Here is a 72,089-nt window from a genome sequence, read left to right on the forward strand (position 1 = left end):
TCGGGACCTGGGACTCCCGGTTCCGGGTCACATGATCACTATGATAGCCTCTGATTGGCTATCACAGTGATCTGTCACTATACAGCCCAGCCCCCTTGTTTTTTTCTCTCTCTATGAATGGACCAGAGAGATACATTGTACCTCTTTAACTCCTGGCATAGAGGGAAAAAAATGTTTGTAAAAATAAATAAATATTATAAAAATAAAGAAAGAATACCTAGATCAAGGTTTGATCTAGTTCAGTGCCATTGTTAGTGTTTGGGTCAAGGTCAGGGTCAAAGAAAAAAATTGGTATCAGTGTCAGTTAGTGTCAATGTCAGTGTCAGTGTGTTTTAGGTACAAAAGACAAAAACAAAATGTGCACTATTGATTCTGGGCTGTACTATGGGTACAAACAACAAATAACATACACATATATGGTATCGCTGCAATCGCCAAGAGCTGGAGAATTTATTTTGGGTTGTTCTTTGGTGGTAGGTTATGATAGTAACAAGAAACACACAGCTAAATAAAACATTTTTTTTTTTTACTATTTTGGGCCAGTTTTCCTTTGATAATAAAAAAAAATCAGGAGATATCCATTACCATTTACCACCAAATGAAAGCCCAATTTGTCCTGAAACAAAACTTAGTATAATTCACCTGGATGTACAAAGTAGTTGTGATGATATGTACGGTTTTACTAACACATGTCAACGTTGCAAAATTGTGCTTAGGCATTTAGATTTGTTTTACCCTTAGGCGTGAAGGGGTTAAGAAGACTTGGAGAGTTGGGTCCTAATGGTTCCTATACATTGTTCTTTTTAGTTAGATTAAAAGGAGAAAAAAGCTGAATACAGTTGGATGAAGAGAAGAACAGAATGAAATCAGGGAAAATGAGGGGGGAGAGAAAATGTTTAATTCATAATAAACAGCAATCAGTAAAAGGAACAAACCTTCTCTACAAACATTTGTTTCTTGCTTGTCAGTTTTGTACTCCAGCACAATGAGCACTTAATGGATTTACAAAAAATGGTAGATATGTTCTCAAATTCAGTGTTCAAAGAAAGAAACTGTATCTTGTTATATAATAAAAAATTAAAAACCCAGTGGTGATAAAATACCACCAATAGAAAGCTCTATTTGTATGAAAAAATTATATAAATTTAATTTGGGTACAGTGTTGCATGACCGCACAATTGTCATTTAAAGTAACACAGTTGCAAATAGCAAAAAAATGACCTGATCATGAAGGGGTCAACTCTTCTAGAAGGCAAATGGTTGATCGAGGCTGTATTAAACTGTATGTATACTCAAAAAGTTTTTTTTCCTAGTTTGGGGTAGAGTGGGGAAATGGGGTTTTATTGTTAAATCAAGGTGTAGCACTTACCCCTGCAAGAACTGCTTGATATAATGGTTCTCTACTCTGCCACAATTCTTTAAACTGCTCAGTACCCACTGACACACCTGGTTGTAGGCTGCTCACACCTGTGTAACTCAAGTGTTCATATGATACCACTCTATAACAGTACACAGAAAATAGGCTACAATCAACTAGATAGTAGATAAAGTAAATGTATTATGGCAAGTCAACGTAATCACAATGAATAAAGCAGTAAACAGGTAACTGAACACGTACAAAGGTGAACACTGACCTATTGTACGGCAATCAACTATACTGCACAAAGGCTAACCAAATTTTAACTTGCATAAACAGTTAGGAAAATAACTACATTAACAAAAAAGGTGTCCTCAAGCAGGGGTGGACTGACCATTTGGAAACTCGGGTCAGTAGGGGGCCCCATGAGATTCCCCTGGTACCTTTTTCATAGGCTTTTTTGAGTTTGGGCAAGGGGCCCCATGATCCGCTATTGCCCGGGGGCCCCATGAGTTGTCAGTCCGCCCCTGTCCTCAAGTGCACGCTGGGCATACAGCCATTTAGCGGGTGGGTGTATAGGTTCCTAACATAGGATACCCCTGTAGGTTGCTGCAAAGGACCTGGTGTCTAATTGTCAGCAAGGCTGCTGCTAGAAATCACGGGGCCCCGTCCAACCTAACTGACAGGGCCTCCCTTCCCCCACCAGGGGAAAATACACTTAAATCATTACAAACTTACAAATTTCCTGGTAAATCTAAAAGGTAAAACTGTATTGAGGTAATAAATAAAGCTCTGTGTGTAAATGAGGTCCGGGGCTCATTAACATGGGCGCTGTGGCCTGTACAGTGTCAGTCAGCAGTTTGTTTAAATGGCAGGCAGCCTGGGTTATGATATGGGGAAGAAGCAGCTGTATGAACACAGCCACAGGTCTGAATTTGACAGGCGTGTGGATGTAGGTGTACACCCCTGAACACAGACAGTGGATATTCTGAGCTCACCTACACCTGCACACACAAATTAAAACCTGCAGCTGTGTTTGTACAGATGCTGCGTCCCTATAGAGTAACATGCAGCTGCAGCTGCATGAACAAACTGCTCATTCATGCAGTACGAACCAGAGAATTTGTATGAATCAACCCTTAATTTTTTATTTACATTTTTTTTTAAAACACAGAGCTGTGGGAAGGGGCGGGGGGCTGTCAGAACCTGGACAGGGAGGTCGATCTGTGTGGCGTTTGGCAAATACTGGTACCTGTTCCCTTGTCACCCCCCCTGCAGCATCCTAAAACTGGCAGGGATGAGAGGACTAGAAGCTCTCTATGCTGCAGGGGGAACTTTAGGGTGATCAGTTCTAGAGATTGATAGGGTAAGGGAACATGACTGATCTGGAGTTGTGGGTGCAATTGGACTACTGGTGATACTTAGTTATGTATTGTTCACATGGGAAATAGAAAAGTGTACACTCATGGAGGGCTGTGTTCACCTGCAATGGTAAGCACAGGTGTTTCGTGCATCCCCGTGCAGATAGTTCCATTGATGTCAATTGGAACACTGTGGCTGCACGCACTCAGATGCTGCTCGCAATCTGACATCCATTCAGGTGTGGGAACACAACCCCAAATGTACCTTGGGTATCTTCAGGGCTGTGCATGCACACTGGTACCTGCTCAGATATCACATTGGGAGCAGCATGAAGGGAACCAGCCTGGGGAAGAGGAGTGGGAAACTCAGCTACATGAAGAATACTAAGCCAGGCTGGGAGAAGATAAAAGACAGCTACAGAAGGGAATGTAGCTGATCAGCTGTGACTGTGTCAGGAGACAAAAGGATGTGGGAGACAGCAGAGAAGAATATATGGCCTGGATAGTTGGATCAGCAGGATAAACAGTGATACAGGACAGATGGGATTTGAAGCATAGGTGTGAAGGAATACAAAAAGACTAACCAGTGCACAAAGGAGAAAGATCGCAGGGGGTGGGAGAGGTATGTGAGAGAGAGTGAGTAGGTCAAGAATATGGAGGAGGGAAGGGGGATTGAGAAACAAAGTTACAATCAGAGGTAAATATAAGGCGATGTGAAACAAGCTGAGTTACATTGAGGGAGCAGAGTGGAGAGTGCAGCTAACTTTCAGAGCACAGGCCCATGCTGAGAGAGAATGACAGGAGGCTGTGGAAGTGAGTGTAGCTTAGCTGCAAATGTAGCAGAAAGGCAGAATGACAGGAGGAGAGAGCCACTTGCCAGCTGCCTGTGCCCCCCTGTTGAAATGATGGCTCTGGCCCCCTACAGCAGGACCAGAGCTACCACCTTATCAGCGGCCCTGTCAGTACTAAGCCGGCTATTGTTGGGGCCCATCTGTAAGGTTGTGCACATGACACTGTCCTTTTAAGAATTTACACAGTGGGTGGCAAATGGGCAGTTAAGTAAAGAGCAGTCTCCACTGGCATTAACTGTGAGCAGTGAGGGGTTAAGCACAGTTGTTCTGCTCACCACTCCTGATAGGCAACTGATCTGATTCAGTGCCCCTGGCAGTCAGTTGTCCCAGAAAGTTCAGTCCTCACAATCAGGTTCTCACGATTGAGCCCATACAAGCCTCAGTCTCTCAGCTCTGGTGTAGGCACCCATGGCAATAGGTCCCTGCAGCCCTGGTTCCAGCACTGTGAAAGCCCTTTCACTTACTCTCCAGACCTCCATTGAATTGCCAAGGAGAGATTCTGTCCTCTCCTCCTCTGTACATAGAGAATCCTGGTCTTTGTAATTTGCTGCCCCCATAGCCTCCACAGTGCAGCACCTCTCCGAAACTACATTTCCCAGTGTCCAATGTACGGCAGCATAATAAGTTCTTCCTGCCACCGTTGGCTTAGAGCTGCTGCTACCAGGAGGGAGGGGAAGGAAGGAAGGAGCAGGGGAATTTTACACAGAGCTGCTCTGTCACTGTAATGCAGCAGCTGGGGTGGGGGGGGGGGGGGGAGAAGACAGCCTTGAGCCAACAGCTGAGAATGGGCACAGAAGTGCTGTAAGGGACCACCTGACAGCACCTCTAGCAACCCACTGGTCGAGCTTCTCCAGAGCGCGGAGTCTAAGTTCCGGAGCACTTGTTCACCAGAGCCCCTGATGGTGGGGATGGACTTGGAGCGCTCCAAGACCAGGTCACGACTACTGGATATACCCACCAGTGGTAGAGGAGTCCGCCAGGGGCTCCCGCAGGGTGAGAGTCTGATGTGAGGGGACCAGGGGGTCCTAGAGGGATGGATGGAGGAGCGAAAGCTAAGTCAAACAAGCCGAGTCGGTAGCTGGGGGGTCGGTGCGGTACAAAACAGTAGGCAAAGAATGGTCGGGTCACACGCCAGGTCAATAACAGGAGATCAGATCTAAAGGGGAACATCCAGGAGCAAAGTCAGGCAAGCCAGGGGGTCAGGATAGGAGAAGGCAGCAAGGTCGATAATAGTACTCACAACACAGGTATCAGATAACAGGAATCGCAGAAAGACCATTCGGCAACAAGTGTCTGTGCAGGGCTGGTTTAAGTAGCCCGCCCTGCACCTGACAGGCGCAGCCTAGGTCCTAGTGCCTGCCCAGCACTGTCATAGACGACGGGTGTGCCTGGGTCCTAGTGCCCTGCTGCCTGCATGTCTTGGCAGACACCTACGCATGTGCAGACCCATGCGTCGCGATGGTCCCTGACAAGTGCACAGCCCGCTCCTACTGCTGGCTACATAGGGGTGGGGGAGGAAGTAAAGGAGAGCAGCACACACAGCCAGCAGGGCACCCGGCTACAACGGGATATGTAAAACAGGCTTCAGGACCATCTGTAAGATTAGTTCAAGCCATGTATGGCCGGCCTAACAGCCCTCTATTAGGATAAACTCTTTTACACAGTATAATTCCATGTTGTACTTATCCTAACCTGGTTTAAAACATTATGTTAATGTGTAAAGCTGGTCATAGAAGGTTATTTTTTTTTCATTCAGCCAAGGTGGATGGAGTAACATTATAGTATAGGATATTTAACCATGCTGAAAGTGGCTCTGATGGATCTCATTTTAACCAGACTGCTAGAATATTACCCTGTTCTCTACATTATTCATAGTGGAATATGCTTACTTACTGTGCTAATTTCAATGTCAATAAGCACCATAATTCATGTGTTCATGTGATATTGTAATTTATATTTGCTTGTCAGAATTGTCTTAGAATTTTATGGAAAAACTTCTGTGGTGCTTATGGAGTAATTGGTTTATTAGGTTTGTCTTTCTTCTCCTATATGGAAAATGTTCTTTGATTTTCATAGGTGATGTGTTCTTATTGTATTATTATGCTGCTAATTGTAAGGGTTCTGACAGTGCTGAACATGGGAAAACATTTCAGTAAAAACATATCTGATTAAAAAACTTTATGGCAAGATGAATGGAGCATGTTATTAGAAAATACTGAAAAAAAATTTGTATACCAGCTCAGAAGCAGTGCACAGGGCACATAAGGCTGTACTTTTGTCCCCCTCTCTTTTTTTCCCTTCTCTCTTCTTTCCCCAATTCTACCCCTTCCCCACTCTTCATTCTCCTTCCTTTCCCATATCCCCACCTTTACACACCCTTGTTACTAGTACATTTCTAGTTCTACATGCCCAGTCCTGATATTTTTTCCTCCCTGAGACCCCCACCCGCTTTGTACATTTCAGGAAAAGCTGATGGTTGCATGATTTATAGATACAACGAATGATATTTCTTCACTTGGGCGTTGAAGCACATTTGATGGTGCTCTTGGTGGTGTATTAAGTTATAATATGCAGTGATACATGTGTTGGATAGTTTTCCTATTTGACTGTTCTCAGTCTGGATATTAAGTACTTTCTAATAGAACAGTCAATTTGCTGTATCCTGGCAAAACCTTTAAATAAAGAATTTAAAAAAAGAAATGAAGGCTCTAGAGACGCCATCAAAATCTCTTGACCTTTATATTATTGAGCCACATTGAGGAGATCTTAAAAATTACGTTCATGATAGATGGTCAAAAAAAATGGGCATCTTTAACACATGATAAAATAAAGGGCCTCTATAAGCGATCATTGATGCTAAAGGGGTCAAATCACAGGATGATAAAACTAAGGGTATGCAAAGTTTTGAACAGCACCATTTTATTATTTACATTTAATTCTATGTAGTGTTTAATGATTGCTCTATTCTGTAATGTTTAATAGTTTCATGTGAATCACAAAAAGATAAAATAAATATGTTCATGTGATTATGTGTTTACTGAAAAATGGTCCATAGTTTGCAAATTCTGCCTCTTGGATCTTATTTGTGGCTGGGAAAATCTCAATTTTCTTGCATTATTTCTTTATTTAAATCAGATTTTCTTTGTGTGAAAGCATCATAGAGTCTTCAGTGTGTTGCCTTGGCACAAAAAAAGCAAAAATGGAATGCTGCAGACTAATGCACTACACCTGACTAAATACCCAAAGTAATGAATTTTGACAGGAATGTATCTTTAAAATTAGTCATTTTAATGTGATTTTCATGCTTCACATGTTTGTAGGCAGGTGCAGTCTGTTTTCTCCTCTGTGGGTGGCGCTTGAACTGAGTGGTACCACAGCCTGGTGAGGAAGTCCTAGGTAAACCTGGTTTTTCAATGGTTTCCTGGGTCAATTGGAGCAGCGTTCCTGTTGGCTACATGGGGCCATATGACCCTCGATGCTCTTCTTAGGTCAGTAGGGTCTATTTAAGCCCCTTCCTCCGCGTTTTGGCATGCATTCTGAGAGTGGCTAGTGTAGGGAGAGAGACCCCACTTGTCAGGGAAAGTACCAAGCAATAGGGAAAGGTTCCTGATGAGGAGAGACAGGCTAGGGACTCGATGTCCTGGAAAAGAGTCTCCCCTCTTGGGATCAGACTGGCCAGGCTGCATTTCACTCTCTGAAACAGATGCTGTTAGCACCTCTGCTCAGCTATATCTGACTGCATTGTAGTGGAATAAGTGGGCTCTCTCTCCCTACACTAGCCACTTGCGGAATGCGCACCAAAACCCGGGAGCAGGGGCTTAAATAGACTCTACTGACCCAAGATGGTTGCAGAAAGGTCACATGGCCATCATGTAGCCAACCAGAACGTGCTCCAATTGACCCAGAAAACCAGAGAAACCAGGTTTCCAAAGGACTTCCTATCCAGACTGTGGTACCACTCAGTTTGAGCGCCACAGAGGAGAAAACAGACTGCACCTGACTAAATTTTTTTTGCTTACATATTTGTTTTTAAATTTAAGTACAGATTTTTTTGGGGGGAGGGAGTGGGGGAATATGGCTTGCACAGGGAGAGAGCAGACACATGACTGCTGAGCTTCTACTTAAATGTTTTATGGTTTGGGAGAGCAGGCCTGCCAAATGCATTCTGCACCTAAAGTGCAGCCTCTGCCATCTGCAGCCCTTACAGAACTCAGGCAGCTCTCAGGTGCCAATATTCTAACCAACATTACCTGTCCAAATGGCTAACCTGGAACACCAGGCCTCTCGTTGGTCTCCATAGTCCCACTTATCAGCTGGATCAGGAGGTGATTGCAACAGGAGAGAATACATCTGTGCATTGCTGAACTGGTTCCAGATGGAATCCAAGTACAACAATTTGAGTCCAGCTATAAATGAGGGTGGAATTACAAACAAACTGACTGCTGCCATGCAGAGATGAAATTAGACACTGCTGTAGCAATTGTGCACACAGATTTGGATGCGGTCATCCATCTTGCTCAAGACTCTCCATCTTGTATCATTTCTCACTACAAATCAGCTCCCCCCTCCCTCTGTGTTGAGTGACACGTGGTTCTTGTGTGCTGGGTTCAGAAGTGCACAGGACACAGTTGGATATCCTTCATGGTTGTAAACCCAATTAGCTGATCCCAGGGTGTTTGGCAAACTCTTGCTCTGAAGCTGATCGTAAAGCCATAAACCCGGCAGTCACTGGACTTCAAAAGCATTCCAGGATAGCAGTAAAACATATATCCCATGTGAAAACAGTTTTTCATACAATTTCGTAATTTCTCGTAGGTAATACATACCATAAAGCTAAACATATATTCGGATAGCTCAGTTTAATGCGAGTCACCTGATATCTTACATCCCTAGTAAAAGTCTACAGTAGGGCAGGAAGCCATATAGTTCTAGCAGAAATAGTAAAATATGGCATATTTGATGTCTGGACGTTCAGGATATCATTCTGCATATTAATCTACTAGTGGCTAGGCTGCTACATGTACCTAGGGAAGGTTATTGACCATGATATAAACTGGGAGAGATTTGGTGATAGCCTGAGTTCCCCGCCTAAAACACCCCTCCCCAAATGAGGCGATCGGTACTCTGCTTTAAGGAGACACCCTGCTCGGTTCCTAGAAAAAGGCTGTTATGCTTAGAGCAGTAAGTTGAAGTTGAAGAATTCTCCCTTTTTAACATCAGGAACCAACTTTGGGAGAAAAGGCATCGTTTTGCTTAGGACCCTTGAAGCTGCTTGCACCAAGGCTGACGGCAAGTATTCTACCTCTCTACACTTCTTTCTGTTATCTCTCTGTTGTGGTATTGCTCTCTGTATTTATATATATATATATATATATACAGTCATGGCCGAAATTGTTGGCACCCTTGATATTTCTCCAGGAAATCATGTATTTCTCACGAAACGTATTGCATTAACACATGTTTTGCTATACACATGTTTATTCCCTTTGTGTGTATTGGGACAAAACAAAAAAAGGGAGGAAAGAAAGCAAATTCGACATAATGTCACACAAACCTCCAAAAATGGGCTGGACAAAAGTATTGGCACCCTTTCACAACTGCGGATAAATAAGAATGTTACAAGCATGTGATGCTCCTGTAAACTCACCTGGGGCAAGTAACAGGTGTGGGCAATATAGAAATCACACCTGAAAGCAGATAAAAAGGAGAGACGTTCACTTAACCTTTGCATTGTGTGTCTGTCTGTGCCACACTAAGCATGGACAACAGAAAGAGGAGACGAGAACTGTCTGAGGACCTGAGAACCAAAATTGTGGCAAAATATCAACAATCTCAAGGTTACAAGTCCATCTCCAGAGAACTAGATTTGCCTTTGTCCACAGTGCGCAACATTATCAAGAAGTTTGCAACCCATGGCACTGTAGCTAATCTCCCTGGTCGTGGACGGATGAGGAAAATTGATGAAAGATTGCAACGCAGAATAGTCCGGATGGTGGATAAGCAGCCCCAAACATGTTCCAAAGACATTCAAGCTGTCCTGCAGGCTCAGGGAGCATCAGTGTCAGCGCGAACTATCCGTCGACATTTAAATGAAATGAAACGCTATGGCAGGAGACCCAGGAGGACCCCACTGCTGACACAGAGACATAAAAAAGCAAGACTACAGTTTGCCAAAATGTACTTGAGTAAGCCAAAAGCCTTCTGGGAAAACGTCTTGTGGACAGATGAGACCAAGATAGAGCTTTTCGGTAAAGCACATCATTCTACTGTTTACCGAAAACGGAATGAGGCCTACAAAGAACAAAACACAGTACCTACGGTAAAATATGGTGGAGGTTCAATGATGTTTTGGGGTTGTTTTGCTGCCTCTGGCACTGGGTGCCTTGACTGTGTGCAAGGCATCATGAAATCTGAGGATTACCAAAGGATTTTGGGTCGCACTGTAGGGCCCAGTGTCAGAAAGCTGGGTTTGCGTCCAAGATCCTGGGTCTTCCAGCAGGACAATGACCCCAAACATACGTCAAAAAGCACTCAGAAATGGATGGCAAAGAAGCGCTGGAGAGTTCTGAAGTGGCCAGCAATGAGCCCAGATCTAAATCCCATTGAACACCTGTGGAGAGATCTTAAAATTGCTGTTGGGAAAAGGTGTCCTTCCAATAAGAGAGACCTGGAGCTGTTTGCAAAGGAAGAGTGGTCCAAAATTCCGGGTGAGAGGTGTCAGAAGCTTATTGATGGTTATAGGAAGCGACTGATTTCAGTTATGTTTTCCAAAGGGTGTGCAACCAAATATTAAGTTAAGGGTGCCAATACTTTTGTCCAGCCCATTTTTGGGGTTTTGTGTGACATTATGTCATATTTGCTTTTCTGCCTCTGTTTTATATTTGTTCCAATACATACAAAGGGAATAAACATGTGTATAGCAAAACATGTGTTAATGCAATACCTTTTTTGTGTGAAATACTTGATTTTCAGGAAAAATATCAAGGGTGCCAACAATTTCGGCCATGACTGTATATATTGGCTACATCTTTTTCTGTAAATATTTTTATTGCACCATTTTGACCTTTTTAGTAATAAATCCTATTACCTGAAAAGTGTTGAACTATTTCTAAAGCTCTTCAATGCAAACTAAGAATCCCTGTCTCTGAAGAGCGCTACTGTGTGTTTTTAAAAACTTCTGCATACTGTACATCTGCCGCTTATTCAAACATCATAGTGTTACTGCTAAGATTGAGTTTCCTCTTTCTCTGTACAAAAAGGAGGTGGTGGCAGTGTGAAGTTTTAATTGCATAATTAACCCGACCCAGTAACAATCGCTCTCAGGCTGCGGTACACAGATTGTGGTCCATTAGCTGGAAAATCTTTGTGCAGGGTGCAGCTGAGCGTGGTATTGTTACGCACGTGACAGCGCGGTTTTAGATTGGCTAGTCGTTCGGTCGAGTTGGTGAGAAGGGCTGGGGGTCTGACACCGCATCCGTCACAACTGCTGCTTAAAAAAAGAAAACATGTTACACTTTCCTGCTCAGTGCTTTGGTTTTGCACAGACCAGCCTTGATCCTTCTCTTCTCGGGTCCCCCCGCCGATGCTCCTGGCCCCTCCCCGCCCCCAGAGCAAGCAGCTTGCCATGCTCGCTCCTGAACAGCTGCTCTGTGTATCCATTCACACACAAAGATGTGGTTTGGCCCCACCTCCTCTCTCATCATTGGCTCACTGGTTTAGATTGACAGCAGAGGATGAATGCAAACCTTGAGCCTTTTCAACCACTTTAAGGCTAGGTTCACAGTGTTGCTTGTGGTTGTGGGTGAAGGAATCGCGGCTGTTTCCACAACCAGCCAAAACACTCTACTCTTTAACCATTTGCCCTCCAGAGGATTTACCCCCCTTCCTGACCATGCCATTTTTGAGTTACAGCGCTGCACTATTTCAGCTGGTAATTGTGCAGTCATGCAATGCTGTACCCAAACGAAATGTATGTCCTTTTTTTTTTCAAACAAATAGAGCTTTCTTTTGGTGGTATTTGATCACCGCTGGGTTTTTTATTTTTTGCACTATAAACAAAAAAAGACCGAAAATTTAAAAAAAAAGTGATATTTTTTACATTCGGTTATTAAAAATATATATTAAGAGAGAAACTATTGCTACGATAAGAAAGCTAATAGAAAATAAATAAATAATACATTCGACTCAATACGTATATGGTGTAATAATTAGAAAGTGTCCTTAAGAAAGAAAAAGGAATATGAAAAGTATAAAGTGTATACACACACTATAACAACTGGTGTAAAAGAGGTCCACAAAGAAAACAACCCCCTGACACGGGGTATATTGTTAATGGACCAATAACATGAACAATATACAAAAAAAAGCACAGTGGATCATATACTGTAAATATTGTGAAATTCATTAACACGAATAAATTACACCGTGACAGTCCATATAAGGTGAATAACAAAAGGTATATAATTCTGTGACTCTTCCCTTTTAATATGCACATATGATATCCACCACCATCAGGCATGCATGCTCACCTTACCAATTGACCCACATCACATAGGTCGAAGAAGCAATACTCCAAAAATACTCCTTTTCCTTGATGTATCCTGGTCACTGGGAGCTCCACATCACTGACATCAGTACAGCAGGTATCATGTGTGGGTAAACAAGAAAGAGGGACCCCTCATAGTGCAGTAAAGTTAATTTTTATTAAAAAATCATTAGAAACTAAAGAAATGCACTCACAAGGGAAAAGGGCTAAAAACTCCCTCAAACAGCATGATATTTGGTAAACAAAGATGGCGGCGGTTGTAGCCATAACCGGAAATGACATCACTGCGCATCACATGACTTCAGAGATGGAAAGCAGGTGAGTATTACATCCATTTATATTGACCTGGTAACCAAGGTGACCACTAATTCTGGACCGTTGCCATTTTGTTGAAGCCTGAACCATCGTCATTAGCCTGGGGCCCCAAGCAACAAAATAACATATAAGACAAAAATAAAGGATACAGCAATAAGATATTCCAAACCTCAATATTAATCAGAAAATCTAAATGCACCCTAAGAATGCCATACTAAAAATAGCACTAGATATAAAACTTTATATTAAAAATAGAGGATACATAAAAGGAAAAACCCCTCTGCTGGTGGAAACAAGTCCACATGATTAACGATCCACATAAAGGGGAACTCTCCATCCCAGATAAATCTACATATTCTCATAGGAGCAACAGGAATAAGCCCAATCTCATATACACATCCCTCCTAATACTCCTCGAGTAAAAATAGAAAATAAATAAAAATATATAAATTTAAAAATATATTGTTAGTATATTTTTTTATGTTATTGGTCCAATATGGTATATACCCCATGTCAGGGGGTTGTTTTCTTTGTGGACCTCATTTACACCAGTTGTTATACTGTGTGTATATACTTTATACTTTTTATATTTCATTTTCTTTCTTAAGGACACTAATTATTACACCATATACGTATTGAGTCAAATTTATTATGTATTTATTTTCTTTTAGCTTTGTGGGTTTTGTTTTAGCACAGCACTATTTTCTTTCTTTATATTCATTTAGTGGTGGAACACGTATACGGGTGTTTGCTGTTCTGCCAGGGCAGAGTATGGGGATATCACATGTGTGAGACTTTTTGGAAGCTTAGCCACATACAGGAGCCGTAATGGTTAACAATAAAAAAAAGTAACTCAATAAAACAACTTTTTTTTATTGTAATATATGCCAAAAAACATTATAAAATATATATGCCGAAGCATAGGGGCCATCCACCCAGTGGCCACTCCAGGCCCCCAATAGCAATATGCTATTTTTAAACTGCGGATGAAAAATCTCACCCAACAGCGCTGCACACACGTATGTATATTCTGAGAGCAAGACCCTGTTGCTGTCAGAATAAACAGATTGGTGCTGCAGCTGAATGGAATTCCTGCAAAAAAAAAACAGCAATGGTTACCAATAAAGCAGTAACAATAAAACCGTAACAATAAAACCATAACAGTAAAACTATTTTTGTATTCTTAATTTATTTTTTACTTTTTATTTGTTTTTTTAACTTTTTTTATTTTTATTTTTTAACTTTTTTTACTTTAAACCAGATGGTAGGGTCTCTCAAAATGCGATAACCAGTTTCCTGACTACCTAACATCTTTTGAGACCCTGTGTATATATGTGCACTAGACTGTGCTGTACCCTATACTAATAGTCACTAGTGTATGGTAGCAAAAGAAGCAGCCCTTGAGGCAGAGACCAGGTTGGCCAACACAGGAGTGACACAAAAAGTGGGTGTTACACCTAATTCCGTGTCTGCTACAGACACATTTATTTTGAAGTGCCTTTTGGGTTGGGGTATTAAGAATGGCATAAGGAAAATGTCTCTCATGCAGCCAGCTCACTGCATCTGGGTTGGGGGTTTGGGCCATAGCACCTTCTGTATACAAAAGGGCCGTGATGATCTCTTCTTGGAATTTTAAGAAGGATCCACTTCGTCCAGTTGCTTTGTAAAATACAAAAGCATTATATAGAGCCAATTGAAATAAATAAACACTTTTTTGCACCAGCGTCTGGCTTTTTGGGAAACTAAGTACGGCTTCATCATCTGGTAGTTGAAGTCCACCCCTTCCATGTTAAAGTTATAGTCATGGACACAGAGGGGCTTCTCAATAACACCAGCTGCCATGGAAATTTGGATGGTCGTTTCTGCATGAATGGAACACAGGATGAAAACAAACCATTTGTCCTTCCACTACACTGCGAGCAATTCATCATTTTTCAAGCCATTTTGTCAAGCCCCGGCAATAAGGTCACACAGTGCCACATGCGCCAATTCCCAGATTGTATAAATGTCTAAATAGGTTGAATAAAAATTGTCCACGTATAAGTGGTACCCCATTTGGAAAAAGGGCGACACCAAGTCCCAAACTATCTTGCCACTGCTCCCCATGTAGTCTGGGCATCCGGGGAGCTCCACATGGCTATTTTTTCCCTCGTAAATTCAAAACTTATATGTATAGCCTGTTGCCCTCTCACAGCCAGAAAAACTAATGAGGGACTCATCAACACAGATGTTTTGCTGAGGAGTATACACATCTGCAAATATGTAGTTAAGATGATTTACAAGGGGCCGAATTTTGTGGAGCCGGTCAAGTTCAGGGTCACCCTGAGGACAACAGAGTGTATTGTCATTGAAATGCATAAATTGCATTATATTCTCATATCTATGCCTAGCCATGGCAGCAGAGGACACAGGCATGTGATGAATCCAGTCTGTGGACCAATACAACCACAATTCATTTTTTTTTAGTAATGCCCATGTTGAGAGTTAGGCCCCAAAAAACTTTAAATTTGGAAACCGTAATAGGTTTCCATGCAAATGGACTGGCAAGGTTTTAATCTGGGTTGGCGGGTATAAATAGTTGTGCATATAAATTGCTTTGATCCACAATCAATGCATACAGATCTTCCATGAAAAACAGCTCCAATAAATCAAGGGGAGTAGTTAAATTTGCTGTTTCCACCTGAATATTGGGGTGGGCAGTGAATGGGGGAAGTACGGGTGCTGCAGAATTTGTGGGCTGCCAATCAGGATTTGCAAGCACATCTGGAAGGACGCTATGGGCTCTACGGGCCTGTGTTCGAATTCACTACTTGTACTAGCCACCCCACCAGCTTGTACTGCACTTATGGGACTCGCCACATCACCAAGTGATACTGCAGTGCTGGTATGTATAAGACCAGAATGTACTATGCCAGGGGTGCGCAACATGCCTCTGCCTTTGGGAGTCTTGCTTGTAACTGTCAGTTTTGCATTGCCTCATGGGACTTGTAGTTCTACAACAGCTGGAGGGCCACAGTTGCCCACCCCTGTACTATGCTATTGGCTCACACCAGTTCACCAAAAGGTTAAGCGGCACCAGTACCGGCATATGAGGATCATCATGCAATTGTACCACCTTAGCAACCTGGGAACAGGGCTGGCTATGCCTGACATTAGCAGGGACCTCTACGCCATCGTCTGAGCTATCTGTCAGGGTGTCGCTGCTGTCTACATGTTCGTATTCTGAGCCCGAGTCTGTGAGGCTTCCCCTTCGTTCTCATCTGACATGCTCAGAATCCTGTAGGCCTCCTCACTAGTGTACCTCTCGTTGGACATTTTGGCCACTAACTTTATAGGTACTTAGTGCGACTCATGGGAAAAAGAGCACCTGGCGACCAGGGACTGCTTGAACCATTACAAAAAAAATTACCTGCTAGTACTAGCAGAGATCAGGCCTGATCTTGCTAACCCTGCAGTTTTGTGTGCAATGTATCAAGTGACAGTGATCTACTGACAATGCACTTGCTGGGGGAGAAGGGGGGGTTAAGCGTAGGGACTAAACACAAGCGCTGGCAGGTGTCGGGGCTGATCCTGCCAACGCTGTATTTGTAGGGACACTATACTATTGTGAAAGCTGGTATAGTGCTGATCTGATCAAAAATATTGATCCGGTCAGACACTATACTAGCAATGGAGGGTTATTGTGTATGTGAATGTGTTCCTGGCAATCAAAGGGTTAAATGTGGTGATTGATGCAGTGGCGGGCAATCTGACGTTATCTGGGAGGGATGCTAACAGACGCTAACGCTATCTAAAGTTGCCTGTGAGACTAATACAGCGATCAGAAAAAAAACCTGTACACTGTACTGACACTGGTGATAGGGTAGTGACGGGGTCACTCGGAAGGGGGGGGGGGAGATCAGGGGTAAAATGTGACCTAACAGTGCTTTTACTATAAAGGTGTAGTGCTTTGACTCATGTGGATGTGCTTTCATCTCTCTCTGGAACGGAATATGGTCCAGGGAGAGAAGATTAAATAATTTCCTGTGTCTGTACAATCTAAACATAGGTAAAGGCTGAGAACTGATTCGGTACAGCTGTTCAGCAGATCCAAGTCAAAAATCATTGGCCTGAATCTGCTGAGTGATTGGTGCTGTACTGAATCACAGCACCACCGGGCCGGTGGTGATTTGCGCAGGGAGTCCACCTGTAGCAGTAAAACTGCTATAGGGCGGATGTTAACTTGTTAATCACTTTTTTTCCTATTACAAAAAAAGTAAACATCCTTTGTAATAGAAAAAAGAATGATAGGTCCTCTTTAAGGAGAGATCTGGGGTCAAAAAGACCCCAAATCTCTCCTTTACCTTTAAAAGCAAAAGATAAAAAAAAAACTGTTTTGATCTTTTCGAAAAATGTATACACATTGTTTTCTGTTATTAATATGATAAATGAGAAATGAGTACAATCAGGCTAAACAAAAGTAAAGTACAGTAATTTTACTGTGACTTTCCTATATTTGTTTTTAAATTCTGAGATTTGCGAGTTAGCCACTAGAAGCTCTGTATTTAACTCTCTCTGCTCATACCTGTACTGAGAAAAATATGGAGGATATCACTGCTAACTTTTTATTATGAAAATGAATTCATGTTATGCTGATATATTGGCGTTAGAGCTCTGAATTACTGACCTGGAACAAGGATAAAGAGTTCTAACTTCACTCAAACTCAAAAGACGCTATTGACACAACTTGATGCATGATTATTTAGCATCATTCAATCATAAACTATTATAAACAAAGACCCCCAGGAGGTAAGCAATGGCATGACCTGAGAAATAAAATGTGTTCCTATGGAGAGCATTCACATATATGCAGTCCAGTCGCAGTGCAGTTTTGAAAAAAGGTTTTGTGTGAATTTGTAGCTGTGCAATCTGATTTTACAGTATATAGAGTTCAAATGGAATGGAATGTGAAACTAATAGGTGTTCAGATATGATGCATTTCAGTGCAGTTTTCAGAGTATTTCCCTGTATGACGTGAGAGAGATAATGCGATTCCATAGTATTTTATGATGAGAGATCCAAAATCGCATAAATGTATGAAAAAATGCTTTGGTGTTCCACCTGGAAACACAGGAAATCATAACCCAGCTGCTGACTTAATTGCTCCAGAATACGGAACAATATTGCAGCGCATATGTGCAAACCTAGCCTTAGGAGTTCTTAGGAGAAAACTGCTGTCTTCTATGGAGTGGTTGGATGGAAACGGACTACCTGTCTGTTTCCATCCGACTGCCATCGAACCCTATCCACTAGACGGATGGGGGACAGATCCCCGTCTGTCTCCTTTTGGTGTACAAGATCGGGTCAGATCGGGTGTCACAGTGACATGCTTGTCCGCTGACATCCTCTAGTCCATAGAAGTCTATAGATGGTCCAGTCGGGTCCGCCTGAAAAACTGACAGTCAGACCCGATCAGACCGTCAGTGTGAAAGGGGCCTAAGTAGGAAATGAGTAAGTGGAGACAATGCTCTTAAAGCCCAACTCCAGGAAACTTGAAAATGATCTCTTTAGTGGAGCTGTGCCTGCAATGCAATGGTCAATTGCTTGTTTAGTCTAGGGGAAAGTATAAGCGCTTTTTCCTTTCTAATCCTTTGCTTCTTCAGCAGGCAGTGCTCCCCCAATCTCTGGCAGTAGACTGTCCCTCGGTGTCATTAAATCCAGTGCAGGGCCCAGTCTAACAAGCCCAAAGGATCACATGAATAATTCTACTTTAAGAAGTCCCCTAGAAGTGAGAAATTATTCCTTGCAGAGTGAGTGCAGCCCTACTGCAAGCTATCATTTTCAAGTTTCCTGAACTTGGTCTTTAAAACATTAAAATAAAAATAATAAAGCACAGTAGCTAAATGATTAGCACTTCTGCCTGGCAGTACTAGAGTCGTTGGTTTGAATCCCAACCACAGCACCACCTGCCTGAAGTTTGCATTTTCTTTCTGTGCCTGCGTGGGTTTCCTCTGGGAACTCCGTTTTCCTCCCACACTCCAAAGACATGCTGGTAGGTTAATTGGCTCTTGTCTAAAATTGGCCCTAGTATGTGTATGTATGAATGTGAGTTTACGGTTTTACACTATGTGGATTCCTTTTCTTCTTTCTCCATCTTTTAGACTAGGTTCACATCTGTGAATTAATTAATTCTAATGGCACGCCGCCCGCACTGGAAATCGCAAATGAGGTTTCCGTGCGGGCTTTGGTTTCCAAAGAAGTGCAGGGACTTCTTCCCTGCATGTCACCCATGTAGTGATCAGAGCATTTTACTTCCTTATTACCAATAAGAGAAGATTGACAGCAACTGACACCCTGTATGAATTATTTAGGTAGATAGAGTTGATGCCTCTGTCCCAGGAATATATCTTCAGGTTACAACATCGAGGGAAACAGCTGCTAACACATACTTTTCATCTGTAATAACAGTTGGTTGTTACAAATAGAAAAAGTCATGTAATTGGTGAAATATCATATGTAAAACATGAACACTCAAATAATCTGAATAATGAATGCTTTTAGTAGTCTGTGTACCAGATGACTGTATAGTGGGTGTTTCAGTGATATATTACAAATTGCTTGATTACTTTACACAGCAGCAATAACATTTGTTGAGCAGTTTGAAACTATTAGCACCATAATTACAGACTAATATTTATTTATCTGTCACGAAATTCACTAGATTGTAATATATGCTATCTGCTTTAACCACTTCAAGTCCGGACACTTTTACCCCCTTCCTGTCCAGGCCAATTTTCAGCTTTGTGCGAGGAACAGGATGAGCACTGTCAGAACCCTACAAAATGACCTCCAGCAGACCATTGGTGTTAATGTAACCACTTCAAGTCCGGACACTTTTACCCCCTTCCTGTCCAGGCCAATTTTCAGCTTTCAGCACTATCACACTTTGAATGACAATTGTGCGGTCATGCAACACTGTAGCCATATGAATTTTTTTAGCATTCTTTTGAGACAGATAAAGCTTTATTTTGGTGGCATTTATTCACCACTGGGATTTTTATATTTTTTGTTATATAAATGAAAACATCCCAAAATTTTGAAAAAAAGTGTTTTTCTTATAATATTTTGCAAATAAATAATATTTTATCATAAATCTTGGCTATTTATTCAGTTATCTTTTTAGTAAAAAAAATAACCCAAATTAGTTTTTAACCAAAAATAATAATTTTTACCTTTTGTTTACATTTTTATTTTACCATGGTGACACTGTACTACTTGTGGGAGGCGATATTTATTTTTTTTTTGTACACTGATTGCTTTTACACCCATAAAGGCTGTAAAAGCAATCATTTCTCCTTCTCTCTGGCTACATTCTTGCAGTCATTGAGAAATAATGTGTGAGCTGTGATTGGTCACAGCTTGTCACGTTACAAGGCTGTTGTGAATAGCCTTGTAACATGTGACCTCTGTGATCATTCACAGATTTCACACGTAGTAAGCAATGATGTCAGAAGTGACATCTTGTTTACTACTCTGCATGTGATCACTGATTGGCTAATCAGTGATCACATGATCGGGACCTCCCACAGAGGTCCCATACGCCGATCGGCACCGAATCCCAGGGAGCGCGCACAAGCAGGGGGCGGGGAGGCCGTTATAAATGTCCACCAGCCACTGCACTGCCACCCTCCGGCCGTTTATATACAACGGCCAGACGGGAGGTGGTTAATAGTCAGTAATTTTAGCCAAGTGATTTTCAGTTTTTATTGCTGAAAATAACAGGAATTTGAAGCCATATATATATGTAGTTTTGACAATCTACACTGCTCAAAAAAAATAAAAGAACACTTTAGTATAGCATCAAGTTAATTAAACTCCTGGGACAGTGATCTGGTCAGTTAAGTAGCAGAGGGGGTTGCTAATCAGTTTCAGTTGCTTTGGTGTTAAAGAAATTAACAACAGGTGCTCTAGATGGGCAACAATGAGACGACCCCCAAAACAGGAATGGTTTTACAGGTGGAGGCCACTGACATTTTTTTCCCTACTCATCCTTTCTGTTTTTAACTAGTTTTGCATTTGGCTAGGGTCAGTGTCACTACTGGTAGCATGAGGCAATACCTGGACCCTACAGAGGTTGCACAGGCAGTCCAACTCCTCTAGGATAGCACATCAATATGTGCCATTGCCAGGTTTGCTGTGTCTCCCAGCACAGTCTTAAGAGCATGAAGGATATTCCAGGAAACAGCCAGTTACTCTAGGAGAGCTGGACAGGGCCGTAGAAAGTCCTTAACCCATCAGCAGGACCAGTATCTGCCCCTTTGTGCAAGGAGGAACAGGATGAGCACTGTCAGAACCCTACAAAATGACCTCCAGCAGACCATTGGTGTTAATGTCTCTGACCAATCAGAAACAGACTTCATGAGGGTGGGCCGACGTCCTCCAGAGGGCCCTGTACTCACTGCCTGGCACCATAGAGTTCGGTTGGCATTTGCCATTGAACACCAGAATTGACAGGTCCACCACTGGTGCCCTGTGCTTTTCACAGATGAGAGCAGGTTCATCCTGAGCACGTGACAGACGTGAAAGAGTGCAGAGAAGCCATAGAGAATGTTATGCTGCCTGTAACATCATTCAGCATGACTGTTTTGGTGGTGGGTCAGTGATTGTCTGGGGAGACATATCCATGGAGGGACGCACAGACCTCTACAGGCTAGACAATGGCACCCTGACTGCTTAGGTATCAGGATAAAATCCTTGGCCCCATAGTCAGACCCTACGCTGATACAGTGGGTTCTGGGTTCCTCCTGGTGCACGACCATGCCCGGCCTCATCTGGAGAGAGTATGCAGGCAGTTCCTGCAGAATGCAGGAATTGATACCATTGAATGGCCCCCACACTTGCCTGACCTAAATCCAATAGAACACCTCTGGGATATCATGTTTCGGTTCATCCGACGCCGCCAGGTTGCACCTCAGACTGTCCAGGAGCTCAGTGATGCCCTGGTGAAGATCTGGGAGGAAATACCCCAGCTCACTATCTGTCGTCTCATTCGGAGCATGCCCTGTCATTGTCAGGCATGCATACAAGCACATGGGGGCAATACAAACTAGTGGTGCACCGAAATGAAAATTTGGGTGCCAAAACCGAAACCTAAATGTGCAGTTTTTAAAAATGAATATATATTTATTGGAAAAAAATACACTTTGATTAAAAAAACAATATATACCCAAATTGTTTTGTAAAATATGAAAGTGGATGTGACGGTGAGTAAATAGATACCCAACATGTCACGCTTTAAAATTGTGTATGCTCGTGGAATGGCGTGAAACAGCGGTACTTAAAAATCTCCATGGGTGATGCTTTAAAAATTTCTACAGGTTAGCAGTGTAAAGTTACAGAGGTCTAGTGCGAGAATGATTGCTCTTGCTCCAATGTTTGTGGTGATACCTCACATGTGTGGTTTGAAACCATTTACATATATGGGCATGGCCTACGTATGCATTCACCACTATGTGCGAGCACGGGGGGACGGGGGCACTTTAAACTTTTTAAAAAAATATGTATTTAATGTTTTTTTTTATTTTTGCACTGTTCCTTTTTAAAAAAAATTGCAATTGCTTTTATTCTTATCACAAGAAATGCATGCATCCCTTGTGTTAGAAATAATTAGTGACAGGTCCTCTTTATGGGGGAGAGACATGGGGTCAATAAGACCCCACATCTCTAATCTGCAGTGTAAAGCATTAGATCAAAAAAAGCATTGATCTAGTGCTTTAAAAAAGAAAACAAAATGGCCAGAACCAGGCATAGAGATGTGTGGCGGCCATCTTTCCTTCTCTCATCTCTATGCCCAACGCTGGGATCGATGGTTTCTCAGGTAAGACTGAACTACCGAGCGACGGTCGGCAGCGGACAGGCAGCTTTGAGGAGTGGGCGGCTTTGAGGGGTGGGTTTTTTCGGCACCTGTATTGGTGCTTTTTTTCATTTTCGTCGAAAGGGGTGTTTTCGCTTCAGCCACCGGAATTTTGGTGCATCCCTAATACAAACTACTGAGTACGTTTTGTAGTTGCTGTAATGAAATTTCAGCAGAATGGACTAGCCTGCTGCATCATTTTTTCACTTTGATTTTCAGGTGTCTTTAAATTCAGTCCTCTGTAGGTTGATAATTTTAATTTCCATCAAACGATGGGGTATCCTTACGTTCCTAACACATTACACAGTCCATATCAGTATAGATATCCAGCATGATATTTTTCCCCATTGAGATCTGATGTGTTTTAAAAGTGTTCCTTTAATTTTTTTGAGCAGTGTATGTTGTCAAGAGAAGACACATATAAAAACAAATCTACACTTACTTGTAGCAGGTAATGTGGCATTAGAGCTGTGGTCCATTGGTCAGACATAACATACATGTGTCTGTATAGGCTAGGCTTGTATTGGTGATTTTTAGCTAGTTGGTTGTAGCATTAAAATCCTGTGTAACCATTCATGGATGATTCAGTCTGTTGCTTTTTGGTACAATGTGGTAAAACAAGCAGTAACAAGTGGAAGTAAGCGTGGTTCACTGTGAGTGCAAAACATATTTAGCACACAAACACCCACAGGCATTTTACACATTAGAGCAACACGTGTGAATCTATACATTGTAGAGCTCTGCAGTGGCAAAAATTCAGGTTTATTAAAGTGTTACTAAACTTACATTAAATAATAATACCATGCTTATTAACTTCATATAAATTTCTCTCTGCCCCTTGTGGGTTTTTTTTTGTTTATAACGCAAAAAATAAAAAAACCCAGTGGTGATCAAGACCACTAAAAGAAAGCTCTATTTTTTTGAAAAAATTACATAAATTCCATTTTGGCACAGTGTTGCATGACCGAGCAATTGCCAGTTAAATTAGCGCAGTGCTGAATAGCAAAAATATGCCCTGGTCATGAAATAGGTAAAACTTTCAGGAGGTCAAATGGTCTTATTGTTTTTCAGCCCAGGAAACTGCCATCTTAGCCTCTGTTTAATCCTCAACTACCATGGTGCTACACATCTGATCAGTTATGACACCGGACATTTGATGGTTTGAGTTTGGTTGGCTTCAAAAGCAACTGTGACAGCATTCCATGCTTGGAATGTAACTGTTTTTTGAAACTGGTAAATTGATGGGCTTAGTTCCACTTTAACCTTCTGTGTGCACGATGCCTTCAGCTGTCACACCAAACACTGATGTGGAGAACCATTGGGGTTTGTAAAATAAATGAATAAAAACAAACATACTTCTAGCTTTCCATGACTTTTTTCTTTAAGCCCTGGTTCACTCTGGATCCGACTTGAAGTCGCACAATTTCAAAACCATTTTAGGTGCAACTTGGATGACATCTGTGCGACTTCATGCACAGGTGTCTATGAAAGTCACACCTGAAATTGCAAAAAATAGTGCAAGAACCTTTTTTTCATATCAGTGCGGCACAGAAAAGTTGGAGTATTGGCTCCGTTGCTGACAACAGATAGCGACTTGTCATGCGATTTGACACTGCCAAAACGCATGACAAATCACACCAGTGTGAACCAGGGCTGCCCAATAAATGGTATTGGTATAAGGATTTAAAATCAATCTATAATTGCCATTTTCTCATTTTAAAAAATGCTATTTTCCTGGCAGTCACACTGATTCTGTATCTAGCATGTTTAGTATTCGGAAAGGACAGCCTCCATATTCCAGGTCACATTTCCAGGGACCAAGTTCTTCTAAGCTGGCATAGGTGTGGGAATTTAGGCACACCTGGACACTATAGAGCACTGCTTTCTAATTATGTCTATGAATGAGTATAGAAGAAAGAATAAAAGTCCCGTCCTTAGAGCGCTCTTTCTTCTACAATTGCTTTCACCGGAAGTTACCAGGCATTTCCTCTCCTTATTCTGCAGGCAGCACAGAGGCTTCCCAGTGACGTCGTTCTGTGCGCCTACTGAAGGAAGGACCCCGGCGCAGGTTGTCCCGGGAAGGACAGCGACATGTTTGGGTCATTAGCGGTCCGTGGTTTGAGACTGACCTGGAAAGCTGGGGTCATTCGTGTGGTGAGGAGCGGGGGAGAGTGTACGGGGGGCATGGAGATCATTGTCATTTCCTTCACTGATGGCTTTGTCTGCTATTAACCCCTAATAGCCAGCAGCCAGTGCAGTATCCTAGACAGTCCTGTGACATATACAAGCACACTGCATGTAGGTGTCATCGTACTGTATGTCCTTCACACTGCTGACATAAATACAATGGTGCCCTCATGGTTGGCCTGTTGTTTTTGGTACATGATTCATGGTTGTCTTTTATCTCTTTTATTATCTAAAGTTTAACTAAACGTTTCTTTTTAGTTTTGTACAGAGTGGAGAGGGATTAGAACCCCTGTCAGGTTTGTGTTGCTGTCTGTGCCTCTCTTAGGTTGGTCCTGTTTACCATTATCATCAAAAGTCAAAGTAAGAGAAAATCACAAATTTTGGGTTGTCACCAGAAATAGTAATAGAGGTGAAATCTTCCCGTGGGGACACTGGTGACTCCCCAGGATTCCCGTACTTTGGAGGGTTTTTAGTTCACTTCCTGTTTTGGCTATGGGACAGGAAGTGAAGGGAAAGCTCCCCAATGGGACACAGATGGTCAAAAAAGCCTAACAGGGGTTATAACCCTCCCTTTCTCCAGCCAAAATGAAAAATGTTTTGCCTTTTAGTTCTTCTTTAATCTACTTATCTAGAACAAGGCTGTGCATACCAGGGGATCCACAATAAACTAGAAGTGACCTAATTACCTAGAACAAGGTTGTGCATATAAGGGGACCCCCAATAAACTAGAAATGACCTATTTACCTAGAACAAGCTTGTGCATATCAGGGGAGCCCCCCAAAAACTAGAAATGACCTAGAACAAGGCTGTGCATATCAGGGGACCCTCAATAAATAAAAATGACCTGTGCATATCAGGAAAGCTCCAACCTAATTACCCAGAACAAGGCTGTGCATATCAAGGGACCCCCAAAAACTAGAAGTGACCTAATTACCTAGAACAAGGCTGTGCATATAAGGGGACCCCCAATAAACTAGAAGTGACCTATTTATCTAGAACAAGGTTGTGCATATCAGGGGAGCCCAATAAACTAGAAATGACCTAGAACAAGGCTGTGCATATCAGGAGACCCCCAATAAATAAAAATGACCTGTGCATATCCGGAAAGCTCCAATAAGCTAGATGTGACCTAATTACCCAGAACAAGGCTGTGCATATCAAGGGACCCCCAAAAAACTAAAAGTGACCTAATTACCTAGAACAAAGCTGTGCATACCAGGGGAGCCCCAATAAACTAGAAGTGACCCAATTACCAAGAACAAGGCTGTGCATTTCAGGGGCACCCCAAATAACTAGAAGTGACCTAATTACCTAGAACAAGGCTGTGCTTACCGGGGAGCCCCAATAAACTAGAAGTGACTTAATTACCTAGAACAAAGCTGTGCATACCAGGGGAGCCCCAATAAACTAGAAGTGACCTAATTACCCAGAACAAGGCTGTGTATATCGGGTGCCCCAAATAACTAGAAGTGACCTAATTACCTAGAACAAGGCTGTGCATATCAGGGGACCCCCAATAAACTAGAAATGACCTAGAACAAGGCTGTGCCCAATAAATATAAATGACCTGTGCATATCAGGAAAGCTCCAATAAGCTAGATGTGACCTAATTACCCAGAACAAAGCTGTGTATTTCAAGGGACCCCCCTCCCCCGCAAAAAAAAAATACTAGAAGTGACCTTATTACCTAGAACAAGGCTGTGCATACCAGGGGAGCCCTAATAAACTAGAAGTGACCTAATTACCCAGAACAAGGTTGTGCATATCAGGGGACTCCCAATAAACTAGAAGTGACCTAATTACCTAGAACAAGGCTGTGCGCATAAGGGGAGCCCCAATAAACTAGAAGTGGCCTAATTACCTAGAACAAGGTTGTGCATATCAGGGGAGCCCCAATAAACTAGAAATGACCTAGAACAAGGCTGTGCATATCGATGACAGGTTGTCAGCAGGATAGCTATTCATGGCTGTTCACACAGCCTGGGGTGATCACTGCTGGGTGCCCTTTACACTGCAGGTGTCAAAAACAGTAGCAGGAATCAGCAGATTCCTGCTACTGCCTTTCACACTGTGGCAGAACATTCGTGTGAATCTAGCCTATGGCTAGACATACACATGGAAGATTTTTCATGTTCAGCCTTGTGATTGCTCCATTCACATCACACAGAACAGATGGAGGAATCCTCCAGTGTTGGCTATTTTATTTAGATAGCCAAATAACCCATGGCTGTGTGAATACCCAAACAGTGACTACATCTGGTTGGATGCAGTCACTGTTCTGCCGCCAGTTTATCACCCAGCTCCTTAAAAGTTTTAATGATCTTTTATTGAGCTGGGCTGTGCCAACAGGGCCATCCACAGCTCAAAGTTTTGGAGATTTAGCAGGAAGCTGCTGGTATTGGAACCATCTATGGCCAGCTTTAACCCTTTTACAATAACATACATGCAGTGCCCAGGAAGTGGGCTTTAAACCTGGGCCTCATATATGCATTCTAGTGTTTGTGAGTGGAGCGCACTTCCAACACAGAGACAGGACTATGTGTGACAGCCCTGGGTCTCCAACTAACAATCGGGACCTGGGAGAACCGAATCCCAATCACGTGAACTCTGTGATAGCCTCTGATTGGCTATCACAGGGATCATTCAAACTGTAGCCTGCCCCTGAGTTGTTTTTCCTCACTGAAGAGGATAAACAACACACTTTCCCTTCAGTTAGGAGGAAAACATACATTCTATCTTCCTTCTCCCTAAAGGACATGTCTGCAAGCAAAGAATTTGTTAAAGGGGAGAAAAAAATAAATAAAAGTTTAACTCCTGAAATGCTTGCCCTAGCTCAGTGAGTGTAGGTATTTGTATTAGTGACAGTATGTCAGTTAGTGGCCGTGTGTCATTGGGACAGTTAGTCAGTTGGGCTACATTCACACTGGCAATTAGGGCAATTGTGAATTGTAGCGGCACTTCTGCCTGCGGCTCTCAGTGGGTAGCTGCGGCCACCAGCCCTGTTCAGTAAGACCGGTCCCTGGTGTCCCCAAGACCGGTCCCCAATTGTCAAAGTGAATGTAGCCTTCGTGAAAATGAAACCCAAATATTTACTCCTGTACAGCCTATGGACTCTTCCCTTGTGAGCTGCTAGCAATCACCTCTGTGTTCTCACATGTATAAACCAGTGCAAAATCAATCAAATGGCATTGTGCTGCTTTGGCTAAATGACTCTTCTAATAAACCATAAAGTAATCTCTACTCAACAATAAGCAAATATGCCTCAAAAACGCTATAGTAAACAGTGAAATGCTTAGTAGTACATATAGTGCTCCACCCAAAACTGATAATGTGAATAACACTCCAAAATGAATAAAATATGCAGTAATACAATATAGTCCTCAATATAATATAAATACAAACAGATAGTAAAAATGTACAATATAAAATGGTGCTCCATCCAAAACTAGTGGTTTGTGATATAAACAAGAGTCCATATACAGGTGAAACTCGAAAAATTAGAATATCGTGCAAAAGTTCATTTATTTCAGTAAGCAACTTAAAAGGTGAAACTAATATATGAGATAGACTCATTACATGCAAAGCAAGATAGTTCAAGCCGTGATTTGTCATAATTGTGATGATTATGGCTTACAGCTCATGAAAACCCCAAATACACAATCTCAGAAAATTTGAATATTGTGAAAAGGTGCAATATTCTAGGCTCAAAGTTTCCCACTCTAATCAGCTAATTAAGCCATAACACCTGCAAAGGGTTCTTGAGCCTTTAAGTGGTCTCTCAGTCTGGTTCAGTAGGAATCACAATCATGGGAAAGACTGCTGACCTGACAGTTGTGCAGAAAACCATCATTGACACCCTCCATAAGGAGGGAAAGCCTCAAAAGGTAATTGCAAAACAAGTTGGATATTCCCAAAGTGCTGTATCAAAGGACATTAATAGAAAGTTATGTGGAAGGGAAAAGTGTGGAAGAAAAAGGTGCAGCAGGGATGACCGCAGCCTGGAGAGGATTGTCAGGAAAAGGCCATTCAAAAGTGTTGGGACTTTCACAAGGAGTGGACTGAGGCTGGAGTCAGTGCATCAAGAGCCACCACACACAGACAGATCCTGGACAGGGGCTTCAAATGTCGTATTCTTCTTGTAAAGCCGCTACTGAACAACAAACAACGTCAGCAGCGTCTTACCTGGGCTAAAGAAAAACAGACCTGGTCTGTTGCTCAGTGGTCCAAAGTCCTCTTTTCTGATGAGAGCAACTTTTCCATCTCATTTGGAAACCAAGGACCCAGAGTATGGAGGAAGAATGGAGAGGCACACACTGCAAGATGCATGAAGTCCAGTGTGAAGTTTCCACAGTCTGTGTTGATTTGGGGAGCCATGTCATCTGCTGGTGTTGGTCCACTGTGCTTCATTAAGTCCAGGGTCAACGCAGCCGTCTACCAGGAGATTTTGGAGCACTTCATGCTTCCTTCCGCAGACGAGCTTTATGGGGATGCTGACTTCATTTTCCAGCAGGACTTGGAACCTGCCCACACTGCCAAAAGCACCAAAACCTGGTTCAATGACCGTGGGATTACTGTGCTTGATTGGTCAGCAAACTCGCCTGACCTGAACCCCATAGAGCAGTGGTTCTCAACCTTTCTAATGCCGCGACCCCTTAATACAGTTCCTCATGTTGTGGTGACCCCCAACCATAAAATAATTTTTGTTGCTACTTCATAACTGTAATTTTGCAGTGGGAGGAGTAGTGCCACGTCATTGGTGTCAGTGGGAGGAATAGTGTCCCATCACTGATGTCAATGGGCGGAATAGTGCCCCATCATTGGTATCCGTGGTAGGAATAGTGCCCCATCATTGGTGTCAGTGGTAGGAATAGTGCCCCATCATTGGTGTCAGTGGGAGGAATAGTGCCCCATCATAGGTGTCAGTGGGGGGAATAGTGTCCCATCATTGGTGTCAGTGGGAGGAATAGTGCCCCATCATTGGTGTCAGTGGGAGGAATAGTGCCCCATCATTGGTGTCAGTGGGAGGAATAGTGCCCCATCATAGGTGTCAGTGGGAGGAATAGTGCCCCATCATAGGTGTCAGTGGGAGGAATAGTGCCCCATCATAGGTGTCAGTGGGAGGAATAGTGCCCCATCATAGGTGTCAGTGGGGGGAATAGTGCCCCATCATTGGTGTCAGTGGTAGGAATAGTGCCCCATCATTGGTGTCAGTGGTAGGAATAGTGCCCCATCATTGGTGTCAGTGGGAGGAATAGTGCCCCATCATAGGTGTCAGTGGGGGGAATAGTGCCCCATCATTGGTGTCAGTGGGGGGAATAGTGCCCCATCATTGGTGTCAGTGGGAGGAATAGTGCCCCATCATTGGTGTCAGTGGGAGGAATAGTGCCCCATCATAGGTGTCAGTGGGAGGAATAGTGCCCCATCATAGGTGTCAGTGGGAGGAATAGTGCCCCATCATAGGTGTCAGTGGGGGGAATAGTGCCCCATCATTGGTGTCAGTGGGAGGAATAGTACCCCATCATTGGTGTCAGTGGGAGGAATAGTGCCCCATCGTTGGTATTAGTGGGAGGAATAGTGCCCCATCGTTGGTGTCAGTGGGGGGAGGAATAGTGCCCCATCGTTGGTGTCAGTGGGGGGAGGAATAGTGCCCCATCGTTGGTGTCAGTGGGGGGAGGAATAGTGCCCCATCGTTGGTGTCAGTGGGGGGAGGAATAGTGCCCCATCGTTGGTGTCAGTGGGGGGAGGAATAGTGCCCCATCGTTGGTGTCAGTGGGGGGAGGAATAGTGCCCCATCGTTGGTGTCAGTGGGGGGAGGAATAGTGCCCCATCGTTGGTGTCAGTGGGGGGAGGAATAGTGCCCCATCGTTGGAGTCAGTGGGGGGAGGAATAGTGCCCCATCGTTGGTGTCAGTGGGGGGAGGAATAGTGCCCCATCGTTGGTGTCAGTGGGGGGAGGAATAGTGCCCCATCGTTGGTGTCAGTGGGGGGAGGAATAGTGCCCCATCGTTGGTGTCAGTGGGGGGAGGAATAGTACCCCATCGTTGGTGTCAGTGGGGGGAGGAATAGTGCCCCATCGTTGGTGTCAGTGGGGGGAGGAATAGTGCCCCATCGTTGGTGTCAGTGGGGGGAGGAATAGTGCCCCATCGTTGGTGTCAGTGGGGGGAGGAATAGTGCCCCATCGTTGGTGTCAGTGGGGGGAGGAATAGTGCCCCATCGTTGGTGTCAGTGGGGGGAGGAATAGTGCCCCATCGTTGGTGTCAGTGGGGGGAGGAATAGTGCCCCATCGTTGGTGTCAGTGGGGGGAGGAATAGTGCCCCATCGTTGGTGTCAGTGGGGGGAGGAATAGTGCCCCATCGTTGGTATCAGTGGGAGGAATAGTGCCCCCATCATTGGTGTCAGTGGGAGGAATAGTGCCCCATCATTGGTATCAGGGGGAGCAATAGTGCCCCATCGTTGGTATCAGTGAGAAGTATAGTGCCCCATCGTTGGTGTCAGTGGGAGGAATAGTGCCCCATCGTTGGTGTCAGTGGGAGGAATAGTGCCCCATCGTTGGTGTCAGTGGGAGGAATAGTGCCCCATCGTTGGTGTCAGGGGGAGCAATAGTGCCCCAACATTGGTGTCAGTGGGAGAAATAGTGCCCCATCGTTGGTGTCAGTGGGGGGAGGAATAGTGCCCCATCGTTGGTGTCAGTGGGGGGAGGAATAGTGCCCCATCGTTGGTGTCAGTGGGGGGAGGAATAGTGCCCCATCGTTGGAGTCAGTGGGGGGAGGAATAGTACCCCATCATTGGTATTAGTGACACCAATGATGGGGCACTATTCCGCCCACTGACACCAATGATACTTACCTTGCTGACCCCTGCTCCAGCCTGGGCTCGCTCCCTCCCTCTCCTATGCTACAGACTCTTACCGGTCAGATGTCTTCCTTCTCCGGGTCGCTCGATCTTCGCGGTGCCGCTCGGCTCCTCCTTTCCAAGCTCCACCTCCTCGCCGGTGATTGGCCACCTGTGTGCCTCTCCTGAGCTACAGTTCCGGCGGCCAATCACCGACGAGGAAGGATTGATCCCGGGGGTGTGTCCAGATGACAGGGACGGCATGTCATCCCACCCACACCTGGAGACGGATAGAGGAGCGGCGTCTCGGTTCCTAAGGCCATCGGAAATATGTGTTTTCCGATGGTCTTAGGCGACCCCTGGGAAAGTGTTGTTTGACCCCCAGGTTGAGAACCGCTGCCATAGAGAATCTATGGGGCATTGCCAAGAGAAAGATGAGAGACATGAGATCAAACAATACAGAAGAGCTGAAGGCCACTATTGAAGCATCCTGGTCTTCCATAACACCTCAGCAGTGCCACAGGCTGATAGCTTCCATGCCACGCCGCATTGAGGCAGTAATTGCTGCAAAAGGGGCCCAAACCAAGTACTGAGTGCATATGCATGCTTATACTTTTCAGAGGTCCGATATTGTTCTATGTACAATCCTTGTTTTATTGATTGCATGTAATATTCTAATTTTCTGAGATTGTGTATTTGGGGTTTTCATGAGCTGTAAGCCATAATCATCACAATTATGACAAATCACGGCTTGAACTATCTTACTTTGCATGTAATGAGTCTATCTCATATATTAGTTTCACCTTTTAAGTTGCTTACTGAAATAAATGAACTTTTGCACGATATTCTAATTTTTCGAGTTTCACCTGTATATACAGTGCTTAGCATAAATGAGTACACCCCTTTTGAAAAATAAGATTTTAATCAATATCTAAATGAACAAAAGAACAATTTCCAAAATTTTGACAAAACTGAATTTTATAGAACATTTATTTAGCTCATTACGTGAAAGTAAGTTTAATATAACTTAGATTACAAAATCGACAGTTTTACACAAAATTAAATAAAAACAAATTGAATGAGCGCAACTAAATTAATAAAGTAAAAAAGTAAGGATAATACTAAATTGGCAAGCCGCTAGCATAAAAGGTATTCCTCAGCACCTCAGTAACAGATCTAAAACATAGAATATGCAGCGCTAAATGTTATGTGAAACTATGATAAATGAAAATGATATAGTCCCAAATGAAAAGTCCTCAAAGACAGAAGTAATATATATCAAAAGTGCTCCATGCAGTGATCAGAAAAGTCCACGAGGTGGGTAAACTGGTCAAGTGAAGAAAATAAAAAATCCTTGTAGTAATGGTTATATAATGCGCTTACCAGAACTACATACAAAATACGCATTGTATGTATATACTCTGTAAAGGACATCAGGGTCTGGTCACTCGTATGCTGTCATCAGAGCGCCCTAGCAGACTCCCAGAGATGCTGACAAGACACACTCCCGGTCCGCCTCAGGACTCACCAATGGGTCACCAATGGGTCCACCGTCGCTCAGACTCCAGATGCCGATCCACCTTAAGGAGGCTCGTGCAATAACAAGCCAGGGAGGCAAGATAGTGCTGATAGTGTAATATAGCCTTTATTGAGTAAAATCCAAAAAAGGGATCCCTCAATGTGACGCTGACCTTGCTGAATTTACTTGTTGGATGCATAAGGATTGACTACAGGATACCATACTTTGAGTGAGTGTCCCTTTTTTGGATTTTACTCAATAAAGGCTATATTACACTATCAGCACTATCTTGCCTCCCTGGCTTGTTATTGCACGAGCCTCCTTAAGGTGGATCGGCATCTGGAGTCTGAGCGACGGTGGACCCATTGGTGACCCATTGGTGAGTCCTGAGGCGGACCGGGAGTGTGTCTTGTCAGCATCTCTGGGAGTCTGCTAGGGCGCTCTGATGACAGCATACCAGTGACCAGACCCTGATGTCCTTTACAGAGTATATACATACAATGCGTATTTTGTATGTAGTTCTGGTAAGCGCATTATATAACCATTACTACAAGGATTTTTTATTTTCTTCACTTGACCAGTTTACCCACCTCGTGGACTTTTCTGATCACTGCATGGAGCACTTTTGATATATATTACTTCTGTCTTTGAGGACTTTTCATTTGGGACTATATCATTTTCATTTATCATAGTTTCACATAACATTTAGCGCTGCATATTCTATGTTTTACACAAAATTAGTTGCTGCAAAAATGAATAGATCCCACAACAAAAACTACTACATCTAGTATTTTGTATGACTTCCATGATTTGTAAGAACAGCACCAAGTCTTCTAGACCTGGAATGAACAAGTTGGCGACATATTACAACAGCTATCTTTTTCCATTCTTCAATAACGAGGTCTTCAATAATGACCTCTTTTAGAGCCTGGATGCTGGATGGAGAGTGATGCTCAACTTGTTTCTTCAGAATTCCCCATAGGTGTTCGATTGTGTTCAGATCAGGAGACATACTTGGCCACTGAATCACTTTCACTCTGTTCTTCTTCAGAAATGCAACAGTGGCCTTAGATGTGTGTTTTGGATCATTATCCTGTTGCAAAAGTGCACGACGACCAAGGGCACATATTGATGTAGCATTACTCTTTCAATATAGACATCCGTGAATTCATGATACTATCAATGAAATGCAGCTTCCCTACATCAGCAGCACTCATGCAGCCCCGCGGAAGGACACTGCCACCACCATGTTTCACTGTAGGCACCATGCGTTTTTGTTTGTACTTCTTTGCGATTTGTGAAGCCATCAGTTCCAAAAACATTTATCTTGGTCTCATCACTCCAGAGTACAGAATCCTAGTAGTCTTCTTTTTAAGCATGTTCCCTGGCAATTTTTAGGCTGGCTTTTTTGTGCATGGGCTTTAGAAGAGGCTTCCTTCGTGGATGACACCCAGGCATGCCATTCCTCTGCAGTGTACACCAGATTGTGTCACGAGAATTTATCACCCAAGTTTGGCTTTCTACTTCTTTAGCTTTAGCAGTGAACTTGCATGTCGATTTTCTTCAACCCTTTTCATCAGAAGATGCTACTGTCGAGGTGTTAACGTCTGTGGGCGGCCTGGACAACTCTGTGAGATGGTTTCAGTTCCATCTCTATTAGATTTTTGTATCACTTTTGCTACAGTATTCTGACTGATAAGTAAAGCTTTGCTGATCTTCTTGTACCCTTCACCTTTCTTGTGTAAAGAAATTGTTTTCTTTCTCAGGCCTTGTGACATTTCTCTTCCATGTGGTGCAATTGCTGACAGCATGAAGTGGGAAGGGTTTTTTTTTATAAGTAGTGCCCTTTTATAACCAATTTCTGCTGGACACCTGTTTAGTGAATAATTAGACTCACCTGTAGTTGAATTCTTGTTAATTAGGATTTTGTTGTCTAAAATTTTAGCTTTGTTCCTAAAGGTGGGAATACACAATTAGAAAATCGATTGATCGGTCATCTGACAACCGAGAGGCGTTCGTTCGTTGGTCAAAATTGTGGCCCACATTAACCAATCTAAAAAAATCATCGGGCAATATGTGGTGTTGACGTCTTCCGTACAAGTGGAAGTGATGCAGTGTGCGTGTGACCTTGTAGCCACACCCTTCCAGCCAGAACGAGCGATTTACACAATTAACAGCAATGAGTATAATATCGTTTATTACATTAACTATATACATAGTGATACATAAAATATAATATGCAGAATTCTGGTTTCATTATCTCATTAGGCCAATCTACTTTTAACATTTGGATTTTTCGTTCGTGTTTACGAAGATTCCTTGGACATAAACATCCGAGTCATCTTCTGTTTCCGCGCATGCGTGATAGTGCTTGATAGATTTTTTTTTGTACGACCGTCAAACCACTGCATAGAAAATCAGCCGTTCGTATGCAAAACAACATTTTTCACTGTTGTTCAACTGGATTTTATCATTCACAATATCATTATCGGTTGCAAACTTCCTGCTCATCAATGAGAGAAAATCGTTTGATCAGTGGTTCTGCAAAAATTTTTGTACGATTTTCTTATCTTGTGTACGGGGCATTTGACTTACTTTGGGGTGTATTCATTTTTGCAACATGGTCATGAATGAATTTGTTAGGAAAAATACTTTTTTGTGTGCGCAAATTAACAAATCTTGTTTGCAGTCAATGTCCTGCATTTGTGGGAGTATTTTGTAGTATAGTGTCCCATAGAAAATGTTGGTTCTGAAAGGAAAGTAAAGCTTTTCTGACAAATCTGTTGGGGTGTACTAATTTATGGTGAGCACTGTATCTGTGAAAAAAAAACGTGAATGCCTCAAAGCAAGTGCTTTACTCAAAATAGCTATTCCATATTTGCTCCACTGCTTGTGTGGTGAGCTTCTTACCTGGTATGGTGGAGCTGTGAGGGATATAGGTCTAAAGCACCTTTTTCCACTTCTAGGGGAATAATCACGGACAGCCTTTTTTCTCAATGCAGGATTCTCTTAGTGTGTGCTCCTTTAAGGATATCATCTCCAGCCATTTCACTTGGGGATAAACGAAAACTCCCATAGTGCTGTATTAAATGCTTCCAATTAGGGATGCACCGAAATTTCAGTGGTTGAAATGTTTCGGCCGAAAATACCTCTTTTGGCTATCGGCCGATATGAAAAAAGGCACAGATAAAGGTGCCGAAAAAACCCTGGCCGCCACTTGGTAATTCTCAGCCTTACTTGAGAAACCATCAACCGATTCTGGCACTGGGCATAGAGATTAGTGAATGAAAGATGGCCTCCACTCATCTCTATGCCCTTGGAGGACTGGAGCGATGTCCTTTCTGGTTCCAGCCATATTTTTTTTTTTTTTTAAAGCACTAGATCAATGCTTTTTTTTTTTTTTTTTTTTTTTTTTTTTTATCCAATGCTTTACATTGCAGAGGAGATATGTGGGGTCTTAATATCTCACCATAAAGAGGCCCTTTCACTAATTATTTCTATCACAAGGGATGCATGTATTTCTTATGATAAGAATGCTTGAGGTGATTGTAGCCGTATTAGTGCACTTGCGATAGAAACAATTCAGTACTGCCCATGATACTTTTTTTTATTTGCACTAACATACAAATTTGAGTACAAGCTTTCGGGGAGTGTCCCCTTTTTCAAGGTCCAAGCAGTACTGTTACAAAGTTTCAGCAGAATGTTAGAAGATATATGGGGATTGAGGAAAAAAGAAAAAAAGCAGAAAGAAACACAAGCCTAAGGTTAGCCTAGAGATAAGACACAGCAAAGCAAAGCAAAGCAAAGACTGGGGGGGGGGGGGGGGGGAGAACAACACTCACAGAGGGAGTCATAAAAATGTTGGATAATGATTGAGGAATCCCATGTCCAAATTAAGGCCATTATCTCTTGTGTCAAATAGAATTATCATTCTTAGTTCAAACGTTTTTCTTTCCTGAATAGTTTTGAAATTTCCTTTAAGAACTAAAACATTGAGGTCTTCCGTAATGTGGTCTGGTTGTGCGAAATGGTGTCCCACAAGTGTGCAAAGGTCATCTTCTTTATGTTCCTTGATGGTATGTCTGTGCAGATTCATCCTTGTTTGCAGATTCATCCTTGTTTGCAACTTCTGTCCTGTTTCGCCAACATGATATCCTTTGCTACACTTTCTGCACTGGATAAGGTACACAACATTACTAGAGGTGCAGCTGAATGATCCGGAGATACTGAAGATCCCTTTTGAGTGTTTGACACTTTGTGATGGATTGATTTGGTTGCACAGTTTGCAGCGTTTTTTATTGCAGGGTTTGCATCCTTTATTTGTGACCTCATAATCAGAAGGAAGTTTCCTACTGATTAGTTTATTTCTGAGGTTGGGGGTTGTCTGAAGGCCAGTATTGGGGGTTGCTGGAATATTTCTTTCAGAGTTCCATCCTCATACAGCTGCACCTCCAGTAATGTTGTGTACCTTCCTCATACAGCTGCACCTCCAGTAATGTTGTGTACCTTCCTCATACAGCTGCACCTCCAGTAATATTGTGTACCTTATCCAGTGCAGAAAGTGTAGCAAAGGATCTTATGTTGGCGAAACAGGACAGAAGTTGCAAACAAGGATGAATCTGCACAGACATACCATCAAGGAACATAAAGAAGATGACCTTTGTAATTTATGATTTCGTGTTTCAAGTTTTATCATATTCGGAATGTTTACTAGACTCTTGTTCGGACAGATTTCAGTGAGTTATTCCTAAAAATTACGGGTCTATAATAAAAAAAATACATATTTCCATGCAAAATAATGGTACCGCTTTCAGCACCAAAAATCTGAAATAATCATGCCGCCAGGGAGGTTAAGTGGATTTTTTTTGTTGCTGGGCAGAATAAAAATGCAAAACTTTGCAAAAACGTACTACCATGCATTTCGGTGGCTTCTCCATTGAACTCTATTGTAGCAAAAATGCTACTTTTTGTTTTTAAATAAGTCCGTGACTCTTTCTAAAAGCGCAGCAGTTCAAAAAAGCATAGATGTGAACATGTTCCATAGGAAACCATGATAAATCGACTGTAGTGCGTTTCTGCAAAAAGCACTAAAAACGCATTGGTGTGAACGAAGCCTAATGCAGGGCATACATGGTTCATTTATCGGCTGATTTATTTCGGCCGAAAAATGAAACATCGTTCTTTAAACCGATGTTGCAACCAATGATTGCGAAAATTGGCCGTTTTTCACAAATTTTCCAGCATGACCGATTAAACGAAATGAGGAGGAACCGCGAAAATCGGCCGATGTCATTGCCCCACTAACAGTGCGAAAATCGGCCGATTATTCTTTCGGACGAAAATTCGGCCAATAAACGAACAGTCTATGGCCTGCATTAGTGCTTTTATAAGAAATATCTGTTGATATTTTGAGGGTTTTTTTTCTTTGTATCTGTTGGTCAGTTTTCTATTTTTCCATGATATATAATGCAGTAGATTACAGCTTTTGTTTTAAATATCAATAGGTTATTAATATTATTTTAATTATTATCATGATCTTGACCTTTTTTTTTTTCTTTGCTTTTAATTGAATATCTTGTGAATAGTCTCAGTTTCATATCAGCTCAAAGCATGGGATTCAGTATGGCAACTTGGCATACTTGCTGGGGGAAAGAACATCCAAACGATTTGGACCAAACAGTAAGGTCGTAACAGTTGACGGTAACTTGGCCTCCGGCAAAGGAAAACTTGCACAAGAACTAGCACAAAGGCTCGGTAAGTCAATTCATTGTGTTATTAAAACGTAACCTTGCCCTTTTTTTATCTTTTATTTCTCATTTGTGGAAGAGTGAAAGTGATTCTGTCACTTAAAATAATAAAGCTTCTAGAAGTTATGAAGTGATAACACTTAAAGGTGCATGTATCATTTTTAATTTCCAGCTTTATGCCCGAATGCTTGGTCGTTCTGAAAGGGCAAAGCTTTTTACTGAACTCCTTTAAATAACGTTAAAATTATCTAAAATGTCAAAGAAAGGGATACCAGTGCAGCCTCTGTTTTAGGACCATGAAGCCTCTGCAGCACTGTTAATGTCAGCTCTTCCCTCTGTTAGTGTGCTGCTGGGAGACAGTGACGGCAGGTTCTGTCTTGGATTGTGACCATGGACCAGCAAACACTCCCTATAAAGGTGGAGCATTCAACATTCATTAAAAATAAAATGGAAAAATATAATCTCAACTTGTTGCAAACTACCCTGCCAAGGCATACAACAACCCTATGCAGGGGACTCGAAAAGAGATAACATCTTAGCATTCCCACAACCCACCCTCCAGCAGACATGGATATACAGAATGCTCTATAGCGGAGCACTAGCATAGTACCAGAGGAAAAATGAGGAGGATGAAGAGAAGGAAAGAAAGAGAAGTGGGGGAGAAAGAGTTAGAAAGTCTATCTGATAGCCAACTTCTCTTGTGCTCACACTGCAATCAATCAGGAGGTTGGATGTATTTATTTATCACAGGTACTTGTATAGAGCCATCAGTTTATGCAATGCTTTACATGTTTGTGTGTGTGTATGTATGTATGTATGTGTATATATATATATATATATATATATATATATGTATGTATATGTATGTATGTATATGTATGTATGTGTATATATATATATATATATATATATGTGTATGTGTATATATATATATGTGTGTGTATATATATATATATATGTATGTATGTGTATATATATATATTATATACATTTACATCTGTCCCTAACCCTCAAGGAGCGTACAATCTAAGGTTCCTAACTCACATTCATACATACACATACTAGGGGCAATTTAGACGTATTTGATCCAAGGATCCCAAACATGGTCAAACCTAGAGGATCTATCTTTCAATATGCTGACCAGTTTTTCATTTAGCATGATTCACATCAATGTACGTTTCATAACCGCTAAATCTACTACTGGTTTCTTCCAGGTGGTTGCTATAGCGATTTGCCACAAGAAACATAAAATAGATAAGGGACTGAGTGTGTTTGGGAACATTAGCGGCAGGCTTATTGAGGAGAGCCACTCTGGGTTTTTTCACTATACTCGCCATGGTCACAGTATAAATCCGTTTGTGAACTCTCGCCCAAAACCGATGAACTTTAGTACAGGTTCACCAGTTGTGAAACCTACTGCGCTGGCTTCACCCCCTAAAGCACAAAGGGGAAGTTCCCTGGTACTAGAGATGCACCGGGTCCAGCACTGGGTACCACCTGGACAGTACTTTTGTAACGGGCCTCTGCCAAGCTGGCATTCATAATATTGTATGAGCGAGGAGACCAAGACCACCAATCAGCCAAGTCAAGTTCCTCCCCCAAGTCCCGTTCACAAGCTAGCATGTAGGACAATTTTCCAGCCATAAGGTTTTTTAACTTAAAGCAGAGTTCCACCTGAGAAAAAAAAAAGTCAGCAGCTACAAAAACTGTAGCTGCTGGCTTTTAAAATACGGACACTTACCTGTCCCTCGGTCCAGCGGTGTCCTCACCACGGTGGGTTTCACCAACTGTCTTCTCTCCCAGGCTCCGGCATCTTCAGCGTGGGTATCCGGCTGTGACAGCTTGCGACTTCACAGCTGGGTGCCCACTGCACATGTGTGAGAAGCACTGCCCTTTGTGAATGGCCCCGTAGTCTTCTGGCACCTGTCACGTGTCCCAGAAGACTACGGGGGGGAGGACGACTTCCGCTTCCGATCGCCTAGGCGATCACAGTGGAAGTGGGAGCGGGTACCTGTCAAATTCGGGTACCCCCCCCCCCCCCCCCGCTCCCCAAAGGTGTCAATCCTTAATGGGTAGCGGGGGACAAGGGCTTAAAGCGGAACTTCCCCTTTTGGGTGGAGCTTCACTTTAATATATTCTATGTGTGTCCACACACTAGTGTGGCTCGGCCCCGCCCCTTGCTCTTTCCTAATTGCCTCACTGGCTGTGATTGACATAAGTATGGGGGAGGAATGCTGCATGCAGGTTTTTTAGAATAGAATGCATGAAGGTAAAAAACCTTGAGCATTTACAACCACTCTTACAATAGGTGAAAAGAAATCTCTGTAAAGTAATCATTTTGCCCTCTTAGACCATTCTCACTTATGTATTCTAATTTCCCTGTTCTGGTGACAGGTGACTAAGAGGTGTTTTTATCCCCCCCCCCCCCCCCCCCCACACTGTGGCAAAAATTATCTTCCTTTGTGAGCTTTTGTTCCTTTCACTTGTTGCTGTTTATAATGGTTGATACATTTTCTCCTTTTTCCTCTCCTGATCTCATTCTGTTCTTGTCTTCATCCAACCATTTTCTCTTTCTGAATCTAAGTAAAAAATTAGTGGTTCACCGAAGTAAAAGCTCTAGACCGAAACTGAGAATTCAGGATGCACTTGGCCAAAAACCAAAATGGGCAGTTTTTTGAAAAATAAATGTTTTATATATAATTGTATTATTTTCAACTTTTTCATTAATATCATGAATTTAAAAGAATATAAATTTAAAAAAAATTAAATCCAGTAACTTAAAATAACTTTTATTGAAAGTAACACAAAAATTGGACAGAAAATAAAATTAAAAAATATAAAATGAAAAACTTAAATGGCGGTCTTTTTGCATTGAAGTCAATGGGACACGATTTTGCAATGTCAATTTTTTTTTTTTAATTGGCAAAATCCTGATAACCCTACTTTCGGCCGGTGCATCACTAGTAAAAATACTAATGCACAGAAACAATTAGAATTCAAATCTCATAAAAGTCGTCTTATTATGGTTCATTGTATCATTTGGTAAAAAACTTATTGATACCTTGGTTTATAAAGCAATATTGATAGGTGTGTGCTCTGTGAATGTTTGTAAATAGAATTGGAAAAATATAGAAAATTGCCAGTAAACATTTAAATGTAAATGCATTGTAATTCCAGGTATACACAAGTCATTTTTCCAGCTGTTCCAATCAGCAAAATGATAGAACAAATAAAGAGAACCTACCAAGAATGGTTTTTGTATTTATAAGTATATTTTTATGACAGGGATGTTGACATGTCCCCTTGGTCCGTTTTGCGATCAAAAGCTGGCTGAAAGTAATTGAAATTGCTAGAAAATTGCCTTGTGTGTACCCAGCATGAGAAGTACAGCGTAATGAATTTGTTCAAAAGTGTGACACTTTAGTCCACTGGATGATGAGCAAACGCTGGTATTGGTTATTTGGATTTGAGGTGCGTCTTGCAAGTGTTGCATTATAGGTTTATTCTTTTCTACAGGTATGAAATATTTCCCTGAAGCAAATCAGTTTTATCTAGACAATACTATTACTGATGGAAAATTTGCTGGCCTTTGCAGCCTGGAGAAGTTTTATGAAGACCCAAAGAGCACCAATGGAAATTCATACCGCCTACAGAACTGGATGTTCGGCATGCGCATGATTCAATATGCAGACGCTTTAGAACATCTTCTACGCACAGGTATAATAAAGCATGCAATTCAAGGGGAAAAAACAAGTATTTTCTGAGCCAAGAGTCTTAATTCCTAGCAAAAAAATTATTTATGAAATCAGAAAATTTAATTAGGAATTAATGGCAGTTCAAGTGCAACACGTTTGAAGCATGTTTCCAAAATGCGTGACAGCGCGCATTTTCTGTGCATTTGCTGTGTATTCGCAAATGCACAGATGTGAATGGAGCCTCATTGTTCTTGTGTAAACACACCAATTTCACTTTCAGGCCCCATTCATACCTAGTGTAGTGGGAGTACACGTTTTGGCTTGGTTTTCCCGCCACATAGATTTCCCTCTGCATAGATTTTATTGGGTTGCCCTACATGCAGCAGAGTAGCTCATGGTAATTTTTGGCATGTTGCAGTTTGCACTTTACATCTAACATCAACAATGGTAAATCTAAAGGAGATTGTACAATCAGATTGTATAGTGTATGGCGAGCTTTACAAACTTTCAGGGACACAACTTCTCCTGTTTTCCAGGCATTTTATTATGTTAAAAGCTTCAATTACACTCACGATGAAAAGATTTCACAGCCAACTCTAGCATATACCGCATGGAAATAACAATTGGTTAGCTCCGGTCTTAAACTGACAACAGCAGCTCACCCATACATTTACATAATTTTACCAGCATGGAGCTCTGATGTGTTTATTTAATTTCTTGTGGTGGATGTCACGTGGTTTTGGTTTGCACAGAAGGATTAATAAGAAGAAATCTTGGAGAATCTAATATTTTATTTATATATATATATATATATATATATATATATATATATATATATATATATATATATATATATATATATATATATACTGATTTATTTATGATTATTGATTTATATAGTCACTTGGTAACTTTTCATATATGCATGATTTGTGCGTTTTGATTATTTTCTAATAGTTGCACTTAATGTATTTTATTTATTTCCTTTTTTGCACCAATATTGATGCGTACCTCAATTGGTTTGTATCAATAGGTATACAATTGGTGAGGAGCGCTATTCTAATTGATCTATTATCTTACAATCACCTTGGTTTCAAGGACTAGATAGCTGCTCTTCTTTATATTTTTATATTTTTCAGGGGTTTTTTTTGGAGTTTCTCCTTCCTTGTTTTTTGCTTATACATCCAGTGGTGCCGTCCATATTTCAGCAATACATTAATATGAATAACAAGAAATGGAATATATTTGAGGTCAGGAACTCCTCTGAGATTACAATACAGACCTTTTTATAACAAAACACAATGCCCTCTGTAACTGCTAGTATCAATAAAACATCATATATGTTAAGCCAGGAATTTTTTTTTAGTTGGAAACTGTTACATAAAAATATATTTAAAATAACAAAATTCAGTACAAATAACTGAAATTTTTATTTTTTGAAGGTCAGGGAGTGATATTGGAACGCTCTCCCTTCAGTGATTATGTTTTCCTTGAAGCCATGTTAAAGAATCAATACATTCGCCCACAGTGTAAGTAAAATATGTCACTACATCAAAAATGCATAATTTGTTCACACATTTTTTTTTTGTGGTTCCTTTTTGTATAGATTAACTTTCTCTTAGATTAAAGTGGAACTTCACTCTTTCAATCAACATGGACTATTTAAAATCCTTCTGCTACTATTATTAGTAAAAAGATAGGAAAGTATATCATATTTACTGTTTTTAAACCTTTTTTTGCACTTCTCCAGTTACTTCATGATTTCAATGCCTAAGCAAATTATGTCATTCATCCCAGAAGTCTTTAGGAGGGGAGGGAGAATTCTCAGCTCATCCCAATTCTGAGCTAAGGGCAGATGGATTCCCGGAAGTAAATGCTACTTTATCTGCTCTTACTCAAGATGGCCATTAAAAATAATTTATATAGCATTTTTGGTTTGTGGTGCTCGGATGCAGAGCAGTTCCACTTTAACATGACAATTATGTTACTTACCAAGTGGTTCCAGCTGTTAGGATGGTTGTTTCTGAGAATATTTAAAAAGAAAATCATATTGTTTGCAGTGGTTTTGCACAGAGCAGCCTTAATTCTCTTCTTCTAGGGTCCCCTGCCGGCACTGCTGGTTATTCCTCTCCACTGAGTGTCCACCATAGGAAGCTGCTTACTATGGTGGCCACTCGTGCAGGTTTGCTCCCAAGCTAGGCTGTTTGCGTCTATTCAGACACACAGCTTGGCTCAGCCTCATCCCTGCTCTCTCCTCATAGGTTTTAGCTGACAGCTAGCGCCAATGGCTCCCGCTGCTCTCAGCCAAGCCTGTGAGAGCCAGGAGAGGAGATGCTGCACATGTGCACAGCACTGGACTGAGGTCCAGCTCAGATGAGTTTTTAGGTGGGGCTGTGTGGGAAACTGCATGTTAAAGTTTTTTCTTTTTACCTTAATTCAGAGAATGCAAGTGGTTGTAAAGGTTCAAGGTTTTTTACCTTCATGCATTCTATGCATTGCGATCCATCGATCTGCACAACAGCCCCTGCTGTTGCAGGTCTCTGCCTCTTCATTGGCTGAGACAGCTGTCAATCACAGCCAGTCAGCCAATGAGGAGAGGGTGTGGGGCCAAGCAGCCACAGCCCCATCTGTGAATAGACACATGGAGCAGAGGCTTGGGAACACGCCTGCTCGGGTGCCCCCATAGCAAGCTGCTTGCTATGGGGGTACTTGACAGAAAGGGGGAGCCAGGAGCGCCGACGGGGGACCTGAGAAAAGGAGAATCCAGGCTTCACTATGCAAAACCACTGCACACAGCAGGTAAGTACATCCACTTTAAAGCTGAAGTCTAGATATGATATTTATTACATAGTTACATTGGTCTAGCTTGGACAGGGGGTTGTTCACTTGGTACTGCCAACGTTCAAAAACTGTTTTTTTGTTTTGTTTTCTTGGGGGGGGGTTTATTATGAATACAAGGTTTTCACTGATCGGATGAGGTAGAGAAGGCAGGGTGGCAAAGTCACAATCTCCTCATTCTCCAATCAGAGAACGGCTGGTATTCACTGAAAAATACAAGGCATTCTGTGAATGGCAGCAGTGTCAAGCAAGCATCCACTGCCACCCCTAACCCCTGGTCACTGTGTAGAAGGGAAGCCGTTTGGAATATGACTTAGGTGATCATTTTAAGTAGTGGGTGACTACTACAGTGATTGTCACCTTCCACAGTCCCTTAGGTATGAGATAAGCATGCTTTCATTGGTGTACCACCTACACCAGATTTTATATTCTCCAGTTTCAGTAAATCAACCCCATTTTGTTTCTCTTGACTGCTAGCTGTATTCTTAAACTTAATTCAACAGGGACATCTTAATTTATCAAGAGCGGTTTAGTTTTATATGTATAAATGTCACCAATTTTGATATTCTTAGTCACTTACTGTTATTTACTGACCTTTCAGTTTGATTAGTGCATTTTACTATATCTATCTATCTTGCCTTTCCTGTCTTAGGTGTGACTCATTATAACGAGATAAAGGATGCAAGCATCGATGAATTCCTGCCTCCACATGTAGCTATATATGTGGATGTCCCAGCTGCTGATGTGTACAAGAATATTCAAGAAAGAGGAGATGTACGTTTTTTTTCATCTGAATTATTAGATTGATATTTCATTCCATGCAAACTATATGTGCACTGTCTGATTCTTGTGTTTGTCTTTCTGCTGCTACATCACACTATTTTGTTTTCAGGCTTTTGAAAAAAAAGTTGCTCTACCATACCTTCAGAGTATTGAACATGCATACAAAACATCTTTCCTCCCCAAGATTAGGTGAGAATGATATCAGATTATATCAGATATTATTTTATTGCTGTTTGTTGTTTTCTAAACTTCACAATTAAAAATTGGAGATCATGAAGTAGACTGAAAACTACACTGCTCAAAAAAATTAAAGGAACATTTTGAAAACACATCAGACCTCAATGGGGAAAAATATCATGCTGGATATCTATACTGATATGGACTGTGTAATGTGTTAGGAATGTAAGGATGCCCCATCGTTTCATGGAAATGAAAATTATCAACCTACAGAGGACTGAAGTCAAAGACACCCTTGAAAATTAAAGTGAAAAAATGATGTAGCAGGCTAGTCCATTTTGCTGAAATTTCATTGCAGCAACTCAAAATGGTACTCTATAGTTTGTGTGGCCCCCACATGCTTGTATGCATGCCTGACAATGTCGGGGCATGCTCCTAATGAGATGGTGGATGGGGGTATTTCCTCCCAGATCTGGACCAGGGCATTGCTGAGCTCCTGGACAGTCTGAGCTGCAACCTGGCGGCGTTGGCTGTACTGAAACATGATATCCCAGAGGTGTTCTATTGGATTTAGGTCAGGGGAGCGTGGGAGTCATTCAATGGTATCAATTCCTTCATCCTCCAGGAACAGGCTGCATACTCTCTCCACATGAGGCCGGGCATTGTTGTGCACCAGGAGGAACCCAGGACTCACTGCACCAGTGTAGGGTCTGACAATGGGTCCAAGGATTTCATCCCAATACCTAATGGCAGTCGGGGTGCCATTGTCTAGCCTGTAGATGTCTGTGCGTCCCTCCATGGATATGCCTCCCCAGACCATCACTGACCCACCACTAAAACGATCGCGCTGAACGATGTTACAGACAGCATAACGTTTTCCATGGCTTCTCCAGACCCTTTCACATCTGTCATATGTGCTCATGGTAAACCTGGTCTCATCTGTGAAAAGCACAGGGTGGATTTGCCAATTCTGGTTTTCAATAGCAAATGCCAATCGAGCTCTATTGTTCCGGGCAGTGAGCACAGGGCTCACTAGAGGATGTTGGGCCCTCAGGCTTCACTCATGAAGTCTGTTTCTGATTGTTTAGTCAGGGACATTCACACCAGTGTTCTGCTGGAGGTAATTTTGTAGGGCCCTTGCAGTGCTCATCCTGTTCCTCCTTGCACAAAGGAGCAGATACCAGTGCTGCTGATGGGTTAAGGACCTTCTACGGCCCTGTTCAGCTCTCCTAGAGTAAGTGCCTGTCTCCTGGAATCTCCTCCATGCTCTTGAGACTGTGCTGGGAGACACAGCAAACCTTCTGGCAACGGCACGTATCCTAGAGGAGTTGGACTGCCTGTGCAACGTCTCTAGGGTCCAGGTATCCAGGTTGTTGTCCTCTATTTCCCATTGAGGAGATTCTCTTGCTTCGTGTCTCATAGCCAAAGCAGGAAGTGGTAGGAAACTCCTCCAAAGTGAGGGAAATCCCTGGTGGTCAAAAGAACTAGTGTCCTCCTTTGGAAGATTCCCCCTAAAAAAGAAAAATAATGGCTTTCAGTGGTTACATAATTCTATATTGTCAGGGCTTTTTTTTTTTCTTTCCCCTAGTATTGGCTCTGTGCTCACCACTAACTGTTATGGCTTCTGTGTTTACAAATGACAGCACAGCTGAGCTTTCTCTGCGGTTGTCACACAAAACTCCCTTCCCCTGCACTCAGGGCCTGAACAAGGATAGAAGAGCACTTGTTTGTGGCGATGATGCCCTCCTTTAACCAGCAGCTGTGCCTGGCTTTTGTGGCTTCAGTTCAAAGGAGATCTATACTGTGTATTTTTCTGCAGCACCTGCCTTCACCTCTGAAGGGAATGAGTGCAATGTCAATACTTGAGACACTAGCACTACCTGCCCACCCATCACCTAGCAATCCCTCCAGCTATATTTGGACTCTCCCTCCTGTTCAGGTCTGTAGGCGGTTTAGGAACTGGAGTCCTGCCATAAACCATGCCACAACAGGTGAACAGAGCGTCTGGGGTGCAGTGGTGAAAGATGGGTGGGTGCACTGGTAAAAAAGGAAAGGGATGGTACACAGGTGAACATTGGTGCAAAATGGGTTGGGGCGTGCAGAGGTGAGCTTTTGTAAAAGAGGGGTACAGCGGATGTAGAGGTAAACACTGTTGAATAAAGTGGGGGATGGGTTGCAGAGGTGACCACTGTTGAAAAATGGGTACAGGGGATGCAGTGGTAAGCATTGGTGACAAAGGTGGTGGGGGGGGATGCAGAGGTCAGCACTACTGAAAGAGGAGTGCAAGGGGGGGGGGGAAACCAGAGATGAGCACTGGTGAAAGAGGAGTACAGGGGGGTGCAAAGGTGAGCATTACTGAAAATAGGGTACAGAGGTGAGCACTGGTGAAAAATGGGTACGGGGGTGCAAATGTAAGAATTGCTGAAATGGTACAGGGCACATTGCACTTTAATATTTTAGCACAAAAGAGAATTATTTTGTTGTGGATGGTGAGGTGCATACGTGAGTTGTAGATGGTGGGGTATAGAAGCGAGTTTTGGATGGTGGGTTGCAGAGGTGAGCTTTAGACGGGAGGGGAGAGTCATGCGGTGGGCTGGAGGTGCAGAAGTAAGCACTGATATATTGGGCATCAAGTGACCATGTTGACCCTGAAGTTGATGTATTGAAAGCCAGAAAAATGGGCAAGTGTAAGGATTTAAACAACTTTGACAAGGGCCAAAATGTAATGACTAGATCAGAGCATCTTCAAAACTACAGCTGTTGTGGGATGATCCCAGTCTGCAGTGGTCAGGACATAAAAAAAAAAAAAAAAAAAAAATGATTCCAGGAAGGGAAACTGGTGACAGGGTCATGGACCAGCAGGCTCATTGATGCACATGGGGAGTGAATGCCGTCCCATATTGTCCGATCCAATAGAACAGCTGCCATAGCTTAGATTGCTGAAATAGATAGAAAAGTGTCAGAACATACAGTGCATAGCAGTTTGTTGTGTATGGGGCTACATAGCCACAGTCTGGTCAAGGTGCCTGTGTTGACTCGTATCTACAGCCAAAAGAACCTACAACGGGCACATAGGCATCAGAACTGAACCATGAAGCAGTGAAAGAAGGTGGCCTGATCTGATGAGTTCAAGAATGATTTGAGGAACACAACAGTAAGATTCAGGTTTTGACTTGGCCTCCAAATCTCAATCCAAGCTAGCATTTGTGGGATGTGCTGGAAAAACAAGTCTGATCTATGGAGGCCCTACTGTGCAACTTACAGGATTTACTACGGACAGCTTGATACCCGCATACCTTCAGAGGGTTAGTGGAGTCCATATCCCATTGGGTTTTGTTTGGTGGTCATAATGCTATGGCTGAGCCGTGTATGTTTTACAGAAGTTAGGATTTTTTAGGGGGGGGAGTTTTTTTGTTTTTTTTTTCACTGGATTTGGATTTGGGGAGAATTTAGTGGAAGGTCATTTTTGGTTGTATACTAGCCAGTGAGATATGAACAGCCTGTGTATTTTGCACACAGTTTTATTTAACGATACCCCTTTAAGACCCTCCCATCCTAGGGTGCTGCATGTATGGCACGCCATATCACTACTCACCCAACTAAGGATGGGAGTTTGAGTTCCTGAACTTATTCACTGTCAAACACTGTATGCTGTAAAAGAAAAAGAAACAATTTTACAGTGGACATTAAATTCTGCATGAATTTGATGAAGAACCATTAATGTTTCCCTTGGCCTACCAGGCAGCTTCTCTCCATTTTTAATTTGCACTGGAAGCATAAAATTGAAAAGCTGATTCATGTGGGCAAAACAACGACATTTTCTTTCAGTCACATACTTGTCAAAGTTTTCTGAACTGTTGTCTAAAAGTCATTTCTCATTGCAGTGAGACAACTGAGGTTCTACAGTATCTTGGAGGTGAAGCACTGAATGTGGAACAGGTAAAAAAAAAAAAAAAGCTAGATAAGCTATAGTTGATATCTAGTTGTTGCTATAGGAAGAAACTAAACATGACAGGTACTTCTCTGTTATCCATAAAAAGTATTATATTTTCTCTTTTGTTCATTGAAGGACACAGTCATGCTTCATGATGGATGGGTTTGATGTCGCCATCTACAGGAGCAGGATGCTCGGTGCATCTTAACTAAAAACACACCCAGGAGGCGGCCCTCTGGAGGTGGCCAATTCCCCCCCCCCCCCTATCTTCAGCAAGGAGTTCAGTTATTTCCTAGTGTCTCAGGAGTTAGGTCATGCTTTCCAGCTTAGTTTTTACTATTTTTCTTTTCTGTGTTTTTCATTTTTCTTTGGAGTTTTTATTTCCAGTCAATAGATTTTGGTTCCTGTCGATGGATATTTGTTTTGTCAACTGTGGTGCTGGGTATCATAGATCCGGGTAGTGTTCCCCCCCCCCCCCCACCATCACCATCAAGCACATGTAGTCCCCAGTATAGGGGGATTGACTGCGACAACTCTGATTCACACAGTGGCCTGAAGAGGCATGACACCTCAGCAGATGTATGAGGTGTTTGGACTGGTTTCTTCCTTTGCAGCTCCATGTATTGGCTGACGACACCTGGATCAGAGGCGGTTTGCCCCCCAACCTGGATACACTCTTTTGGAGAACTAGAAGTCCCAGGTTTGCCTCCTAGTGGACCATGAGTACTATTCATGTTGAGGTTGGGTGCATTGGTTTACAACATAGATATTCCCTTGCCTGTGGTGATCTCTTTTTCATCTTCTTTCACCCACCCACTACCCCCCATTTGTTTATTATTTGGAGCACTGTTTGTTTTGGGGGCGATGTTCTTACTGAACTACTCAGGGCTGGTGCTGAATGCATTAATGTGCTTTTTTTTTCTCTCACAGCCTCACCTGGAGCTGCTTATGTTGTCGGGAATGCTGGAAAACCAGCATCCAACCCGACCAGCTGGGTTAGCAGGACTTTGGGACACTATATTTTTAGCTTGAGGTTACTACCTGATCGATCATTCCTTTCTACCTCCAAAAACTGCAAGTACCCTTGTGGTTTTTCTTACTACATGGAGCATTCCAAGCAGAGAGCAGAGGGGGCCAAGGGACTGAGCTTGTGGTATCTATTCTACGTCTGTCCCTATTTCCTCTGCATTTGCCTTGGTTAAGACCAGAGCGACACTGTTCAAGGAAGGAATTTTCTGTTTCTATTGTGTATTTTATGGGTAAAATCACTGCTCTGTGGCAAGCTTTATGTCATAGGGGGTCACAAGATTTACCCTTTAGTTTCTCCTCGTTCCTCTGTTTCTGACTTGACTCCTGTCCTGTTAAAAGTGAGGAGAAGAAGGTATTAAAAAAGAGAAGGCAGTGCTCTTTTTTCAGATCTTACATGAGAGAAAGCCACTTTGGTCATCTTCTCTCTGCAACTCAGCGATACCATATCTATGTTTGTGGACAAGGTGCATACTTGCTTAAAGTTAGAACTTCCAGAGTCTGTTCTAATTAAGGTAACCAGTATCGGATCAAAGAAAACTCCTAAACTTTCTAAGACCTTTCCTATGCACTATGTGGTTGAGGAGGCATTGTAGGGTGACTGACTGCACCCTGAATAGGTTTTATTTTTTTTAACCACTTAAACATTTTTCTCAGCAATAACCCATGTAAGAAGAGTTTTTTGTAAAAACAAAAAAAAAAACATTCTGTTGCCTCTGAGGATCCTGCTACTGCCAACCTTAACAGGTCCTTAACTGTTTTGGTTGAAGATATTTTGTTTAAGAAAGTGATGGACAAGAAACATGAGTCTTTTAAAAGCCTCTTTAGCACTGGTGGGTCCTGCCATGCAGCCTGCTGTGTTGCTTCCATAGAAATCTGTGAGACCCATGCAGTCTGGTCTGGTCTAGTCTAAGCAAGCCTTGTTGGAGGGGAAATTCAAACTTGGACCTGTTGGTATCCCAGTTAAACAAACTGCACAGGTGCTTGACCAGGTCTAGGGATTCTCAGGCTTTCAATTTCACCTGATTTATGCTTTTCCTTCACTAAATCACCCATGATTGCTATGCAGAATCGAATTGGAGAGCATTCTCTTGATTTTTGTGTCATTGAACTGGCCCTGGAGGGCTTGGTTCTCAGATATGCTCTGGCTTCTGGCGGAGTCCCTGGGCTTCTTCTGAAATGCATGGGCCTGCTGTCTCGAGGTCCAGTCTACCATCTTCTTTTCTCGATCATTTGCTTTGACGGCCTGGCTGTTGTAGCCCAGGTCCTGAGAGACAGGCATTTATTAGATTTGGTCATTTCAACTCTTCTTCACGGTGGGAAGTCGACTTCTCACAAAATATACAGGTGTATTTGGAAGATTTACTTTGCATGGTGCAGGCAGAGAAAATTGAATCTAGAAGATATACCGTGGGCAGTTCCTGGCTTTATTCCAATCAGGTCTACATCAGTATCTGGCCTCCGGTACCTTCAAAATACAAATTTAGTTCTTGGTTATACTATTCCAGTGTCCTTTGGCCTTTGTACAGAGATTCTTTCATTTTGCTGTTTCTTGATGTTTTCCAGCGATGTTGTGGAACCTCAGTCTGGTGCTGTCCGCTGTTCAAAAGCCTCTTTTCAAGTCTATCCTGGATCTTCTCTTAGCTGGACTTGCTCTTAAGGTGGTTTTCCTTGTCTCTATCACTTTCACTAGGCGAGTATTGGAGCTGGGGCATTCATTTGTAAGGAACTCTTCCTGGTGTTAGTCCTGGTGTTGGTCCAAGGATAAGGTTGTTCTGAGGCCTAAGGCTTCCTTTTTGCCTATTGTGGTTCCCTCTTTCACCCTACTATCTTTTTGTCTGGCTTCTAAACACCTGTCTTCACCTGTTTGGATGTTGTTTAGGCCGTACATGTTTACCTGTCAGCTATGGCCTCCTTTATACATACAGATTTTGTCTGTTATTGAAAGCTCTTGCAGAGGGCTTCATGTCTTTCCTTCCACCATTGCTATGTGAATTTAACAGAGTAATTGATCAAGTCTTACGGTTCTTCTAACACTCCTCGCTACAGCCTGTAGAGGAGGCAGTACCTATTATAGGGATAAACCTAAAATTCTGAAAACTGGGAATTAATTACAGAGGTTATAATAATAACCCTCAATCAACTTAACCAGAATAGGATTTTTTTTTTTTTTGTTTAAGAATTGCTTGGGTAACTTTAGAACAGGGCTGTCTTACATTATATCAATTCTGGATATTTATAATTCTTAAATTCTATGTTCTGCCATGTATCACCATACTCTGTGTCTACCTTGTAGGTTGTTGAGGACCTCGAATACGTAAAAATCACTAAAGGTCCATGGTTGGAGCAGGATGATTTCACCTACCATCATATGCGTATGCTGTAAGTACCACCTCATTTTGTTCTCGTTTCAGGGACATCCAAACTTATACAGTATAGCCAACTTAAATGTAATAATGATTGATTTGTAATGCAGTTGCAAATTGTTTTTTCTTTCTAATACAGTACAGGACATAGGCATAGTTTTAAACAACTTGATTATATGTAGCTACCTTCAGGTGATTGGACACTGGCAAGTGAGAGCTGTTGGGACACCCCCCAACTCCCAGCAATCATTCTTTTTTTTTTTTTTTTTTTTTTTTTTTTTGCAAGCGTTCTTAAGTGATGGATGTCTTTCTACTGAGTGAGATTACTGGCTTCTTTTTGAAGATTCCTACTCGAAGTACTGTACACCAGACTCACAGGCTAATTGCACAGCACATGGCCACGTTGTTTTAAAATTGTGACAGTAGGTGCAGGGACAAGATCCCCTACCTACTGTCACAGGGAATGAGGGATCGGGTGGAGAGGAGGCAGGAGCTGGAACATGTTACACGTTCTATCCTAAATAGAGATGTAACATATTCCAAAGGTAAACATATCCTGTAAGGGTCAAATCTCGGCTTTGGCTATGCCTTCTCGCTCCATGGTGAAGGCCTTTGTGCAGTGGATGCTTGCATCTCACTCCTCAACTGATATCCTGTAACACCATGGGATCTCAATCTGGCCCTGTAAGCCCTCCAAGGAGCTCCTTTTAAGCCTATTGGGGTTATTACCTTGTTTGCGATCATCTCCGCTCAGTGTGTATCGGAGCTGCACAGAACCATTTTTTATTGTTACACAAGAATAAAGTTGTTTTACTGCCCAAGGCCTTTTTTTTTTTGTCCAAGGTAGTTCCTTCATCCACCTGATCCAGGACATTGTCCTGCTGTCCACTTGTCTGGCTCCTAAAAATCCTAAGGAGGTTGGTCGTTTGTGCTGTACAAGTTGCTCTCTCAGTCATTGGCTCCTTCAGGAAGTCAGATTGCCTTTCTGTCCCTCCTGAGTGTTCTTGCTCAGACTTCCTACTTTTTGTTAAACCATTGACAGACTAAAGCCTATTTTCTGTGGGATGAGGTTCCCACCTTTCCAGGCACACTCCACTAGATCTGTCGGTGCTTCCTGGGCTTTTCAGTATAAGGAATCTGTTTTGCAGATTGCAAAGCTGCCACCTAGTACGCGGTTCTCAAGTTTACAAAGTTTTGCTAGGTGGATCTCCGTGCTTCTGCTAACACGGGCTTCAACCTGAAAGTGTTCCAAGCTGCTGTCTATGTTCGGGTCCTTGACCTTCCGTTAAGTGGGCCTGTTGGCATTTTTTTGCTGTGTTGTCCACCCCTTCTTTTTGTATTGCATTTGGATATCTCAGCCGTTTATGACTATAACTGTGTCCTGTACTCTACAAGAAAGAAAATAGGATTTTTGACTTGCCTATAAAATCCATTTGGAGTATAGTACAGGACACAGGACCATCTCCCCTGGTTGTGTATCTTCTTTAGTGCTTACTAAAAACTCAAGATTGCTGGGAGTGGGAAGGGTTATATGGTGGTCCCCACAGCTCTGGTTTGCTTGTGTTCAAACACCTGATGGTAACTGCATATAACCCAGGCCTCTAAGACACTGCCTGCGACCTGTACCGTACTCCAAAAAATGGAATTTACTGGCAAGTCAGAAATCCTGTGAAGGATAACTGTGCTTGCTATAATCTTGCAAGTTTCAAAATAGTGTTACCTGTAGTGTGTGACAGTGCAAAGAAAAGAAAAATAATCCGTACATTTCTTTGATACATGCACAAATCCCTATGTTTTGTCACTTTAAAATAAATGCTGGAATTGCATGAAAATGTTGATCCTGCCAGAAATCCAGTGAGCTTGTAACTTCCTGCTTGCTCTGCCTGTGCTTCGCTGAAATCCCAAGCAGTATTATCAGTCATGCCCAGTTCTCTTTTGTGGTGTACAGAACACCTGTTTTAATGTTATGAATAGGAGAGGGAGGAGTATTCTGTAGTTTTAATTCAGGGGTAAACAGCCAATGGCAGGTGTGATCACCAGGTAAAATTAAGGAATTAAAGCCTGAGAAAAAAACTAGTGTAGTCACTGTGTTCTTGGGGTTCAGAGGAGCTATGTGGTCCGTACCTTCTATATATTGTTTTTAAAATGTTTAAGGCCATTGTTCTTTCTCTTCTTTTAACATGAGCCACTCTTGATTGAGTGACCAAATGTCTATTAAATAAAAAGATTACATTTTAGGAAGAGTTGTTTGTGTCTACATTTCTTTGTGTGAAATACCCACTTAAAAAAAATCCCCAAACATTGTCCCATTTCCTTTTTTAGGAGGAATAACGCTATTTTCATTACAGAGGTGATCAGGAAAAGGATGCTTCTCCTTTGCCTCTGTGGACAGCCGACCTGACCTGAATGGGAGAGTCCTGGAACAATGGTGGGGGAGGGTATTTGGAGGCTCAGCAGCGTTGCAGCAGTGAATCGGGCAGCTGTAATGCTGCTATTTCTCAAATGGATACTGGGTGAATTGTAAGGGAACTCTTTATTGGCTATGCCCTACAAATAATCCAGTGGGACCTGTCTAGGCCAGTGCATTCTAAACCACATTTTACCGCAGCGATGATAAAGCATAGATATTTCCTACATTTATTTTAGAGCCTGCACACCTTTTTCAAAATGTGTTTATCCTTATGTTTCATCTGTGCTTATTATCAAAATAGAAGAAGTACATACATAATGAAGCACAGAGTAATGCCAAAGAAAACCAGACAGTCGTTGTCTAAGCAAGGTATAATGAGTGTGCCTCCCAGTATACTGAGGGAAACAAAAACATAGAACATCATAACCAAATCATATAGAGCATCATCTCCAGTGTGACTGCGTTTATCCTTTATGAAGAAAAATATTTAATATTTATTTTCATAAAAGTATATGTAAACCCTAAAATGGTCTGTTAAATATAATGCTAAAAGTGTTTTGTTATATCTGTTTGAGAACTGTAAAAATACCTTTTGCTTCTGCCATAAATACACTCTTATCAGTTGGCATTGTCCCAAGTTATCTCTGTGGACTGCAGAACACCCTATATTGTGGTGAAAAGGAAAGGGGGAGGTGTTCTGTAATCCCAACACACTTCTTATCCCAGGGTGACATTACTTGCTCCTCCATAAATACAGCACATTTAGTGTTGCCACATTTGGACAAAGTGTTACTGGCAGGATCACTAGGTGAGGGAAAAAGCCTGAAAAAAAACAAATGCATATGCCACATTTAAGGACATGTGAGCTGCAATATGTGATTTTGTTTTTTCTTTTGGCTTAGAATTGCCTTAACCACTTGCCCTCCTGATGATTTACCCCTCTTCCTGACCAGGCCATTTTTTGCGTTACTTTAACAGACAATTGCGCGGTCATGCAACACTGCACCCAAATTAAATTTACAACCTTTTTTTTCCACGAAATGATCACCTGTGTGGTTTTTATTTTTTGCGCTATAAAAAAAAAGACCAACAATGTCCAGTAAAAAATGTTAAAAAAATATAATTTCATCATAAATTTACATCAAAATGTATTCTGCTACATGTCTTTGCTAAAACAAAATATCCCAATACGTGTAAATTAATTGGTTTACGTGAAAGTCATAGCATTTACAAATGACGGTATATATACTGGAATTTTTCATTTTTTTTTACTAGTAATAGCGGCGATCAGCGACTTATAGCAGGACTGTGGCAGACATTCTGACACTGGGGGGAACTGACTTGGTGTCACTGAGATCCCCAGTGACACCAGTACAGTGATCGGTGCTAACAAAAAGCACTGACACTGTACTAATGACACTGGGCAGGAAGGGGTTAACATGAGGGGCGATCAAAGGGTTAACTGTATGTAGGGAGTGTTTTACTAGGGGGGCCGTGTCTGTATGCTTCACTGTACTCACACTGCTATGGATGCAGCCACAGCAGTGTGCCCGAGCTGCCAGGGAGGAGAACTGTTAGTAAACAAAACAGCTCTCCTCCCCGTCTGTGATCTACGGACCAGCCAGGACCCAGTGATTGACGGCTGTGCATGGCGGCGCGGATAGGTCTTGCGCACGACCCCTACCTGGAAATGCAAAATCACGTATATATTCCTGATTTTGCGCACCCCTGCCACCCTGTAGCAGTAATTCTGTTGTATTTTTGTACTATTTGAGGTTATATTTCCTTCCACCTTATTAAATATTTTCTATAAGCTACAGAGTAAAGCTTTTGTTTTTGTCTTTAACAATTATCTGTAACTCACTTTATTCTATCGCCCTTGCAGGGTGCAAGATAGAGCCAAGGTTATGAATCTGTTTGTCTTGCCCACCTTTATCCCAGAAGTCACAGTTGGAGGAATAATGGTTGACAAGTTATTCTATCAGTACCGCAGTGTAAGATGCCTTTGTATTGATACTTGTGACTTTTTATTTGTTTTTGAGATTATTATGATTTCTCAATTCTGTTTTTTTTCCTCTTTTTAGCTTCCAGGTAAAAGGTATGCAAAGGGATACAATGCAGATGTTGGCGACAAGTACATTTGGCTAAAGTGAGAAAAATATTTGAGGTCTTGTTCAGAGAATCCACTCCCAATTACTCTACCCATTTGCTTGGCAACACTGTTAATATCCTCACGGCAGTGTAGACATGGTAATAGTGCTGCCCTATGAGCCGTCATTGCCATGATGGAATATACAATATTTATAATACATGTTTTGTCACCCTGAAACATAAATAAAGACATTGTATTTAATTTTATGGTAATCGTTCTGTCTTTTCTAGATACAGTAAAATGCATGTAATGTTGAAATTACAGTGTGAAGACGCAGAACACATTTTGCTTGATACTGGCAGGAGCCAAATTGAACATTATGAAATTGGATTGTGGTTTAATCTGGCATATTTTTGCCAATGGCACAAACCTAGGTAACTGGGACCAATGCACTCACTGTGGGCAGAAACCCATTGATCCGTCTCACCTTACGTCAGTTTGAAGCGGAGCCAGCACATTGATTGCAGACCGGCAGCCAATAATTATACTTTTGCACATTGTAGTTATATACTAAATAGTGTAATAGCTGTATTGTTAAAAACCCATTTGAGTCTCTGGTTTGTCCCTTCATTTGCTTGGACATGTAATACTCATGTTTTCATTCTTTGAAAGTCATTTTATTTAACCTGATATTCCTGTGGAAAAGTGTGCTGGCCGAAAGAAGATCCTGAGGGAAGAGAGTGGACAGGTCACAGTAGAGTCTAACCTAACCATTAAATGTAGCACTTTTCGTAATTATTTTTTTCCAGGCCACTGGTATATTCTTACAAAACAATTCAGGGGTGCTTAACAGACTAACGTTGGCCCTATGCTGGGTGGAAAATAATCAGCTGAACAGTAGGAGCATCCAATCAAATATTGCATGTTGCTTTTCTGGTATTGATTGGCTGTGGCTGTCAGAGTACAATAGCCCAGCTGGGGGATTTATCCATCTGTGCTGCCGGCTGAATGAAAAAAAATCTAATAGTATGCAGCTAGCTTTATAGCTATCTTCTTTGTCAAACACATCTGCAGCTTCCGGCAGTTCTGAGACTTTTTTTCTTGCTAGATAGCAGGGAGGTGTAGGTCTTTCATTAGCTATGGCTCCCTTCAGTGAGCTGAGAAACTTTTTTTTATTGTTTTAAAAACTTTTGTAAATAAAATAGTTGTCCTCGCTCCTTAACCACTTGCCTTCCTGAGGATTTACCCCCCTCTTTTTTGTTATTCGGCGCTGCACTATTTCAACTGGTAATTGTGTGATCATGCAATGCTGTACCCAAACGAAATTTGCATCCTTTTTTTCACACAAATAGAGCTTTCTTTTGGTGGTATTTGATCACCTGTGCACTTTTTATTTTTCACGCTCTAAACAAAAAAAGACCTAAAATTATGAAGAAAAACAATATTTTTTGCTTTCGGCTATAAAAAAATATATAGTAAACTAGTTGGTCATAAATTTAGGCCAAAATGTATTCTGCTACATGTTTTTGGGAAAAAAAATACCAATAAGTGTATATTGATTGCTTTGTGTGAAAGTTATAGCGTCTACAAACTATGGTATAGATACTGCAATCTACGCCATTTTTTGGTATACAGTTTAACTGACGATTGCACGGTTATGCAATACTGTACATTAATTAAATTTGTCCTTTTTTTTTCACACAAATAGAGCTTTTTTCAGTGGTATTTGATCACCTGTGCGCTTATTTTTCGCACTATAAACAAAAAATACCGAAAATTTTAAAAAAAGATTATTTTCCCGTCATAAAAATATCCAAAAAACTAAAAGTTCATCATAAATTTAGGCCAGAATTTATTCTGCTACATGTTTTTGGTAAATAAAATCCCAATAAGTGTATATTGATTGCTTTGTGTGAAAGTTATAGCATCTACAAGCTATGGTATAGATAATTAAATTTACACAGCTTTTACTTTCTGACTGCCTATCACATTTCTTGAGGTGCTAAAATGCCAGGCCAGTACAAACACCCCCAAATGACCCCTTTTCGGAAAGTAGACACCCTATGCTATCTGGTGAGAGGCATATTGAGTCCATGAAAGATTTTTTTTCCCAAAAGTTTTTGGAAAATGCCAAACACTTTTTTTTTTTTTGTACACAAAGTTGTCATTTAAATGATATATTGCTCACACAAGCCATGGGTATATGTGGATTTACACCCCAAAATACATTCTGCTACTTCTACCAAGTATGGGGATACCTCATGTGAAACTTTTTGGGAGCCTAGCCACATACTTGAGCCTGAAATCCAATGACCACTTTGAATGCCTGAAGGTGCTTAACTTCCTCATTTCTCTTCCTCACTACCTATCACAGTTTCGGAGGCCCTAAAATGGCAGGATAGCAGATCTCATTTTTTTTCTCCAAAGGTTTTGAAATATAAAAAAAGAAAAAATATGTTTTTGTTTTCTTCATTTTCCAAAAACTTGTGGCAACAAACGAGATCTGCAAAATACTCATGCTTTTTATCAAATTCCATGGGGTGTCTACTTTCCAAAAAGGAGTCATTTGGGGGGGGGGGGGGGGTTGGCGCTATCCTGGCATTTCAGGACCTCCAAAACTGTGATAGGTAGTCAGGGAGTGTAATGAGGAAATAAAGCCCTTTAAAAGCCTGAAGGTGCTTATTGGATTTTGCAGTCCTGTACTTAGCTGGACTGCCAAAAAGTCTCTCACATGTGGTATCCCCATACTTGAGAGAAGTAGCAGAATGTATTTTGGGGAGTAATTCCACATATACACAAGGCATGTGTGAGCAATAAATAATTTAAGTGACAATTTTGTGTAAAAAAAAAAAATATATATATATATATTTTTTGGGGGGTGGGGGCATTTTATGCCCAGCATTAGAAGTTTATGCCACATGTCATTCACGTTTCTAACCACCTGAAGATCAAGCCTTTTCTGACACTTTTTGTTCACATGATAAAAAATCAGTATTTTTTGGTAGAAAGATACTTTGAGCCCCCAAAATTATATATATATTTTAAAGCAGACACCCTAGTGAATAAAATGGTGGGTGCTGCAAGTTTTTATGTCACATAGTACTCGCGCAGCGATTTTTCGAATGCAATTTTTAAAAAAAAAATACACTTTTTTTTACTTTTAGTGCACAAAAACACAATATATTGGCCAATTATTTGGTAAAGTATAAAAGATAATGGTATGCCAAGTAAATAGATACCAAACATGACGTGCTTCAAAACTGCGCATGCCCCGTGCAATGGCGACAAACTGCATACATTTTTAATATCCATAGGCAATGCTTTAAAAGCCTTTACAAGCTACCATTTTAGATTTACAGAGGAGGTCTAGTGCTAGAATTACTGCCGTTGGTCTGACATTCACGGCGATACCTCACATGCATGGTGCAATTGCTGTTTACATACTGGCACAGCGGCAACGCTCGCGCGCGCGGGGGAGGGGGGGGGGTAGGTGCTTTGGCGAGGGTTCCTTTTTTTTCAGTTTTGATTTTTTTTTTTTTATTATTTTTACACTGTCCCTTTAAATTTTTTTTTTGATCACTTTTAATGCTATCACAGGGAATGCAAATATTTTTTCAGAAATCTGGGTTCTGTAAGACTCTAGATAATCTCTTCTTCCCTTACATTATCTAATCAAACCAAGATCAGTGTGATCAGATGCTTTCCCAATTTACAAATGGCGCTGTTTATATAATGCGAAACTGAAGTGATGAAATGCTCGTAGCTTCTGATTTCTTAGACTATGGAGATTGTGGCGCCATTCTGGTCTCCAATCAGCTGTATGGTCAGTTGGCAGAAACACCGGCTGCATTCTCAGGTTCTCCCGATGGCATGGGACTGCCCGAGAAGGACCAGGAAGGCAGTGTGGAAAGAGGGTCATCTTCTCCCATTGCTTGTAAAAGCAATCCTGCCGCTAATTATCCACTAGGATTGCTTTTACATGAAAGCCGATCGCCAGCTGAAAAATACGATACCAGGATGATGCCTGCAGCTGCAGGCATCATCCTGGTATAACCACTCAAAGTCCAGTGATGTACCAGTACATCGCTGGTCCTTGTTGGGTGTATATGCTGTTCTTTTTTTTTTTTTTTTTTTTTTTTTTATGCAGCCTGTGGACTGAATGAAAAAAAGAGAACAAATCTCTGCCAGAAAAAGTGTGTTGTGCCAACAAATATTATAAAATATATATGCCGAAGCATAGGAGCCATCCCAAGCCCCCATGCTTCGGCATATAAACTTTAAACTCAGAAACCATAATGGGTTTCCATGCGAATCTGGGTTGGCAGCGATAAATAGTTGTGCATATAAATTGCTTTGATCCCCAATCAATGCATACAGATCTTCCGTGAAAAACAGCTCCAAAAAATCAAGGGGATAGTTAAATTTGCAGTTTCTACCTGCCTTCCCGGGTTGGGCAGTAAATAGGCAAAGTACGGGTGCTGCAGAATTTGTGGGTTGCCAATCAGGATTTGCAAGCACATTCGGAAGGATACTAGCTTTATGTGCCTCTGTGTGAATTCTTGGTGGCTGCAGGACAGTACTTGTGCTTGCCACTGCACCAGCTTGTACTGCACTTATGGGACTTGCCACGTCACCAAGTGATACTGCCATCCTGGTATGTGAAAGACCAGGATGTACTAGGCTGTTGGTGCTCGCCAGTTCACCAAAAGGTAGAGCGGCACTAGTACTGGTACTCTGCTGCATATGAGAGTCATCAAAATTTACCGGCAAGTGCTAGCAGAGATCAGGCCTGATTCTGCGAACAGCGGTTTTGTGTGCAATGTGTCAAGTGACAGTGACCTACTGACACTGCACTTGCTGGGGGAGAAGGGGGTAAGTGTAGGGGCTAAACAGAGGTGCCAGGACTGATCCTGCTAACGTTGCGTTTTTGGGGACACTATACTAATGTGAACGCTGGTATAGTGCTAATCTGATCAAAGATATTGTAGGCATGTTCCTGGCAATCAAGGGGTTAAATGTGATTACTGGTGTACTAATGGGCAATGTGGTGCTATCTTGTAGGGGCGTGAATACCGCGGGAGCGCAAATCACGTGTGTGTGTGTGTGTGTGTGTGTGTGTGTGTATATATATGTATATATATATATATATATATACAGTGGGGATCGAAAGTTTGGGAACCCCAGCTAAAAATTTGTATTAATGTGCATAAAGAAGCCAAGGAAAGATGGAAAAATCTCCAAAAGGCATCAAATTACAGATTAGACATTCTTATAATATGTCAACAAAAGTTAGATTTTATTTCCATCATTTACACTTTCAAAATAACAGAAAACAAAAAAATGGCGTCTGCAAAAGTTTGGGCACCCTGCAGAGTTAATATCTTGTACTGCCCCCTTTGGCAAGTATCACAGCTTGTAAACGCTTTTTGTAGCCAGCCAAGAGTCTTTCAATTCTTGTTTGAGGTATCTTTGCCCATTCTTCCTTACAAAAGTCTTCCAGTTCTTTGAGATTTCTGGGCTGTCTGTCACGCACTGCTCTTTTAAGGTCTATCCATAGATTTTCAATTATGTTGAGGTCAGGAGATTGTGAAGGCCATGGCAAAACCTTCAGTTTACGCCTCTTGATGTAATCCCCCGTGGATTTCGAGGTGTGTTTAGGATCATTATCCATTTGTAGAAGCCATCCTCCCTTTAACTTCAGCTTTTTCACAGATGGCATCAAGTTACCATCCAAAATTTGCTGAAATTTTATTGAATCCATTTTTCCTTCTACTCGTGAGATGTTCCCTGTGCCACTGGCTGCAACACAACCCCAAAGCATGATTGATCCAACCCCATGCTTAACAGTTGGACAGAGGTTCTTTTCATTAAATTCTGTGCCCTTTCTTCTCCAAACGTACCTTTGCTCATTCCGGCCAAAAAGTTCAGTTTTAACCTCATCGGTCCACAGAACTTGTTTCCAAAATTCATCAGGCTTGTCTATATGTTCATTTGCAAAGTTCAAACGATGATTTTTGTGGTGAGGACGTAGAAAAGGTTTTCTTCTGATGACTCTTCCATGAAAACCATATTTGTACAAGTATCTCTTTATAGTGGAATAGTGTACCACAACTCCAGTGTCAGCCAGATCTTTCTGGAGGGATCGTGCAGTCAAACGTGGGATTTCAATTGTTTTTCTCACAATCCTGCGAGCTGTTCTGTCTGATATTTTTCTTGGTCTTCCAGATGTTGCTTTAACTTCCACTGTTCCTGATGACTGCCGTTTCTTAATTACATTCCGAACAGAGGATATTGACATCTGAAAACGCTTTGCTATCTTCTTATAGCCTTCTCCAGCTTTATTAGCGTCAACTATTTTCAGTTTCAGTTTTCTAGACAACTGCTTAGAAGAACCCATGGTGCTGATTGTTGGGGCAAGGTCAGATGAGTCTGGGCATTTAAAACCTTTGAGATTGACATCACCTGGTCTTCCCAGACGATGATTGAGAACAATCCATGACACTGACAGGTCTCAGCTTGGCAAAGGGGGCAGTGCATGCTATAAATTCTGCAGGGTGCCCAAACTTTTGCAGACGCCATTTTTTTGTTTTCTGTTATTTTGAAAGTGTAAATGATGGAAATAAAATCTAACTTTTGTTGACATATTATAAGAATGTCTAATCTGTAATTTGATGCCTTTTGGAGATTTTTCCATCTTTCCTTGGCTTCTTCATGCACATTAATACAAATTTTTAGCTCCCCATCGATCCCCACTGTATATATATATATAATGTGATTTTGTGCACCCGTGCCGCCCTCTAGCAGTATTTCTACTATAACTTTATAAAGATGAAAAAAGGAAAAAAAAAGATGTCCAAAGCCTTGAATATGCCAATCAGTATTGTTAAATCACCTATTAAGAAGTGGAAAGTTCGGGGATCTCTTGATACCTAGCCAAGGTCAAGTAGACCAAGAAAGATTGCAGCCACAACTGCCAGAAGAATTGTTTGGGTTACAAAGGGAAACCCATAAGTAACCACAAGAAAAATACAGGCTGCTCTGGAAAAAGAGAATGTGGTTGTTTTGAAGGAGCACAATATGATGACACTTGAACAAAAATGAGCTGCATGGTCGAGGTGCCAGGAAAAAGCCTTTACTGCATCAATGACACAAAGGCCCTGTTAGGCATGTCAAGGTGTTGTCAGGCATATTGTAACCGGGCTTTTTTGTGGCATTGGTGCAGTAAAAACTTCTTTCTGGCACCTCAACCAAACAGCTCATTTTTGTTCAAGTATTGTACTCCTTAAAAACAACCACACCATCTTTATCCAGAGCAGCTTGTATTTCTTTTGAGGTTGCCTATGGGTTTTTCTTTGAATCCCAGACAATTCTTCTGTCAATTATGGCTGAAATCTTTCTTGGTCTACCTGACCTTGGCTTGGTATCAAGAGATCCCCGAACTTTCCACTTCTTAATAGGTGATTTAACAGTACTGGTTGGCATATTCAAGACTTTGGACATCTTTTTATGTCCTTTTTCCATCTTTAGAAAGTTCAATTGCCTTGTTACGCAGGACTTTTGACCGTTATTTTCTGATTCCCATGGCTCAGTATCTAGCCTAGTCAGTGCTTCCACGTAAGAGCTAACAAACTCATTGACTATTTATACACTGACACTAATTGCAATTTAAAAAGCCACAGATGTGGGACATTAACCTCTAATTGGCATTTTAACCCGTGTGTGTCACCTTGTGTGTCTGTACCAAGGCCAAACATTCCAGGGGATGGAAACTTTTGATCCGGGACATTTGGGTGATTTCTGTTATCATTATGATTTAAAAAGGAGCCAAACATCTATTTGTTAATAAATGGCTTCATATAATCATCATCCTTCAACAAAAGAGTATGTTTTGGCATGATCAGTCATATTTTCAATATCAATGCCAAAATTTCACAATTTCTGCCAGGGTATGTAAACTTTTGAGCACAACTGTAGGTTCCCTTTTCTGGTACCAAAAAGCTTTTATTGGAAAGGTTTTAGAGCATAGAATGCGTTAACAGTAGCAATAACATAGTTCAAGATATAATATATTAAGAGTGGTTCACCCACAAGGGTATAGTAGAAAAAGTACAACAATATCAAAAAGTTGCTTGGAGCTTCCCTTTTCATTCAGATGGCAACATATACTGTGAGCTGACACAGTTGTACTCTGTGCCTGAAAGTCAGCTTGAATTTGTCTGGAAGTTGATCGAGGTTCTTTAGCCACCATTCGAATAATCCTTTATTGAAATCATTGATTAATTCTCTTTTATCCACATCCAGGGAGATTAGCTACAGTGCCATGGGCTGTAAACATCTTGACAATGTTGCTCACAGTGGACACAGGAACATTAAAGTGTTACTAAACCCAAAACTGTAGAATCAGTCTGTATATGCAGTAAAGCATGCTTGTTATACTCACTTTGGAACCTTAGGGGGTAATCCTCTGCATTCTGTAAAAAGGATGTTTGATCCTGTCTTCTCTAATCTTCTCCTTCTACTGGTCCCAGTCCATCTGCTGATAGAACAGAGTCTTGGGGGCAAGTTGCACATGCTCAGTTTGGTGTGTACTGCTAGAGAGGGTTTTTTTTTTCTTGCTTGGGAGAGTGCATGTGATCGGCACAGGGCCAATCAGCACTGTCCAGAGGGTCAGGGGTCCTGCAGCCTCATAGGACAGTCAGGGGAGATTGAAAACACCTCCTACAAGCTTTAACCAAGGCTCTGCTGAACACTGATATAAGTCACACAACTGCTCTAACTACTGATAAAAAAAAATTATTTATTAGTTTATATTACTAAAATAATTGCATTTCTGTGTACTGTGGGAGACCATATATAGTGAATTTAGGGTCCTGGGTTTAATAACACTTTAAGAGCTCTAGAGATGGACTTGTAACCTTGAGATTGTCCATGCTTTTCCCCAATTTTTGTTCTCAAATTTTCAGACAATTCTTTGCTATTGTTTCTCCGCTCCATGTGGCACACAGAGACACAACAGAAAAATTGAGTCAATTTTTCACCATTTTAAGTGGTTGCCGGTGTGATTTCTATATCGTCAGCACCTGTTAATTGATACAGGTGAGTTTTATTACAAATTACAGGAGCATCACAAATTTGGAATGTAATTATTTCTTACAAATTTGAGAAGGTGCCACTGATTTTGTCCAGTCCATTTTTGGAGTCTTGTGTGGAATGTGTCAGATTTCGCTTTTTGTTTCTCCGCTTTTTTGTCATACAATACAAACAGGAATAAACATGAGAATGCCTAAACATTTGTAATTTTTCTGGGTGAAATGGTGCATTATTTTACAAAAATGCAGGGGTGCCAATATTTTTGGCAGGGGTGTCCATATTTTTGGCCATGATTGTATGGCTTGAAGATGACTATCAGAGTAAGGGAAGCTGTGACAAAGCTGATAGCCTTCCCATTTACTGTTTTCTCATTCACCACTGTAGTCTAATTAGTACGTACACATAGTCCCCCTGTCAGAACACAATATCTCAGAGGGGAGATTGCTGTACTAACATCAGATTTTTAGTAAAGCGAGCTCCTCCCGAGCCCTTCTGGGTTTTTTTTTTTTGTTTTTTTTTTGTTCAGCTGGGTTGAACAAAAAAAAAAAACTGATAATGGCTGATCCCTTCTGAACCAACCAAATTGTGATCCATCTATGGCAGGGTTGTCAAATTGGCGGCCCTCCAGCTATTGCGAAACTACAAGTCCCATCATGCCTCTTCCTTTGGGAGTCGTGCTTGTAACTGTCAATCTTGCAATGCCTCATGGGACTTGTAGTTTGGCTACAGCTGGAGGGCTGCCAGTTTGACACCCATGATCTATGGGGAGATTAGGAAGCTAAAGAGATGCAGCTCTGTGGTAAAAACCTGGCAAGTTATACTAAATATATATTCAACTGGTATAGGTTGTGCTATATTCTGAAGAGTCTGCAAATGGTATCTGTGAAAGCTCTGCATGTGTGCCGCGGGGGCTGCCATTTTGCAGTTTTATCGGTGAGCTCCTTGTTGCCATTCATGATTTTCCCTTACTAGCTACTGCCATACCTACTAGATTGTGCATACCTACTTGATTGTACTGAGCAACGTAAAAATGTAATAGCAATTATGTTTATGAACCAATGTAAACGTGTAATTCCATGCTAAGATAAAAACAAAGTAGTGAAGGGGAAAAAACAGCTGCTGGCATAGATGCAAAGAACCTCCCAAAATATAATTCACAAGGTGCAGTGCTATTCTAAACCAACGATCAATACTGTGAATAAGGGAAAAAAAGTCATCAAAGGTAGAAGTCCGTCATAGACTAAGTATTTGTGTTCAAATGTTCACAAAAAGTACAAACCGTGCTTTCAGAAGTGGGTGTCTTCTTCTTTAACTTCTGGAAGCATGTTTTGTGGACTTTTATTGACAATTGAGCACAATCATTTTGTCTATAATGGACTTCTACCTTTTGATCACTTTTTTCTCTTATGCATTGTATTAATCATTTGGTTTAGCATAGCGCTGCATTTTGTGAATTAAATTCTGTTTATAAGCTGGCATTTTATTACAGATATCCAATATGGGTATTGATTTTACTGTCTGCTTATCACTTTGGTAATAAGCATTTAAGGGCTAGCAGCATATTTTTAGGGTAGACTGTTAACATTGCTGGCAGGCCAGGGAGAATGCATGTAATGCAGTTTTGACTTGGATACTAGTGTCTGATATTGGAAAACGAATTGGGACAAAACACTGCATTTGAGATAATAAAATGCCCAGTAGCAACATGGTCTTTACTTGAACTTGCATGGAATATTAAGAAGTTCCATTTAGCTTATCACAAATAGTGCTGTTCTAATTTACAAAGGAGGCACCTTAATCACTAAACTACACCGATTAGCCATAACTTTGACCAACCACCAAATATTGAGTAGGTCCCCCTTTTTGCCTCCAAAACAGCCCTGACCCATCAAGGCATGGATGCCACTAGACCTCAGAAGGTATGCTGTGGTACACCATCCCCTGGATATTGGGTTGAGAGCTGGAGAGTTTGGAGGCCAAGTCAATAGCTCAAACATACAGTGTTCCTCAAACCTTTCTTGAACCATTTTTGCAATGTAGCAAGGTGCATTATCTTGCTGACAGAGACCACTGTCATCAGGGAATACCAGTTTTATGAAGGGGTGTACTTGGTCAGCAGCAATGTTTAGGTAGGTGGTAAGTGTCAAAGTAACATCAACATGAATTACAGGACCCAAGCTTTCCCACAAGAACATTGCCCAAATCATTAAACTGCCACCACTGTTTTGCCTTCTCATACTGCATCCTGGTGCCATCTCTTCCCCAGATAGGCGTTGAACAGGCACACAGCCATCCACATAATGCAAAAAAAAACAAGATTCATCACACCAGGCCACCTTCCATTGCCTCATGGTCCATTTCTGATGCTCACATGCCTACTATATGCTCTATTGGCTGTGAACAGGGTCAGCGTTCGCACCCTGACCGGTCTGTGGCTACACAGTCCCATACACAAAAAAAACTGTGTTACCCATTTATTCTGCTTTCAACACAGCAACTTCAGGGACAACATGTTTTCTTGCTGCCTAATATATCCCACTGAATTTCAAATGCTATTGTAACAAGATAATCAATATTATTCCCTTAACCTAAAAGTGAAGTATCTGCACTCAGGTGAATCTATGTATATACTGTATTAGCTGCTGACACTATGCCTAGATACTCGGCACAACAAATATAGGTATATAACAAGTGCAGCTCAAACAAACCTAAAACTAAAATGATAAAAAATAAATTGTAATGAAAAATACGAATCAAGGGGTAAGTGGTACAGAAGGTAATAGCTGTGGGAGATGATCTGATGGAGGTGGCCGAAGTACAGTTTTTAGGTAGAAGTGGGGTAGATTTCCATAAATGTCTTTTCAGGGATCGCCTAAAGGCAGAAAGGGTAGGAGCTAATCAGACATACTGGGGTAGGGAGTTCCAGAGGAGGGAAGAGGTTCTGGAAAAGTAGTGGAGTTGAGAATGAAAGGAGACAACAAGGGAACTAAAGAGCAAGATGTCTTGGGAGATTCGGAGAGGATAGTTTGGATGAAATCTGCAGGTGAGGTTAGTGATGTAGCTGGAGGTAGTGTTGTGAATGGCTTTGTATGTTGTAGTTAGTATTTTGACTTTTATACAGTACATTGGGCTAGTGGGAGCCAGTGAAAAGATTTGCAGAGAGGGCCAACAGACTAATAAGAAGGGTAGACACCAAGTCTTGCAATTCCACAAAAAGTCTTGCAATTCCACAAAAAGGCATGTAGTGTCCTTCTACAGGAGAAAATTAGGAGCTGAGAGCATTTGGCAAATTAATTAGTATTTTCCTGTACTTGCAGGTCTTTAACCACTTGCTGCCCCATGACAGTAGATTTACTGTGACAGGGCGACAGCTGCAGGCATAGTAATGTAAATAAACATTGTGAGCCTGCTTCCAGGTTTGGGGCGTGTGTGCCCCTGCTACCCCGATTGGACACAGAGGGATTTTGTCAGCAGGTCCCGGCCAATGATTTATGGCTGAGACCTGCCAATCGGCTGTGTTCAATCACAGCCCAGATCCCTGTGTTTAGAAACAACACAGGGCTCTGTACACAGAGCAGCTGTTTACACTTGTTAGGCACACAACCCTTTGATTGCCCCTTGATGTTAACCCCTTTCCTTCCAATCAGTCAGTAAGCATACCTCCCACCCAGCGTCAGCTAGTACCACATTATCACAGCCCCACTATAAGTCGCTGATCAACGCCGTATAGCCTCATAGCTGAGCTGCATAAGTTCCATAGTTTGTAGACACTCTAACTTTCACACAAACCAATTAATATATGCTTAGTGGGTTGTTTTTTGTTTCCAAAGACATATAACAATACATTTTGGCCTACATTTAACAAATTTAAAAAATACCACGAAAAGAACACTATTTGTGTGAAAAATGCTAAAAGTTTTCATTTGGATACAGTGTTGCATGGCCATGAAATTGCCAGTTAAGGTATCGCAGTGCTGAACAGAAAAAAAATGGCTTGGTCATGAAGAGGGTAAAACCTTTCGGTGGTCAAGTGGTTAAAAGAATAAAACATAGAGATATGTGCATGTATTGCAGATATGTACTCCAGATGGTTTTGTTTTTTTGCCCTGACATGCTTTTTTAAAGTCATGATATTTGGTGCTGTTGGTCCAATTCATCAGAATCAGATTGTTATACAACAAAGGAACAGAAATGAACAGGCCTGTCCTCGCTCAGCATATATCTATTATTCAGTTCATGTTGCGCAATATTCCCATTACTCCTTTGTTAATAGGAACGTAGGATTATCAGCAGAGCTGTCTGGAATTTGGATGAAAAATTCATACCTTTCCAGTGTCATTGTAATCAGTTGTGCTCCACTGAGAGATTATCATACTAGTTAGCCAAAAATGTTGGTTACTTACGTGATACTGGCTGTCAATGGCAAGATTTAGTGGCATTTGAGGGAAATGTTGGTGAACTGAAGCATTTTTTTCTGTGTCTCCTGAGCAATGCCCCCTATATTTACTACAGCATTATGGTATCAAATTCACTTTTTTATTTTCCGTCATCTCAGGTTTCTTTGCAAATTTGCCTGCACTGAAGATGTAAACAGTTTTTCCACTAAGTACCCTGCATTATTCAACAGCCAGTAATGTGCACACATTAAACTCTTTGTCCTGAGTCGATTAGGATAACTGTTAATGGACTTGCATATAAATAAAATAAATATTTTCATGTGTAAGTTTTCAGGTACTACAGTGTCCTTATCAAATGCTGTGTGCAAATAGGAAACAGGGGGAGAGCAAAATTACCACGACATGTATGAATAACATGTTTACTGTTCTTTTTGGAAGCAAAAAATAATCTCTGTTTACTTCTACACATACACAATGGTTACACAGTGTATTAACAGCACATTACATTAAGTAGAGGACAATCAAGTGATCTAAACATTAGTTTTAGGCTAAAATTTAGGGGTCAATTAAATCCAAAACCAAAAATGTAACATATTGCAGCTTACCAATCTTTAAATGTGCTGGCTGCGCCAGTTTTCTTTTCTTAGGCTGCTTTTTACCTGGTGATCTAGCCCAGG

General features: G+C 41.7%; 1 protein-coding gene across 1 annotated transcript; it reads left to right on the top strand.

The window, feature by feature from the left end:
• The first annotated feature begins 24,324 nt into the window (after positions 1-24,324).
• Positions 24,325-58,191, top strand: NDUFA10 (NADH:ubiquinone oxidoreductase subunit A10). Its single transcript, XM_089680894.1, has 10 exons — positions 24,325-24,475; positions 38,443-38,611; positions 42,121-42,321; positions 43,742-43,828; positions 45,790-45,911; positions 46,030-46,109; positions 49,982-50,036; positions 53,354-53,439; positions 57,719-57,827; positions 57,918-58,191. Exons 1-10 carry the CDS (start codon positions 24,413-24,415, stop codon positions 57,984-57,986), a joined length of 1,041 nt encoding a protein of 346 aa, XP_089537020.1. The 5' UTR covers positions 24,325-24,412; the 3' UTR covers positions 57,987-58,191.
• Positions 58,192-72,089: the final 13,898 nt, after the last annotated feature.

The sequence above is a fragment of the Staurois parvus genome, unplaced genomic scaffold, assembly GCF_062004578.1.
Source record: "Staurois parvus isolate SC_StPar_1 unplaced genomic scaffold, SC_StPar_1.0 ptg000251l, whole genome shotgun sequence".
Lineage (NCBI taxonomy): Eukaryota > Metazoa > Chordata > Amphibia > Anura > Ranidae > Staurois > Staurois parvus.

Coding starts and splice junctions, on each gene's coding strand:
- NDUFA10 (XM_089680894.1), top strand. CDS start 24,413: ATGTTTGGGTCATTAGCGGTCCGTGGTTTGAGACTGACCTGGAAAGCT. Junction 45,912..46,029: donor ATATTCAAGAAAGAGGAGAT/GTACGTTTTTTT, acceptor TTTTGTTTTCAG/GCTTTTGAAAAAAAAGTTGC. Junction 46,110..49,981: donor TCTTTCCTCCCCAAGATTAG/GTGAGAATGATA, acceptor TTCTCATTGCAG/TGAGACAACTGAGGTTCTAC.